This window comes from Centroberyx affinis, unplaced genomic scaffold (genome assembly GCF_046629955.1).
Source record: "Centroberyx affinis isolate AG114_WGS23_722 - 3 ecotype Tasmania unplaced genomic scaffold, CSIRO-AGI_Caff_v1 ptg005319l_1, whole genome shotgun sequence".
Lineage (NCBI taxonomy): Eukaryota > Metazoa > Chordata > Actinopteri > Beryciformes > Berycidae > Centroberyx > Centroberyx affinis.
In genome coordinates, this window is record NW_027282654.1 from 1 (window position 1) to 53,669 (window position 53,669).

At 40.0% G+C, this 53,669-nt stretch overlaps 1 protein-coding gene across 1 annotated transcript; it reads right to left on the reverse strand.

Moving 5' to 3' along the window:
* Nucleotides 1-25,854: 25,854 nt before the first annotated feature.
* On the reverse strand, nucleotides 25,855-47,973 carry LOC139667146 (uncharacterized). The gene is made up of 7 exons (XM_071546566.1): nucleotides 47,844-47,973; nucleotides 40,282-40,757; nucleotides 33,389-33,415; nucleotides 28,945-29,371; nucleotides 27,264-27,328; nucleotides 26,798-26,844; nucleotides 25,855-26,127 (listed from the first exon to the last, which is right to left on the reverse strand). The coding sequence occupies exons 2-7, from the start codon at nucleotides 40,739-40,741 to the stop codon at nucleotides 26,119-26,121; spliced, it is 1,035 nt and encodes a 344-aa protein (XP_071402667.1). The 5' UTR covers nucleotides 40,742-40,757; nucleotides 47,844-47,973; the 3' UTR covers nucleotides 25,855-26,118.
* Nucleotides 47,974-53,669: the final 5,696 nt, after the last annotated feature.

A 53,669-nucleotide genomic window follows, 5' to 3' on the forward strand; every position in this document is an offset into this window, starting at 1 on the left:
ATTGTGAATTAAAAAAAAAAAAAAACACCCATGAAATATAACAAGATTTGAAAACATTTTGATACCTTTTGGTTTCTTTTACATGATGATGATTAATGATATTAATGCCAGAAATTGGTACAGTATGTGACAGGTATGGTTTTTCAATAGCTAGCGTTAGTGCAGAGTGAAACAGTAAAAGATCATCCATCACTATTCACTCACACACACACACACACGGATCAGACCAATATATGGGTTTACCAATAGACACATTTGCATGGTCATGCTTTTCTCAAACCTCTTCCAGAGAAAATGATTAAGCTCTGAACAAATTAAGCTCTGAACAAATCATTAAAACTGTGTGCAAATACATCTGTATAAGTATACAAACATAAATAAGTGTGTGTGTGTGTGTGTGTGTGTGTGTCGGTGGCTGCCCTTCTATTCCCTTAGGACTGAATGATAGTCTTGTCCCCCCTCCTTCGCAATAACAGTTCAGACTGAGAGTTTGGAATGCAGCTCCACCTGCTCAAGAAGAAAAACCTCCGTCAAAGGAAGCTTTTCATCACACACACACACACACACACACACACACACACACACACACACATAAACAGAGCTGAACTTTGAACTCAGCTGTTGACAGTCCCAAGCACACAGCTGGGTTTTGTAAAATGACTTTAGAGATCAATTACAATGTAAAGGCATCAAAAGTTATTGAAAAGCTATAAAAAATATTGGTTTCTTACAATGGGATCTCTAGTTTTCTACAAGATTATGTCCTGTTTTCAAATGGAGGAAATCAATTGGGCATAGTCAGATCAGATCATAGTTTAGATCAGATTTTTTTTTTTTTTAATAAAGTACAATAATGGTGTTCAAAAACTGGAGTACAAAACTTAATAACTAATCAGAAACACCATGAACAAATTACAAAGCTGAAAAATATATATTCCATGACCAATGGGATCCCTGGATTGTGGACAAAGGTTGAGAAGGGTGAAGAAAAGAGATGGAGGAAGAGAAGCAGAAGGAAAAAAGAGGAGGAGGAGAATGGTTTCCTATGTTCAGGTGACCTTTGACCCCCTGAGTCGCAGGCGTCTATCGCCTTGGCCTTGACCTCCCTGAGTCAGGTGGTGTGTGTGTGTGTGTGTGTGTGTGTGTGTGTGTGTAACTCATCCATGGGGAATGCTGCTGCGTTATACGAGCTGTCTGCAAGTCCAGTGGTAACAGATGATGTGTGTGTGTGTGTGTGTGTGTGTGTGTGTGTGTGTGTGTGTGTGTTTATATTACAGTACCAGAGCCATATGACCTCGGTACTCTAAGCCCACAGATCATCCTATATCTGTCTTTTCCAGGGATAGAGAGTGGATTTCTGTGTGTGTGTGTGTGTGTGTGTGTGTGTGTGTGTGTGTGTGTGTGTTTGAGGCTAATGTACACACACACACACACACACACACACACTATCACAGCGCCTGTGGGAAGGCAGTAATATCGGCTCTTGCCACCTGCGCCCCAGACAACCTTTCATTATCTCATCTGTAATATCAGCTTAGAGGAATGCTTACAGCATCACACACACACACACACACACACAGACTGACATACAGTGTTGTGTGTCGTTTCCCTTTTAAGACTAAGCAGATTGTATGTGTGTGTGTGTGTGTGTGTTGAGCCACAGTGGATATTTCCAGCTCTCCCTGCTATTAGTGTACGAAGATAAGGAGAAACTAGGAAGAAAACCAATATATACAGAGAAAGAAAGAGAGAGAGAGAAAGAGAGAGAGAGTTATTGGTTAAATATGAAGATATGAGGAGATGGGAAGAGGAAAAAAAATGAAAAAAAATAGTTGCTTAAAGACACACACATACACACGCACACCATTTTACTAGTACTACTACTGCTACCTAGTAGTTTGTTCTATTTTTATATTCACTCGCCATCGCTGGTGGCCTTACATACCTTCCTGTCTGCTCTATGCTTGCGTGTGTGTGTGTGTGTGTGTGTGTGTGTACAGGCTATTTGTGGGGTGACCACGAGACACACATTCATAAGGACAGAGGTACAGTGTATGCACACACACACACACATACACAAACTCACTTTCTCTCCCACACAAACCGTACGATATGGGTTTGCCGATATTTTTCTTTTATTAAAAAACAGATATTTATTGTAGAATTGTCTATGGGAAGCGCTTAACCTGACATTTTGATACACACAAGTGTGTATCAAAATATGTTTTTAAAGTCCCTATGTATAGAATATTTACTTCAATATATCCTTCTCAAATTCATTTTGATAGCGTAGTATAATGGCCGTAGAAAAATGAGACCATCGCAGTAAAAAGTGAGTCTCCCCGCAAATTATTCAGGATTGATTTACGGCACAAAACAGGGAGGTCTCACTCTGCTTATTCGTAGGCGAACTTATTTTGTATCGTTTTCTCGCTGGATAATATCAATTCGGACGTGTTGTATCGCTTTTTCTTCTGGCACTGGCTAGCTACTTTGTTTCGTAATGGCTGTCCCGGAGAATAGGAAGAGAGCTATCGGTGCATTAATGCTTATTGATATGCTGGAGGAAAAAAACACAACCTAAAAAGGGTTGGTTGCTATGGTGACAACGCAAGTCTGGGCATTAAGTCTGTAAAGTCACACTTGCTTGAGAACTGAGCAGATGAGTCTGTTAGCAAACTGTCAAAACTCAACTGGAAGCTAACGTTAGCGACGATGCTAACGTTAGCGACGAGGCTAACGTAGCTTTATCACAGACTGGACTCCTCCCTCTAGCTCTTCTAGTCAACATTAGCATGTTAGCAAACCACGGCAGCAAGGAGACAGAGAAGCTGCTTGTAAAACCTCACTTGGCGTAAGTCGGTTTATATATCTTTTTTTTTTTTTTACAGTCTATGGTTTATGGAAGCTAGCCCAACCGTTCACATAAATGACCGTTCGAGTTCTGTGTGTCTTTCAGTATCACGGTAGCCTGTTAGCCAGAATGTTTCGTTAGCATTGACCAAAATGTCTGTTAGGGAAAACCGCTTTGCTAGCTCAAACTAAAATACTCACCGGCAAAAACATATCTATTTTTTTGTAGTCACATATAAACAGTAAACACTAGGGCTGGGCGATAATTCAATATTATCGTTTATCGTCTTTCAGTGGAATCATATCGCGATGATATGAAGATATTTTGATATCGTGACACACATTTCTGCTGTCTGAATTGATGACGACAAGCAAATTTTACTTAAAAACTCTCATAAAATGAGGTATGGTAGGAATATTATTTGAAAATTTCAGTTTCATTTGACATCACACCTAACATTACCATTCAGTTCAATGACATGAACATTAATTTGATTATTTAACGCGATTTTGCATACATGAACCATATCGTGATATATATTGATATCGAGAAAAATCCTTATTGATTTCAACCATATTGCCCAGCATGTAAAAATGTCTTCAGGCAGTCCTGGCTGTAATTTGCCGCACAGAATCATACAAGCAGTTTCTCTCTGCTCCACTAATCTCTCTACAAAGCACTGCGTTTTTCCCAAAAGCCTGTACATTCCATGGAGACCGGCCACAGCTAAAATACCACCGGTTACCTACAAAGACATCATTCTTTCCACACACACACACACACACACACACACACACCCACACACACACACTAAGTGAGCTATTCCCCAGCTCTTTCTTGCTAACTTCCATTCTTCTTCGTTCTTTTGTCAGCGTCAGTCAGCCTCTCTCCTCCCCAGCAGGTTCTTATTGAAGTCCTCTACGCTGAACTTCACACCTCCTGCTGCTCGCGGATAAAGGCACCGACAAAGAAGATACGAGGAGAGAGCCAGCTCCCCCGGGGCGCCCGGGGCGAGAGGCATTAAGAGAGGAGAGAGAGAGAGAGGAGAGAGAAAGGGAGGGTGGGTGGAAGGAGACCTGTTGCACTGACATCTGTTGATTTGATTCTGAGACATAAGAAATAGAGACAAGACAGCCAAGGCCAACTGGTAGCAAATACGCCACCTTGTTTTAACTGGGAACTATAGCACTAGTGTCTGAGATATGAAATCTGACAGATGAATGGATGAACGAGGAGCGAGGCAAGAAGGAAATGAGTGTTATAATAATAATAATTTTATTTATATAGCACCTTCAAAAACAGAGTTTACAAAGTGCTTTGACAGACAAAATAAAAGCACAATACTCAAATTATGAATTTAAAAGCCAATAAAACAATAATAAACAGGGATCGTAGGATGAAAACCAAAATAAACAGTAAAATAGAATAAAAGTAAGATAGAATTAAGACAGAGTTAGGATAAAAGATGTAAAAAGACAATAGAAAGATGATAAAAAGACGATAAAAAGCTGATAAAAGATAAAAAAAGACGATAAAAAGACGACATCACATAAAAGCAGGTCTATAAAAATGTCTGTTATGTCTAGTGTTATGCTGCAAAACCAACATCTTACAGGGAAGAAGGGATGAAGATTGATTTAAATGGAGTTTAATGTACAGTGAAAAGAAGCGCTGAAACGATTAGTCGATTAGTTGATCGACAGAAAATTAATCGATCGTAATTTTGACAATCAATTAATTGTTTTACTCATTTATCCGGGAAAAATACCAAACATTTGCTGGTTACATCTTCACAAATGCCAAGATTTGCTGCTTTTCTCTGTTTCATATCGCTATAAAAAGAATACTTTGGGGGTTTTCTGGCTGCTGGTCAGACTAAGGTAAGCAATTTGAAGAATCACTTTGGGCTCTGGTAACCTGTGATGGGCTAAAAGTCTTAGGCACATGGGAAAAAAATCCATAAAGCGAAGATGCTTTCAAAATAATGAAATGAAAAGTTTCTAAATATCCAAAAATTTACTATAAAGAGCAGTCTACTGACACACTAATGCAGAAAACAAATGAATAAACATCTAAGACAAAATGTATATTAAAAAATCAAGGGTGCCTAAGACTTTTGCACAGTACTAGATTGAGCTAGGAAAAGCATTCAAGCAAAGATTCAATCAGGGTCCAGTATTGTGACTTAAACTGAATGAATTGGAAGACTAAGTCCTCACAATACTGGACCCTGATTGAACCAATTCAATTCAACTTTTAACTAAACTACATTTATTTGCAAACCGTCACGAAGATTACCCATAGAACATTTGAAAAAAAAAATCATGAACACTGAATAATATGGGAAGTTTAATTTCAGAGGGAGACTTGGTCATTTCATTTTACTCCTTTCTGAGCAGATCTTTTTGAGCCTGATAATGTTTTTTTTATTTATTTCATGCGAGCAATGTCAATGTCAAGCAATTGAAACTGTTACGAAATCGCTAGTAGATTCCTCTGTACATTATGGTCTGTTTGTTAATTCCATGGTAGCATGAAGCCCACACATCTGAGACGACAACTTAAACACAGCGTCTGGAGCCGAAGCCGCGAGAGCCGCGTTTTAGAAAAATGTAAATGACGCCCGGATTGCGGGTAATGACAGTGATTCATTTTGCCCTCTTCCTGTGAAGTTCGCCCCGGGCTTTTTGCCGAGACTCTCCGCTTAACCACCGGTCTCGGATCTGGTTCTGTAAAGCCCTCGTGATGATGGTAAGTACGGGGGGGGGGGGGGGGGGGGGATGACGGGGGGGGTTGACAGCAGATCAGTTGACTTCTTAATCTCAAATCCCAGTTCCTCAGCGACAACCAATCATTTCTTTCTTTCAGTTTTGTCCTTAACCTGAACTGAGTTCAATGCGACATTTTGATCAGATTCCACATAAGTACGCAGGAATATGTTTTATTATTACCATTCTGGGTTTCGTGAGTTTTATTGTTCTAAATGCTGTTTCAGAGGCTTTTCCATCCCTGACAAGAACAAAATTCTGGGTGAAACATGAAATACTTGTACATTTTTTTGAATCTTTTTGCATGAAAAATATGGCCAAATTTAAATTTACTCACTATCAGCACAAAATATCTGCTTCAATCCCAAAATATCGATATTGGCTTTCAAAAAATCATATTGGTCAAACCCGACCTTCTTCTATTTTTTCTTCAACTTCCTCACGTTTGTTTTCTGGCCAGACAATTAGAGCGAGGAAAGACAAGGAAAGAAAGGGGGAGGCTGCATTCTCTTGTCGGTGACAGATGATTAATAGTAGGGTTTGTTTCTCCAGAAGCTGCTCATAATGAAGGATTAAGTGTGTGTGTGTGTGTGTGTGTGTGTGTGTGTGAGCCTGAATGATGTATGAGTGAGAACGCCTTCAAATCCAAAGCGATAAAGAGGTCTTTCACCTGGGTGTACGCGGCATCATGGGGCCCAGGCAACGCATTTATCAAACACACTGGACTGCGTGTGTGTGTGTGTGTGTGTGTGTGTACACTACGCCTATGGGAATACACATCATCTGGAATGTGTGTGTGTGTGTTTGTTTGAGTGTGTACTCAGTATGCCTGTGGGAATAAACAGAGTGGAATCCATCCCCAAGCATGTGTGTGTGTGTGTGTGTGTGTGTGTGTGTGCTCAATTGAGTCTATGACATCCCTCACTGCTAATACCAGGTCAAATATAGCCACCCGATACGTGTTAGGGATCAATCCATACCAGTTTTTGAAGGTCGATACTGATATGTTTGGATTGTTGAAGCTGCCAATATTTTTTGCTGATATTCAGTATGTTCACTTTGACCATTTTCATGCCAAACATTTCCCAAAAATCACAAATTTTATTCTTATCAGGGTGGAAAAGCCTCTGAAACAGCATTTAGAGCATCATGGGACAATGAAATAATAATTTGAAACCATATACATGCATACTTATTAGGGTGATCAAATTCAGGTTAAGGTCTTCCCATAGACAACCAGTGTACCATTGATCAATTATATAATAATTATGTAATCAAACTGCATCATATCAGATGTGGACCACACTGACCGGCGGATATCAGATCTTTAATAAAAGGCCAATATCGGCTCCATACGTATCTATTTACATAAACACATACACACACACACACATATATATATATCTGTGGGATTTAATTCTATAACATCCCTCACTGCTATATGTGTGTTTACCAAAGCAAATCACCCTTGCCATTTCCAGCTCTACGAGCCTCACAGAGTGGAAAATCAACCGTTCAGATCAGTGCATTCGTTTCATCCCTGGAGGCAACCCCTTCCACCCCCCCCCCACCCTCCTCCACCCCCCCACCACCCATCCTCCCCTATCGATTCTTCCTCCGCTCGTTGTCTTTGTCATCCAGTTGCCATTGACATTATCCCTCTATATTACCAGGCCAAACTCCCTCCCAACATATCCAGACCTGCATCTTCTATATACAGTATGGCATGTCATTTTAATATTTGGGAAGCTGCCTAAGGAAATTTTTTGTTTCTGATTCATTTCGAGTGCTGTGCTGCACAACGCCGGCATTCAAAACCGGGGTTTTTGTTGATGTAGTTTTCAAAAAGACTAAGATTCAAAACTGCACTATAGGAACTTTAGTGCACATTAGTGGCTCCAAATGGCAGTTAGAGGTAACAGAGGAAATAATCTGAAGTTAGCGTATATGATATGTTGTGGAGGAAAGCCATTTGGAATCAGCTGTATGTTGTACTTGCTTCATTAAAGCCGTGCTGATCAAATGGGAGTATAACAGTTAGCTAATGCTAGTCTCATTAGCTTATACTAGAGTGAGAGACTTTAGTGAAAAAAATTAGAAAGTGGAGTCGCCAAATAGAACACTATGTTATTTACATCTGTATGCCATATGTATGGCCTTCTATAGTCCTGCTAATGTGAATATGAAACACAGTTTGCACAATTACATATCACTCTCATTTGAATATTTGTAATAACTCATTTGCTGTAATTGTCAGTTGTGTTATGTTTAATAACACAACCCCCCCCCTTTTCCTATATTCTTCTTTAGATTTTTGCTTTACTGTTTTTTTTCATCATTAAACTTTCCTTTCTTATACGGAGAAAGAGGCATGCTGTCATTTATACACAAAGTTCAAATAAATATGAATTTACTGATGACAAGATTAGAATAGTGAACGTGAATCTGCGGAATGGATGGCCAGTGTTTTGGTGAAGCTGCGAGAAGAAAGAAACTCTTATGTCTTAATGCCATCAAACACGATTATGTATGATTATCATTATCTCCTTAAAAAGAGGCAACAAAATGGAGCAGGGGGGCAGAGAAAGCAAGGGGAAAAAAACAGGGAAGACAGTTAGCTCTCAAAGGAAATGAATGGAAGTTGTCTGTAAAAAAAAATGGAGATAGAGAGACAATGGAAAAACACAGACAGATGGACAGAAAGTAAGCTAAATGGACTATGAGGGACGGTCCAGTGGAACCTGGTTAAAGTAGCCGCAGCACCCATAGGACGCCCGGGGATTACACTGAGGATTTAAGTCTATCTATGCCAGATTTAGGGAGGATCATCTGAAAGAAAGAAAGAAAAAAAAAGCATAAACCAGCTTTCAGGTTTTAACATCAGTGTGCTTAATCGCTAATAGAGGGAGTAACGTGCCAATGTAATGTCTCGCTGACTGGATGGCTGCCATGGTTTACCAGGAGGACTCATCGCCCACCATTAGAGACACACAGATAATGGGTTGTTGTTTTGACTGAAAGCACTTTGATGCTGTTGTACTGTATAATAAGAGATTTCCACCACAACAAGCAGAGTTACAAATCATTAGCATAAATCTCTGTGCTAAATGTAAGGAATAATATCACATTTTTGGGAGATTGAGCTGTTGGTCAACTTGAGATGAGTCTCTATATCAAAATCATCCATGTGTCCCTGCTAGATCAATTGGCTCAGGTGCTCCTTGCTAATACTTAACTTAAGTGATAGCAGGCCACTAGCATTATCCAAGGTAAGACGAGTTCTTATTTTATCATTTTTGAGATAATGCTAGTAGCTTACTGCACTCAACATCACTCAACATAGTGTATGCTAAAGTGTTAGCATGGAGCCTACTATCACTCAACATAGTGTATGCTAAAGTGTTAGCATGGAGCCTACTATCACTCAACCAAGTGTATGCTAAAGTGTTAGCATGGAGCCCACTCAACATATTGTATGCTAAAGTGTTAGCATGGAGCCTACTATCACTCAACCTAGTGTACGCTAAAGTGTTAGCATGGAGCCCACTCAACATATTGTATGCTAAAGTGTTAGCATGGTACTATCACTCAACATAGTGTATGCTTAAGTGTTAGCACGAAGCACCAGAACCAATGACCCACTGGGGACACATGGATGATTTTGGTGTCTATGTTCTCATCACTAAGTTAACTGATGGAACAATCTACCAAAAAGTTGGTTAATTACTTTAAAGAGTAGGGTTAGACCCCAAACCCAAATATGTGGTGAAGCGTGACACCTAATGATGAAAAGGGTACTGAACTGGTCATCTGCCATTGGCTGGTCTTTGGTGCCAGGTAATGTGACATCACCATCCATCCATCCATCTGCTCAGGACAGACAGTGGGTATGAAGCCTCTATGGCAATCGCCCATCACAATTAAACTTCCAATGAGAATATCTGAAAGACAATCCAGCATTGCTTAGTTTGTTTCACATGCCCAAATAGTGGATTTTCAATAAGCCTGGGTACTATTTAGACAGCCTAAAGACATACAACATGAACAGAATGCTTTACATAGGGTTACAATGGGAGCTTTAACTAAAGATAAGATAAGAAACTTTATTTATCCTCATGGGAAAATTGGGTTGTTGCACAAGAAAATACAATATAAATAAGGCTATATAACAGATGGGGTGTACTTAAACATAACACAACCAACAATTCTAACACTTGAACATGTATACCTATAAATGTATGAAAGAAAAGTATGAAAAAAATACTGCAATATGAATAACTATGATCAATATCAGCAAGGCAAGATGCAGCTCAAGTTAACGCCTACAGTCGACACGGACAAAAAGACGCTCTTACGGATTATCAGTTATGATCCGTTAATGAATGAGCTTTTCTGGAGAAGTCGGCATCCCACCAAAAGGTCCATTTACAGGCTAGGAGCAAACAAATAAATGAGCTGTACAGAAGTCGGCGTCTAAACAATGGGCCACTTACAGGCCGAGTCCTGTTTCACCAAATAAAAAGCCAAGAGTGATTCATCACAGCAGATGCAGGCAAAATATGTGATATCAACAGCAGAGTGTATGTCTGTCTCTCTCTCTCCTGTTTCTTATGTCCTATGTCACTCGCTCACGGACACACACACACACACACACCTTGACCAAGCGGTGAAGAGTGAATAGAACAGAACAGCATAGAACGGTGGTTCTCAACCTTTTTCATATCAAGTCCACATTAGAGCCACGGACCCCGCATTTGATGAGATTTTGTCTCCCGGACCCAAATCTGAGAATAGTTTTATTGTCAGATATGATTTTGTCCAGAATTCCATGACTATCTGTATTGTAGGTGGAGAGATAACAGAGAAACTATGATCAAAATAGTGCTTCTTCTACATTCTATAATTGTTCTTGTAAATGAAATAATGAAGCTTAACAATTGATCAATTTGCTGGGGACCGCCTGGAACGCCCTCAAGGACCCCCGGTGGTCCCCGGACCCCACGTTGAGAACCACTGCCATAGAATTTCTGCAACGGCCAGTAGAGGCGTGGATACATACTGTATATTACTCTCGTGGTTGTCTATGGCAGTGGTTCTCAACCTAGGGGTCGGGACCCCCCAGGGCGTCGTGAGATAATTTTCAGGGGTCGCGAGATGATTTATGGGACGGGGGGGAAAAAAATCTATTTCTACTATACATACTAAATACATACCATATTATTATCATGTCTGTTTTTTCAGTTTTTTTCTCAACTTTTTTTTGCTTTTTTAGCAATACTAAACAGCTTTCACTGAAACAAGCTGAAAAAAGATAAAACATCCTTTATATCATTCTTTCTCTATGCGCTCCTGTAACAGGGGGTCGCCAGTTGGCATCAAGTGGTTTTGAGGGGTCACGAGCCAAAAAGGGTTAGGGTGGACTAAATTAGGGGTCCTTGATATGAAAAAGGTTGAGAATCACTGCCATAGACCAGTGGTTCTCAACCTTTTTCATATCAAGGACCCCTAATTTAGTCCACATTAGGGCCACAGACCCCCATTTGATTAGATTTTTTCTCTCAGACCCAAATCGGAGAATATTATTATTGTTAGATGTGATTTTGTCCAGAATCCCATGGCTATCTGTATTGTAGGTAGAGAGATAACAGAGAAACTATGATCAAAACAGTCATTCTTCTACATTCTCTAACTGTGTTCACTTCTTGTAAATGGAATAATGCTGAAGTTTAACAATTCATCAATTTGCCTGGGACCGCCTGGAACCTCCCGAAGGACCGCTGGCGGTCCCCGGACCCCACGTTGAGAACCACTGGTCAATGGGAAGCCCTTAACCTGAATTGATTCTAATGAGACATTCTGATCAGATTCCACACAAGTATGCATAACCTTAATGGTGCTGTGAAGAACACTTTAAGGACGTTGCAAGAACTTTTTTCGAACCGTTCTGGGTTCTTTATTCTGATTTGCCGGTTTTTCATTTTATTTGAACAAATCAGACCCTCCTTCTCCGGTGCGAGCACACAGGTCGACGGTCTGCAGCCGGTGCAGCAGGCCAGTAAAGGCTGTGAGGACAAGGACACACCGCTTCCCCTGCAATCCATCATCCTGTGGGTTCAGTCTGGGCTGCAAACACCCTCATCAGCACAGTCAAAGAGGGCCAGGACAGATGAGGGGCAGGTGTGTGTGTGTGTGTGTGTGTGTGTGTGTGTACTCGAATGCACTCGAGTTGCATAAACAGTGTGTAAATATAAAAAAAAAAAAAAAAATGTGGGCACATAATATTGTAAGTTCATACTGTATATAGAGCCATTTTCTGAGTCAACGTGCTGGAAAAGCTCTAATACAAATCCTTTTAAAAATCTATAACAAGTCAAACTTCAGAGGAAAATCCAAGCTCCGCCCACACCGTTTGATTGACAGGTGATCTCTGGGAAGTGCGGGGCGGCAACGCCACAGCGATGAGATGGAGACCAAAGAAAAAAGAAAAAGAGAAAGCCTCATCTGGTGGTATGCGAAGTTTGTATTAACCACACACACACACACACACACACACACACACCACTGCAGTATCTTCACCGGTGACAATCAAAATCAAATTCTGTCTAAAACAATGAAGGATCATCCCACCAACACACACACACACACACACATTTAAGCATTATTGCATGATCTAAACTAGATTAGAGATTACAAATCACATTAGAGACTGGTCCAATCCCCGGTCTAACCTGGCTGCAGGATATGAAACAGGTCTGATACAAATCTGGTTACCACAATGCAGCGCTCCTCAGTGTGTATCAGTGTGTGTGTGTGTGTGTGTGTATCCATCCCCTTAAAGGATAATTCCGGTTATTGATGATTGATCGTGTTCAAAATTGCATCACTAAAAAACTAGGAAAATAAAGGTGGAAAATAACCGGAATAGCCCTTTAAAAAAAAAAGGTATGCAGGCCAATGCAGATGAATGTCAGAGCTGTGGAACTGTGGCGCCATCCACAACCACTGTAAACACATTTACTGGGCATCAACGGCCCATATGGCGCAATGCTGAAGGGCCGGTTGGGGTGGGAGCTTTGAGTAACACACACACACACACACACACACACACACACACCTCTGTAGAGCGCTCCATTCCTGTGCCCTGGGTTGCTGGAAAGCCAAACACTGCACCAGTATTCTAATGTAGTCATGTAATGTGAATGTGCCTACTGTGGTAGTGGCTGTCTGCTGCTGCTGCTGGAGCAACAGTAAAACACACACACACACACACAGAGAGAGAGAGAGAGAGAGAGAGGGAGAGAGGGGAGGTGATGAACGACCAACTGTGGTTCGGTTTTTATTGAGCTCCTTAAAATCATGTCTTGTCTTTTATTGGAAAAGGGAGGCTCTTCCTCCCAGTAAACACTCTCTCCTCCTCTCTCTCTCTCTCTCTCCCTCACACACACACAACCTGAATATCATCTTCACACACATGCTCTTTCCCTTACTCTCTGTAACCAGTAGAGTTATGTGGTCCAGCCAGTGTGGTCCACCTCTGATATGATGCAGTTTGATTGATTACATATTTATTGCAGAATTGATCAATACTACTTGTCTATGGGAAGACCTTAACTTGAACTGGGGAAAACACTGACTACTGAACGTGAAAATGTTCAGACTTATATACAAACTTATAAAACATATTGGCATCAGTATCAGCCTTGAAAAAAAAAAAACCCATATTGCTCAAACCCTGTTCTCAGACACACAGAACCAGTTGGTCATCTTTACTCACATACCCTCTTTGGCTGATACAGTTCGGTGATGCACTTTTACATTTATCCATTCGTTTTACAGTCAAATTTGTGTTTTTCTCCATTGCCTTCATTTCATTCTGCTTCCACTTACTTTTCCATCTCTCCCTATCCACCCCCCCCCCCTCTTCCTGCATACTGTGTTTCACAACTCCCTTCCTAGCAGGCCAATATAAAAGTGCTGGCATGCATCTCTCCTGTTTGAAAGCCAATAACTGTCTAACTGTCAGACATATAGGCTAACCACTCACATGTGCGTGTGTATACACACACACACACACACACACACACACAAGGAAGATCACAAGGCATCCGGTTAACTGTAATGAAAGGCTGTAAAAATGGAATCATGAAAAAGCGCAGTCCCCCGAATATGCCCGGCTACACACACACACACACACACACACACACACACACACACAAAGCTGCATATACAGTATGTTCCATGTGTAACAACATGAGGGAACACCTGGATCTCAAGCAAAGAGACACACACACACACACCTACACACTATAATTGTCTGAGCATAAAACACTCTGGAATCTGTACCATCACCCACTGCATCTATAGGTGTGTAGGTGTAGGTGTACTGTACAGCGATATGCTATTATATTGATATGTACTGTATTCACACACACACACACACACACACACACACACACACACACACAGGGAGAGCTTGAGATGTGATGGAGAGGGTAGGTACAGAGTTTAAGCTGGAAATCTAGATGGGAGAGAGGAGTGAACCGAGAATGACAACAGAAGGCATAAGTGCATTAGGTTATTTGAGAGAGAGAGAGAGAGAGAGAGAGAGAGAGAGAGAGAGAGAGAGAGAGTCCGACTGATGCACCTGTAGCCTTAACTTCAGGGTCTACACTTTATTTTTGCTTTAGAAAGCAACAAGGTGCTATTCGTGGACTCGACGGCGTCTTTTCTCAGTGAATAAAAATGACCGTGGCCTCTTCGAAAGCTACATGAGAACGGTTAGATATTTTCACGATGATACAGATAGCATGCTAATGGCGCACATAAACAGAAAACAATAGGTTGCTCCACTTTAGCCAAACACCAAGGGAAAATGATGTTCTAGTCGCGACGTTCCGTTATGTCTCGTATGGAGAAACGTCACACCAAACTCTATTCAGAAATCTGGCAATGAAATCGCCCCTCGTTAATAAACACCTGGTAGAACAAAACTGAAGAGATTTTACGAATCGTTTGGAGTCACTATTAAATTCGGCACTGAGACTATCCACCAAGGTCTCAATTTTACGAGTATTTTGGTGGAAGACTGGTACAAACCGGCGAGTCAATTTTAAAAGTTTAAAATGTATTGAAGTACGTGCTGCTTGGTGTACTAGATTTAGTGGCTCCTATCGATTCAGACAGTGTTTTGAGTCCTATTTTGTGAGGCATGTGTGTTTGCCAGTAGCAGGCCACTTTGAATTGCTAATTTTTTAAATAGACACTGGCCACACGTTGTCTCCATACAAAGAGAAGGGGACTTATCCGGGGCAACGTAAATTATGTTGGTGGAAATGCCAAAACAACAGGCGAGCAGCTGCAGCGGCTCCGTAGCATCTTCTCAATGGCTTACCATGCGGTTCTCCTCAGGGACAAATCCTCATTTTCCCGGCGGTGGAGGAGACCCACATGGACGTGTAAAAACTAACACAACCCTGCTCACACCATGGACAACAAAGCAAATTTACACCTACCGCCTGGAGCTTGTGCCGAGCGGCCGCCTTTCCGAGCGGCAGCAGCGGGTCGCCCCTCTTCTGCTGCCCGCTCCGTAGGTGCTCTCTCTCGGCTTTGTTGAGCCCCGCGCCTCGGTCCTCCCTCTTCGCCCGGCTCCTGCCGCCGCCTCCTTCCCCGCCGGAGTCCAGGCTGCTGAAGTTCCACACAATGAGCGTCTGGACCAGCAGGACGGCCAGAGCGGCGACCAGGGCCGACCTGGAGCGCCGGGCCAGCCTGCGGGCACACGGGTTACCGACCATCTTTCTCTCCTCCCCCGCGGCTCAAGCTGAGAGCCCCCGTCCGCTAAACGCCGACAGCGGGGTATGAATGCTCCCCTATCCCGACCTGCGAGGTGCTATTGGCAGCCAGAGAGGAGGGAGGGAGGGAGGAGGCGGGGAGGAGAGGGAGGGATGGAGGGAGGGAATTTGGCAAAGGCTTGAAATGAGGAGAGAGGTTCGGAGGGTTGGAGGCAGAGAGGACGCAGAGGCCCTCGTGTGGCCATAAGCAAATCAACAGTTTTTATGAAAGTATTTATTTTCTCATTTACAACACATAACGACGCTGCGGGCTGATCAACCACAAGGCTCTAATGTGGGTTTTCATAAATTCACTGACTGAGCTATGGGTAAAGTCCCTCCAAACCTGTTTATATTAGGCCTACAGTATTTATTTAGACAACATTTCTGGAGACAAAGTGGAGCAATGACATTATATTATTTGATATTATTTGGTCAGTGTGTTTAATTATTGGACACACAGCTTAGAGTGAACATTGGTCCTGAATGCCTGAATGCTCCTTGATTTGATTTGATTTTTTTTTTTTTTTTTTTTTTTTTACTACATTTTTGGCTTCCAAATACATTTATAATTCATAATGATTATAATGATAAAAATTGAAAAACTGCATTTGGACGTTTAGGCTAAATGCCACATCTTGCCACATACAATACACACACACACACACACACACACACACACTACTGTAGCAGTGAAGACGTATACATATTATTCAAAGGACAGCGGGCAGAGAAAGAGACAGCCACCAGTTGCATGTTAGCTCACTATCTACAGTATATAATCTCCCACTTAGGGTGGAGTTTGACTTGCTTGTTATTCTGCATCTTCAGGACTGTGTGTGTGTGTGTGTGTGTGTGTGTGTGTGTGTGTGTGGAGGGATGTTTGTCCTCTCGGCTGTGTTCTTGTCAGTGTGCGTTAAGCTCAGAGGAGGGTAAAGTCAGGAGTCAGTCGGGACAGTAACAGCACACTACTGGAGAAAGAGATAGACAGGGAGAGAGAGAGAGAGAGAGAGAGAGAGAGAGAGGGAGAATGATCTGATTTGCTCGTGGGCTCATTGAAGTCTCTTTTGAAGGTTCATTTTTTTGGGTGTTATGATCGCTTTTGTATACTAAATGTATTTTTAGTTGCTTCCAGAATTTGAGAGATCTCATTTGAATATTAATTAGTAATGGAATTCAGCCTCTGCCATATGTGCATTTGCTGATGTTTTTTTTTTTTAAACAGTTCCCGTATTTCTATAAATTTGTCCCACATGTAGCTACAGATTCTACATGAATATGTGCGTATGTATTATGATTATTATTAATATTAGGAGTTTTATCATGGGCTTCAGTGGAGAGTTTTAGTGTCCCATGATGGTCTAAATGCTGTTTCAGAGGCTTTTCCACCCTGACAAGAATACAATTCTGGGGGAAACACTGAACCCTTGTAATTTTTGTTAACATTTTTGGCATGAAAATTTAAAGATATTGAATATCGGCTATGGGCAGCTTCAATCCATGTCAGTAAAAGCCTAATATTGACTGGCAGGACCAGTCAATGGCTGGATATCACTATCAAACCAAAGCTCAATGGGTCTATTAATAAGAACATTGAATTTTCTTTCTTAATTTCTTTGAATTTTCTCTACAAGCTTTGTATTTAAATTCATTCACTGCCTTTCTAATGCTACTATCTGATGCTGCTATCATCAGGTCAAGATAGGTTGTTTATCTCTCTCTCTCTCTCTCTCTCTCTCTCTCTCTCTCTCTCTCTCTCTCTCTCTCTCTCTCTCTCTCTCTCAAGAGCTAATAAAGAGTTAATTATGTACTTTTTTATTATTATTCAGTTACATTAGTTGCTTCGGCAACATTGTTCGTCTAACATTATCATCATGCATGCTGAATTGAGTTGAACTGAGAGAGAGAGAGTGAGAGAGAGAGAGAGAGAGAGAGAGAGAGAGAGAGAGAGAGATGGAGGGAAAATGATGCTGGTTAGGAAACAGGCCAGATGTCCATGTTCACCACTGGGATCCATGTAGCGGTGGAATGGCTGATTTGAAGCTGTAATGGCCCTCACCAGTCAAAACCAGCAGGGCACAATGGCTCCATATGGTAGGAAACTAACACATCTAATGGGAATCAGAGAGGTTCGACTGATACAGGGTGTTTCGGGGTGTAATTTACTAATGGTGTTCATGTTAACTAGGGTATTAATTTATACCTTAGTTAACATGAACACCATTAGTAAATGATTACCAGACACATTAGTTAACTGTTAATTAACTAACCTTTAATTAATGTAATCTTATTGTAAAGTGTTACCAAAGTTAGAATTTTGTGTAATCAGTGGTTACATTAGAACACCTGTGAAGCGGAGTGATACATATAGTAAAAAGTGCTGTTATACTGTATATGAGCACTCATGGAATGCCTCTTGTCCAATCAAATTACTCGACCGGAACTAACTGTTGTATAAAACTGAACATTGAACACGTAGGCCTACATGTGAGAGTGAGCGTCAATGTGTTGAGAAAGACATGGGGCCGGATTCACAAAACCCTCTTAAGAAATAAAAATCTTCTCAAGTGCCATTTTTTTCTTAACTTTAGTCTTAAGAAAAAAGAAAAAAAAAAGGAAAAAATGCTATTCTCAAAAACAGTTCTTATATATTTTCTTAACTTTCTTCTTATGTTTCTTCCTAAGAAAAAACTTAGAAATAAATGATATTCTTGAAATGAAAGTTCTCAAATTTGTTCTTGATTTTTTTCTTAACTTTCAGACGGCCCTTCACCTGTCTTAAAACTCCTACAGTGAAAAGGTAAGCCTCTAATATCATATATTTAAACACATTTTAGACAAGTAGGTTATAGTTCAAAGTCTTCATAGGTTCCCCTACACCTAACATTAAGATTAACATTTATTGTAAAGCTTTATTTGGTGTAGGGCCAGGTAGGCCTCTGTCTCATGTCTGTTGAAAATAAGCTGCAAATTTTACAGTTACCAACAGCAACTAATGTTTAAATCTTTGCTCTAGTTGCCCTAAATAGGTTTTTACCCAATTGTTTTGTAGATGGAAGCACTTTGGGTTGCCTCCTAGCCTTGTCTCCTAGCCTCCTAGCCTTGTCTCCTAGCCTCCTAGCCTTGTCTCCTAGCCTCAATGATAGTAAGCCTAAAGTTTATTAACCAGAATTAATTCAGGCCCTATTTTGAGAAGTCCTTAAGTAGGAAAATTAAAGATAGTCATAAGAAATGAGACTGTTACTAAGAAAATATTGAGGAATTGCACTTAAGAGCCTTCTTAAGAACTTCCTAAAATTTCCTCTTATGTCATTTCTTAAGATCTATCTTAAGAACACATTGGTGAATCCGGCCCCATGGATTGAGAACCACTGACTCTATAGGACTGTACTGGAGAGCTGCACCCAGGCACGCAGGACGTCAGTAGCTTTATAGTGAAGCGACTGACGAGATTTTGCTCCGAATCGATCAGTATGATGGGAAATGATGGGAGAATGGAGGCTGCACATTGAAAATGGCACTGGGTGAGGCAGCTATTACAGACTGCTGAGTAAAATCCTCCCACACCACACTGGAATGATTTCTCTGGTCACATCTGAAAAAAAAAAATAAGAAGAAGAAGAACATGTTGACTAGCTGTGGTCAGGGAGGAACCTCCATCATATCAGTGGGTCCAACCTATAAGGAGATGCAATGAAATTAAATTTATGAATAGACTCAATATAATAAGCCATCTTTCCACCTTTCCAGTGCTCAGACACACAGGGAGGCAGGCTGACACACACACACACAGATAAAATACTACACTTTCTATTTATTAAACACACACACACACGCGTGTTATATATTCATACAAACCCACTGACAAGCGCAAGCCCCCTTTGATTTTGACCCAAGGAGATGATTACCTCTCCATGTATTATCTGTCTCCAGCCATGCGGTAAACACACCACACACACACACACACACACACACACACATAGCCTACACTCTGGCACGGCTATGAACCTCCCCGCTGTTCCATCGCGGCTCGCCTTCCAATACGCTTTCCGCCAGATTAGTCTGATTTCATGCATATTGCAGAGAAGTGCCAGCGATCTAATTGAATGAACCTCTAAAAATAGAGGAGATGAGATTCGCTCCCCCTCTTCGCTCTTCCGCTCTCTCTTGTTCTCCATCTTGTTCCCTCGTTTTTTTTCCCCCCTTGTGTTTGAATAGATCTTGAACTCAGAGTGAAGTCATAAAAATGTCTTTCTATCCCCCTTAAAAGAAGGGCAAAGTCTATTCTGGCTAAACCTCGGCTTTACCCACCTTTACTCACTTTTTCCTTGTTTTTTTTTTCCGTTCATATTAATGTATGTTGGATCCTGCAAATTCCTGTGAGATTAGAGGGCCTGACGTCAGTGACATATCAGGAGGCAGTAGGATAATCTCATGACATGAAGTGTGTGACACCTCGTCATTTATTTAGTGATCTTTGGCCTGGAAGTAGGCTAATAATCAGGTGAAACTGAGCTGTATGGCTTGGTCTACTGGTAATAAACATACCAAGTTGAAGTTTTGAAGTTTATTAAGTACTCACATGGCAGCTGACAAGTCATCTGAAATGCATGAGCATCACAATAGTATTTTGTGTTTAAAAGGTACACATCATTATAAAAATGAAAAAATAATAAATAGTCACATACTAGATTAAAACATTGTGGGATAAAAAAAAAAGACATTTCGGCACATAGCCAGGTTAAAAAAAAATATTTGTATATATATGTATTTTATAAACATTTTTGTATAATAATAATGGTAACACTTTACAATAAGGGTCACTAAGTCACTAAGGTTAGTTAATGCTTAATTAACAGTTAACTAATGTGTAATTTACTAATGGTGTTCATGTTAACTAAGGTATTAATTTATAGATTATTTAATAGTTATATTATAATAAAGATGACTATTAAATAATGTATAAATTAATACCTTAGTTAACATGAACACCATTAGTAAATGATTACAGACACATTAGCTAACTGTTAATTAAGGGTTAGTTAATGCTTATTAGTGACCCTTATTTTAAAGTGTTACCATAATAATAATAATAATAATAATAATAATAATAATGATAATAAAACTGGACATGGTAAAAGAGTAAAAGGCTGCAAGTTCAGAATTATGCTGATTTTATAATGTATTTTCAATTTAAGATAATTTTAAGTAATTTAAGCAAGAACTGTACAGCACGACTTCACCATTAGTACTGATTTGAATGATGTTTCCATGGCTATTATACCCAAAAACCAATCCCTAATTCCCTTTTCACCTTGATCTTTGAATTCCTTCAGACCGACGCATTATCTGACACGAATATCAAAAGCCTCAAATGAGTAAGATCATCCTTTAACATTTTGATCACCAAATGCACCGACAGCTCCTTAAAACTTGTCCAGTTCAGTGTGACTGTCTGTAAAAGTGAAGCTCACGCACAGATGAACAGTGTGTCGACAGCATTTTCTGCTCCACTTCCAGACCAGCTCAAGAGTGTGTGGGCAATGTGACTGCAAATGTATGATGCATTGCACAGTGAATGTACAGTTGAACGTCATTTTTAGTGTCAGTTGATGAGAAGATCGTTTTGGATTTGGCCTGAACCACAGAACTTGAATCGATAGAACGGTCTTTTCCCATTCAAATCAACGTTCCGGGATGGTCGGAGCGGACTAAGTGGTTATAGTTGAGTTAAGCTGCGTTCCATTTACCTCGGAAGTCAGAAGTCGGAGCTGGGAATGACGTCACACCCGAGTTCCAGTACAAGTTGGAAAACCATTTTTTTTATTTCACGGGGTGCGGAAAGCGGGGTTTGCTCTAGCCAGGTTAGCCATTGTTAGCAATCCCAGTTGATAACAACGCATTCCGCGGTATTTTGCGCATACAAACACCGTAGCAACATGTCCACAGATAGAAGTTGGACAGTACTGTGTGTACGACTGATTTAATAAGACACAAATAAGACAGAAGTGCTAATAAACAGTATATTACTACAGCTTGAGGCGCAGAGCAGCCATCTTGGATTTTGAGGTCGGGGTTGGTGAGGTTCTTCCGACTTCAGGGGGGCGTTCCAGTTGAAATCTCCGACTGGGAACTCGGAAATTCCGACTTCCCAGTTCAAACGGAACGCACCATTAATCTGTTTCAGCCGAAGTCCGTTAGCTGTTTGAAGTTAGCGAATGCCAAGTTTTCTTCTCCACTAAAGGTAGGCTATGCTATGCTGGTTTATATCATTTAAGGGGCTAAAGTTGATGATGCTTACCAGCTAGGTTTGCTAATATGCTGATTTGGACGAGAAGAGCTAGAGAGAGAGGCACTGTCTTTGACAATGCTATGCTATCCTCGTCGCTAGCATCAGCTTTCCATTGAGTTTTGACAGTTTGATAAACACTCGTGCAACAGTCAGTGTTTCCCCTATAGGATGGAGTTGTAGCAGTGGAGGTGAAGCGGCTAGCTAGCTGTCATTCTTTCTTCCAATTATTCATTCTTAACTGTCCTTTTTTTTTTCCAGACTTGACTTGCATCACCACACTGTTGTGTTATCAAACAGTGTTAATTTACTTAAATGTAATGACATTTTCAATGATAAAATAACTTGCATTTATGACGTTTCTTTAAGGGAATCCTATCCAAATAACATGTAACGTTAATATCTCTGTGAGGGAATCTGTCAGTTGTCTTTGAGATTGACAGCTTTCATGCGTCACGGTGGCCCTCGCGCATAGTAAGGTCCGCCTCAGGGACCTGCAGAGAGGTCTTCAGGGGCAGGTGCTCAAATGAAAAAAAAGGGGCATCACAGTGTCAAACAGTCTGTGGAAGAACCACTAGCAATGCGGTGTTGTTCCCTTATACTTTACTCATCTGTCATATTTGCTTCCATCTCTTGTCTTTCTGTCTCACTATCCTCTTCTTTTCTCCCCCTCATCTCTCTGCATTTCTGTCTGCCTGTGCTTAAATATTAAATACAATAAAAATATATAGCCGTCAGCTTGCCCTGCCACCGTCTGACTCCCCAGTCTGCCTCTCACCCGTCGTCTCGAGTCCCTCTAGCTGCCTTCTGCTTTACTTTCTCTTTTACTTTCGCCCCTCTTGCTTTCGAGGGCGTCTTGCAGCCACTCGCTATATAATATGTAAAATTAAAAAAAAAAAAGTTTGCAAACAAGAGAATCTGGGCTACTGGGCTGAGAAAGTCAATATTAGCAGCAGCATCAAACTAGCTAGCAATAGTCTGCAGCTGGCTGAATGTGGCTGAGAGTCTGAAAGGCTTAACACCTTGAAAGTAAATGCCAGGTAATGCTTCTGAAAATGTAACAGAGAGCTATGTTTTCATATCATTTCTCACTTATTTCATTCTGCATGCATTTGATTTTTTGTAGTATATTTCATAGGTTACATCATTTAATTCATTTTCTCTTTGTCTGAGTATGTTCCACTGCTGTTATTTTGCCCATCCTCATAATGTTGCTGTAATATTTTTTAAATTTTACATTCATACATTTCCACTTAATATGTTCTTGACATGTTGGAATTGTCAGTTGCGTTATGTGTAATACCCATTTGCTATATTCATATTAATATTTATGACCTGGAGGTGGTGTCTGATGGGAGACTGTGTGCAGCTGAAAAATCATCACATACATGAATACATGGTTGCTCACCTGAAAGAGATGCAAAAATAAACCTGGCTACATCAGCTATATTGAGTGAATGATATTTCATTTTTAATATTTATTAATCTACAGGCGTAAAAAAACACTAACAATTTGTTACTGAAATGTCAGCCTTCTTACTTTGGATAGCGCTAGTGTCATTTAAATCTAATTTAAATATTCCTGTTCCCAATTCCAATTTAAATAGCATATGTGGGTGTTTACAAATATCATGGCTCTTGTGTGTTTTGTATTTAAGTATATGTGTGTATGTTAATGTATATAATGTATATAATGTATGTTTTAATGTATACTGTATGTTGCGCAGATTCAAATGAGACTTGTTTGTTAGCCAATCAGATGATAGCTTTGTGATGTCAGAGGTCAGAGGTCAACTATTGGGTGTTTTTTTGTACATTTTGGCAACATCTTTGGTGTTAAGTGATCATTACTGTGGTGTTTCTACACTGCACTCCAGTGTGGCCAGTACTGTTCCTTGGATTTTCTTTTGAAGTTTAGCATTTTCTGTAGGTGGAGCTCTTTGTCTGTTCAGCCATGGTGGCTATCACTTACCGTGCCAACTACCCAGTTCATCTATTTACTCCAAACCAACCGGAAACAATGCATCTCTTCCTGTGTGCCAGAGGATTTTTTCCCAGGAAAGAGCTACCAGACACCGGGCGTTTAGAACAGCAAATGTAAAAGCTTTCATGAACTGGCTGCAGGTTGAATCCCTATTGTGTTATATCAATCAGGGATAGAGAGTAGCAAAACTTGGGTTGGTCTTTTGTCAATGCTCTATATGTATATCATTCCAGGACAATGTTTACACCTGATGATGCCTGGGATATCATCCCACTGAGCAAAAGACGTGATTTCAATGTCGCGTCTATGCTTTAGCTCTCATATAGCCCAGGATCATTACAGCTGTGTATAGACCTATTTTAGACCAAGCAGTAAATACATTATTACAATGAATAAACATCTGTAAATACCAAAAATATGCACCAGAGAAGTCCTGTAGACTAGCCTACAAGGTAATTATCTGAGCACAAGAAGTAATTTCAACATTGCGTCTATGCGTAGCTCTCATATAGTCCAGGGTAATTTTGTCTATGTATAGACATCTAATAAACTTTCACTTTTCAACCCCATTTAAACTTAATTTAGCCTAGACGGCTATGGGCCATTTAGACGTGTTTTAAACGTCTAATCAACGTAAAATTGCTCAGTGGGATGGTACAACATAAGAAATGCTTCCAATTCCTGTCATGTCTTCAGAAGTTCACCCCTCTAAAAGCCAGAGACCAGCAACACAATCGTGCTTCCATGAGAAAAGTTTGTGAAAATTAGGCCCAGCGGTCATATAAATCAAACTCATAAGCAGCTAATTTCACTGTAAATACACCATAACCTCAGTATTGCAAAAAAAAAAAATGGATAAAGGAGGGGAGGAATGATTGCGGAGGGTAAGAGGTGAGAGAGACAGAGTTGGAAATACTGATCACAGGAAAGTCTTGAGGTAGGTTGAGTGAGGTTGACTTTATAGGTCTGGGTTCTGACAGTCTGGGAACTTGTATAAGATGCTCACATAGAACCTGAATGGATAGAACGGTCCTTCCACTGTTTGTCATGGTAATTTGGCTAGTACAGCATAAAATGGCGATTATGGAATTTTAAGGGTTAACTGCTATGGTGACAACGCAAGCATTAAGACCGTAAAGTGTGTCACACTTGCTTGGGAGCTGTGCAGATGAGTTTGTTAGCAAACTGTCAAAACTCAACTGAAAGCTAACGTTAGCGACAAGCTTAACGTAGCTTTATCAAAGATTTTACTTCTCTCTCTAGCTCTTCTAGTCAACATTAGCATATTAGCAATCAGAGACAGAGATTCTCCTCTGGTTCTTGCTGCAAAACCTCTCGCCTCAGCAACTTACCGCTGTTCATAGATAAGAATGGTGTGACATTTCAAACAGGCCACGGCCACAAAGTGCAGTAAGCGATATGCCCCGCTATTTTTCTATGGGCAAAACAAAAAATAGACACTTTCTGTGGTTGCCTTTTCTGTATTCCGATCATTAATGTGAAATGCACATGGTGTAAATAATGTGTCGTTACCTTTTCACAGCTATCAAAGACCCGCATCATCATTAAAATGTTTTTTTTTTCTGGCAGTCACAAAATGCTAACAAGCTAGCAAACTTCTTTGCAAACTTCCGTTAAAGAGAGGAGTCATGCTAGCATTTTGCGACTAAAGGAAAAACAGTTTAATGATTTTTGTTTGACAGTCATGAAAAGCTAACGTCAAATTATTCACACCACATCCATTTCACATAAATTATTAGAGCATAGAAAAAAAAACACAGAAAATGGCAATTTATTGTTTTACCCATGGAAATTGAATAGCGCTTTGCACTTGTACTGCACTTTGTAGGCCTGGCCTTTATACCGCGTCATCGCCATTCTTATCTATATGGAAGTTAGCCCATCGGTTCACATAAAAATGGCCGCTGCTCTGACTGTCCAGGAAAGTTGATTTAAATGGGGAGACCGTTCAATCCATTCAAGGTCTGTGGATGCTCACATAGCATATGTAACCAGCAAAATGCCATTACATAAAACCACTATGTGAAATGCATTTAGACCTATATGTATTGCATTCGACTTTAAGACGTACTGTTCTAAAAAGTAGAGTCTCCGTTTTATAACATAACCAATTTATTTTCCAGAATGTCATGACAGTATAACAAAATTCTGCATGCAATTTGCTTTCTTATCCCAATGTATAAAAATACATTTGAAGATACAAAATTAATTCTGGTAACTTCTCTCCACAGCCCAAGAGCTCACATGTATCGCCTTGCAGAGCAGAAGTGTGGGATTTGGTGTGCCGGGATGATTTTCAGGAGCTCCACCATGTCGAGTTTGCAGAGGTCTTCATTCATCCGTGTTGGGGATGCTGGCATCCCCACACGCAGGTGTCAATACCACTGTAGAAAAGAGGTTTATTAGTATGCAATGACTTGATAAGGACTCCATGACAGAAGACCCACCATCACACAAAGTTAAAACAAAATCACAGCCTATTTGGCAATGGATTCTATGGAAGGCTCCATGAAAATTTGATTAATCTCAAAATTCTGAGAATAAAGTCAAAAGTTGAGAATAAAAGTCACAATTCTGAAAAAGTCAGAGTTCTGACTTTATTCTCAGAATTCTGACTTTATTTTCTTCCGTACACACGATGAACTTTTATTTCTGTTTGTCTGCATTCAAGATTTTATCATGCCTTCTAAAAGAAGTTACAGCTCAAGTTACTACTCAAAACAGATTTTTTTTGTCAGAGATCTAAACAAAGTAAGTATTATTGTATTGTAAATGTTAAAAGAAAATGTATGTGGTCATACATACATACATTCATACACACATACAAGCTGTAGAGGTGATAATAATATTTTTTAAATCAATCCTAAATTGCACTGCTAGCTAATGAAGCGAAGCTATCAGGAGTCTGAAGCATTTTGGACTGAATGTAATCTGGAGATATTTGGTTAAGAGTATCTCCAGTTACATTAAGCTGAATTAAGCTACATTAAGCTGCATTGTTGCGATGTCATTATTCGGTCTTTTCCATCAATATTTGCTCATTTTCTCACTCACCGGCTCTCCATGCCATGTTGAGATCCTCATGCTGTCTCTCTCTCTCTCTGAACGCACCAGAGTGAACATGAAAGAAATATTCAGTAATCAGTAAACAAGTAGTATTTCTTGCCATGATGTTCAGGAATGGATTACTAACCATTTCTGATCTGAATGGCAATGATTATTATACTGAACAAAAATATAAACGCTTTTGCTCCCATTTTTCATTCTTTTTTTGTTCACAAATTTGTTTAAATCCGTGTTAGTGAGCACTTCTCCTTTGCCAAGATAATCCATCCACCTGACAGGTGTGGCATATCAAGATGCTGATTAAACAGCATGATTATTGCACAGGTGTGCCTTGGGCTGGTCACAATAAAAGGCCACTCTAAAATGTACTACTACTTTTATCACTGACTCACGAAGTTTAGCGGGCAAAACTATTTGGAAAACCGGATCCCCCACAAAACTCCCACTTTCTCACCATCCACCATCCACCTTATCAGGTCACACAGGTAGATTCCAGGCTTCCGCTCTGCAACCTGGTCACTGCGGGATATTGACATAGGAAAGTCAGACAGAGGTAGTGACAATTTTTCAGAAACATTTCCCTTATCTGATTGAGTAAGTTGAATATACAAAATAAATTCTGGTAACTTCTCTCCACAACTCAGAGCTCACATGTAGAGCCCTGCGCGGGACTGTTTTCTTAATCCCGCTCCCGCTGGATTTCTGACCATTACCGCCCGCTCCCGCAATGTGTGTGTTATTGACCGCCCGCTCCCGCCCGCAGCAGCGTTAAAACCGCTTGCTCCTGCGAGATTGCATTGGGTCCCACGGGACCCGCAGGATCCCAATCCCAATGCAGTCCTCTAGTCGCAACTCCCAAGTCCAGTTCCTTTCCATCTTTGTCAGTAACAACTGAGAAATTTGTCCAAATGTCTTGCTTGCCTTGCTTTGGTATTGTAATAACCAGTGTTGGGCAAGTTACTGAAAATTAGTAATTAGTTACAGTTACTAGTTACTTCTCTCAAAAAGTAATTGAATTACTTTACCAATTACTGCATAATAAAAGTAATTAGTTACTAGGGAAAGTAACTTTTGCGTTACTTTTAAATGTCTGCTTCACTTCTCTTATTGCACATAGCTATATTATTTTAGTGTTGCTGTGGCACAGTGGGAGACAAGACAACTGTCAAATTTGATCTATCATTGTGCCCATTATCACTATGATGAAAAGTAAGTAGTGGAACAAGTGGAATAAAACACAATAGATATGTTTTGATAGACGTATTTATTGTAGCCTCGACAGGCCTTCAAATCAAGCATTAGTACACTGTGTGGGCTGAGTTAATGCACCGGTAGCAGTGCTGCCAACTCTTTTCCAAGGAAAGTAGCTATTGGCTGCTCAGAAAGTCGCTAGAAGTCGGCAGATGATGTCATACAATAATTTGCATATCAATATATAATGCTGCACTTGTTATGCACGCCGCGGAGTAGTCCGTTTAAATATAAGTGCTGACTCCGCCCACCCGGGCCAGTTTTGGCGTACGCCGGTAACAATTATAAGTGGATCCTATCCTACAGTCCCTGCTGTGGGAAGCGCTGTGATCATCAGACCTCTCTGCGTTAAAAACCGGCATCAGCCAAACCAATTTATTGCCAAATGCTTTGGGATTCAACACATTAACTTTGCTTCCCATGGTCAGAAAAAGTCGCCAGATTTGTTGCTAGTCGCTTTTGAGAAATAAAGTCTCCAGGGAGGTCGGTCGTCTTTTGATTCAATTGCGCCACCGTAAGGTCAGATGATCATAAACCGGATAATCCAGTAACGAGTAACGAGCCCATTTAAATTTCAGTAATTGTAATTGCGCTATTAATTTGAAAAAGTAATTTGTTACATTACTAGTTACAGCCAAAAGTAGTGTAATTACAGTTTTGTAACGCGTTATTCCCAACACTAGTGATGACCTGCTTTGATTTTCTTTTCAACTGCATTTGTTGACTCCGTCTCCATCCTTCTGGTGAGCTAGCTAAATCCCGGGACCCGCAGTTTATTTTTTGACCGCCCACTCCCGCCCGCAGCAACGTTAAAAACCGCCCACTCCCGCGAGATTTGCGTTGGGTCCCGCGAGATCCCAATCCCAATGCAGTCCTCTACTCACGTGTATCCTGATGCATAGCCTGAGGTGGATGGGAGTTGGCGTGGTGAGATGACACTCAGGACGGTGATTCGGTCGGGATCCCAGACACAATCCTCCTCCAGACCGCTCGTCACCATACCGCACTTGGGCGGCACCCAGGCGGTATCGTACACCTCGCCATGTTTTGGGTCATGCCAGGTCTTCTGACGTGGATGGCCTTGTCTATTGATAGCGGTCACTTTCCCCACGTTGACCTTCACCTTAATGACGACCCGCTCGGACTCAGGAAGGCCAAGGGGGTAGCGGCTGGCTTTCGCCAGGTCTCTGCTGAGGTACACGCCAGGGCCAAGCATCCCATTCTCAGACCGTTTGAAGCCGTGGGCCTGGATGAGCCTTGAGTTGCGCTTGGAGGTGCCGTGGTACATGACGTAGACTTTACCAGATATTGGTGCTGAAAGACCTAGTTGGCCTACACCAGGGGGAAGATCAAAGTCATCTTCAGCCCACTCGTGACTGGCTTGCTGGCCTCGGCTCATGCTGGTATCAGTGTCACTGTAGAAAAGAGGTTTATTAGTTTGCAATGGCTTGAGAAGGATTCCATGACAGGAGACCTACCACCATGCAAAGTTGAAACAAACACTTGGTTGATAGCTTCATGGTTAGATGCCTACAAGATACAGCAGTTTTGTTTTAGCTCAACATCTTCAATATAATATTGGATCACTGTAAACAAAATGTTACTATTTCTCTCCAGTCAGCTGGTTAGTCAGTTAGTTACTGAATCCTCCCATTCAGGTCTACTTATGTGGGCTGCTGAACATTATATGCAAAAACGAATTCTCTTCACATGAAACATCTATATTATTTTCAACTTAAGACATTGTTTCCATTAAACGTGAGAAAATGTTTCAAAATGTAATTTTTTATTTGTGCCTCTGTATATTTTACTATGCTGTTAGACTCCTCCAGCCATTCAGAATGGATTAGGCTTTTCATGGTGATCTTTGATGTGGAATTGAAAATATCAGCTTCCTAACAGAAGGATCACAGGTTAAATAATTTACTTCTTAAAATGAGTTATGCTTAAAGTTAAGTTTCCATACGTAACAAACAAACCAAAGTAGCTCACTATTAGGTTGTAGTAATATAGCGATATAGGTAGTGAAATATATGGAAATATAACTTTTGATTAAATATAACTCACTGGATTACGATTGGATTGGATCTTTTTTTTTTTTACAGTAAAGAGACAGATGAGGAGTGAGGAGCACATACTGTAGCCTATATCATATATATTTAAAGTTTTATATATTACTTTATAACTGTGTCTCTGTTCATTTTTTGCAAAACCTGAAATGAACAAGAGAGAGGAGGAGACAAAGACAAAGAGAGATGAGGGGAGGAGACAAAAGTGTCAAGAGAAGAATTCAGGAGGCGGGCCTGAGGAGAGAGACAGACAGACTACAATATACTGTATCACTGTTGACCTGTGCAGACTGCTGCTCAAACTGTTTACTATGCTGCTTCATTTACACCCATGTATGTTCATGTCAAATTACACCAGATTGATGCATTTTGCTGGGGTCCGGGGACGATGCCCCCGGACCCCCCTACTATGGTTCTGTGACTTCCACTGGGCTGAGCCCCGAATGTTCGGAATTCCTAACAATGTCCCTGACTTGCACTACAGATTTAGGCCACCATTCAGGTTGTTTATCATTTGGTACAAGTCATTTTTGTTATTTCCATTTTTCAGTTTATTGTTTAACATGAGTAATTATTGTTACTTCCACTCTCATACCTAAATGTCAATCAAAAGGAGGAAAACACTGTACAATAGATACTTATTCTTCCCAGTGTATTGCATTCAGCTTCAGCATTTTCTAAAAAGTTTTTATTTAGCCAAAGTGGTTGTGAAAATTCACAGTAGATTTGGCAGAGGGATCTGGGTACATATCTAGGAGAGGAGGCATGATAAATGATTTTGAGGTCTGCACGTTTAACAATAACTGTCAATGTAGAGTAGGAGTGATAAATGAAAGGAACATTTGTAATCTCCAGTAATTTAATCAAATTGCCTTATGAATTTATCAAGTCACTCGGCAATTTATAATTCTCTTTTTTACATTCACATGCAGTTTCATCACAGTTGTAATATTCATATTTTTCATCACTTCTACATTTATCAGTTAATTCTGTTATTTTCACCCTCTTAGGGCTCACCTTAAAGCAAATTGCAATTTTGTTGTTTAAATAATAAATGATGAATGACAGGAATTGGTGGTAAATGATGAATATGGCTCTATTTTTTTATCAGATCGTCACTATTTTAATAAAATTATCTTTGGATTTATCAAATCACTTGAAAATTTATCACAATTTATCAATTTTCTAATTCACATGCATTTTCATTAGTCTTATTTTCAAGCATTTTTATCACATCTATTTTTATCATTTAATTTTTGTTACTTCCACCCCTGATACATAAAGTATCTACAGTGTTTTTGTGAAGAAAACACAGCATTTTTGGCAGAAAAAAGACGTGTGGATTTAATTTACCTCGCTCTAAAGCTGGACTTGGTCTCAGATTGCAGGCAGGCTGTGTTGAATGAGTGTGAATTTTCTTTGCCTTATATACAGCTTCAGGTCACAAGGAATTCAAAAGATGTACAGGTGTGTCTTTCAGTTTCGTTTCACTTCTTGCATTCTTTTATAACTTACAGTAATACAGCATGTCTTATCAGCGGGTGCGGTCACTTCTTTTGTCAATGCTCTGTGTAAAACTGGTTCTTAATCCTGGTCCTCGGGACCCAGAGTACTGCTGGTTTTCTGTCCTATTAGGCAGGGGTGGACTCACTGATTTGGGGGCCCTAGGCAAAGGCAAGCATGGGACCCCCTGAATCCTGACCCTGACCCTTTTCAATCCATCCTTTCTATACATTACCTTCAAGCAGGGCTTTCTGTCAAAAACGTAGAACTGAACGCAGTGCTCAACCTGCTGCTAGTTAGTCACTTAGCTATGTAGAGGAGATTTAAGTTACTATTACGATTAGCAAGATAGCTAACAGTTTGCTAAAACTGCTCATTACTTGACGCATTGTCTCTGCCCAAAGCTTGCAGCTGGAAGAGAGGCATAATGCTCTACCTTTCCTATGATTTCATCCAGGGTGAGAGGATGCCATGGGACACTGGTGTAGAAGAATATTGAAAATAAGCTCATGTCACACTGATCGGAGTTTCTCCCAGTACTTTTACACCAAACTGAAGTTGATAACTAGTTCCATATAAGGAGTGTGATGTTCCGGTAACCGTCAACATTCCACTGCTCTCTCTCAACTCTCACAAAAAACTATTACACTTTCCCATGAGTTCAGTTTGACTATCTACCATACTATAGGTAGTATTCCGATGACGTCAGATGAACATGGTCCGCCATATTGTACGGATTAGCGTCACCCGGCCCACCTGTTACTATGCGCCAGACGGATGGGCAAAGGGATCTGACAAGTTCTAACAGCAGCTGGATCTACTAAAGAGTGAAGCAGTAAAAGACACCCTTCGTGAATTAACATCGCCTACTTGTTTCAGCCCATTTTGGCTGTCTAACGCCAGTTAGCTAAGTTCACACATAGCTAAAAGCCAATTAACATTAACGTGATTGAAGAGTATTGTTTCCTGCTTTCTACTTTGTATTGGAATTTGAATAACGTTAGGTGGCTTGTGCGAAAGTGTGCATTATTCTATGTTTCTAATGTTTGCTAGCTAATGTTAGTTAATGTGTGGCATGAATTTACCTTTGCTGTGACCAGGATCCGACGCTCGTCTCGATTGACGTCATCGAATACATCTATATGCAATCATAAAACTTGAAAGCTGAACAACACTGAACCAGAGAGGCTAAGGATGAGGGCCTAGGGAGTGGCAGTTTGACAGGTTTATTCAAACCTACAGGCTGGGAGCCAAGGAACTCAAAATCTGGATGATTACTGTACACATAGTTTTATAGTGTTGAATATTCATGATTACAGAATATAATAAAGCTATTGGTCAAAAAGTATAAGGTCCTATGAACAAGACTGAACAATGATAATTATAATTCTAGCACCTTCTTCTAGAAGACAGAGAGTTATTATTTTGCCAAGGCCACGGTGATGTAGGAATTTAAAGTTCATCTTCTGTTGCACTCATTGTTCACTGCTCTGGATAAGAGTGTCATCTTAAATGCCATTAGAAATAATGTCTTGGGATACAGTTTCCTTATTGAAGCCACAGACTGAAACTAAAAAATGTGACATGACTGCCATGCCTTCTCAAAGTGCCAGGCTGGTTGCAGTTTATCACAAATGACATGCTTGTTTGTCAATGAAATTCCTTTGGTTGTCACCTGCTGCTGCTGCTGCACATGTTTGACTATTACATATACTGTATGTATTACATGTATGACCTAACGGGTAGGTTAGGCTATGTAGAATAGGCAGGCTGTTATGTCTTGCTGCAGCTTTTGTGTGTATTGTGCTTTGTTCTGTTTCCTTATGTTTGTCTTATATCATTCTGTTCTATGGTTGATTGTTGATCAGTTAGATCTAGGTAGGCTCATTCTCTGTAAAGTCCTTTGACACATGCATGTGATAAAGGGCTATACAAATAAACAAACTTGAACTTGACTATTGTCATGTATTTTTAGCGGTTTTCTGTTGCAACTAGTTTAGATGCTGTTCTCTCAGGTCTCTTTTTCAAATGTGTCATAAAGGCTTGTAGCACCCAATAATGTAATAATTTCCTGAAAATGTAATAAAATTTGCACTTAACTTGATTGAAAATGTAATAAAACCCAATAATGTAATAACTTGACCAATAATATAATAAAATGTCCTGACTGATATTGTAATAACATTTTACCGATAATGTAATACCTTTCAATAATAATAAAACCCAATAATGTAATAACTTGACCAATAATGTAATAAAATGTCCTGACTGATATTGTAATAAAATTTTACCGATAATGTAATACCTTTCAATAATAATAAAACCCAATAATGTAATAACTTGACCAATAATGTAATAAAATGTCCTGACTGATATTGTAATAACATTTTTACCGATAATGTAATACCTTTGAGGTGGGTCCAGAGTTCTACATTTTGTGTTTTAAGAATTTAAGAATGTTATATACATTGGATTTCAAATGAAAGAATGACTATTAGGTTAAAGTGCAGACTTGAGCACCATACAGCCATATGCACATGGGCAGAAACTCGGGGACATGCAACTACATCCTGGTCTTATTGAGTGGGTGATGGACTTCCTCCTTTGGAGACCATTCCAGGTCAGATAGGCTTCTGAGCAGCACTGGGGAGCCAGGTAACTGTTCCCTAAACCTTCCTCTTCACTCTCTATACCACGGATTTCCAACAAAACACTGCCTCATGAAAACAACCACAATCCAACAAAACAACTTTCAGTAACATTTAATTTGAAGCGGGTATACATAAGCATTCATAACACCTACATACGCACTACATGACACCTGACATAAACATACATACAGTCATAAATGTTTGTTCCACCTGGTCATAAAGGGTTATTATGTCACTTTCAATGTCAAATTGACATAATCCTCTATGTCAAGTGACATAGTGGTCAGTTGACATATACTGTCATACTGATATGTAAATGACACTTTCTGCTTCAAAATGACATAGTATTTTATGACAGTTGAGATTGTCGTTCTGCGTGTTCCTCATTAAGTCAAAATAATATAATGAACAGCCAATCATTTTGGCCACTAGGTGGAGCTCTAGTGGAGCTAAACTGAAAATACCTCCAGCACTAGCTACACAAACATGAAATATAAAAATAAATATTAAAATGCTATTACAATATCATTATTACATTATTGGTCAAGTTATTACATTATTGGGTTTTATTATATTGAAAGGTATTACATTATCGGTAAAATGTTATTACAATATCAGTCAGGACATTTTATTACATTATTGGTCAAGTTATTACATTATTGGGTTTTATTACATTTTCAATCAAGTTAAGTGCAAATTTTATTACATTTTCAGGAAATTATTACATTATTGGGTGCTACAAGGCTAAACTGATTCCCAGTATTTTGACACCTGGGGGGTAAATCCAGGGGTAGGGGGGTAGGGGGGCCCCATAGCAATTCTTGCACCCGGGCCCCTTGTGATCCTCTTACGCCCCTGGTTGACACCTAATTCCACACACTGATATTGGGTATGTCAGTTAATATCTGTATCCTCTTTTATTGGCGCCCACTACTGATTATAATAGACTGTAATAACAGTTTATTTTATGTATGTGATACCATCCTGACACACGCTAAGGAGCGATTACTTCACCAAACACCTCACTTGTGAGTAGGGTTAGTTACTACTAGGGTTACCTACTATCAAACAAGAAAAAGCTGAAAAGTCAAACTCTCTAATTTATAGCAATGATGAGTTCAAGAACTGCAAAGGTACAGTGGCACCAGTTCTTTGTGGAGAACTTCTTGATGGCAATAATTGGCACTGCCTCACCTGGAGAGAATGGCACCAGCCGCCACTACTTCCCTGATATTAAGGAACTGCTGGATTGGGTGAAAAATCCATTTATTGTATCTGAAGCAATAGAGGCAAGCTTCCTGTCAGCCTTCAGGAGCAGCTCTTGGATGTGTACTCTGATCGTGAAATGCAGATGAAGTTTGAGAGACGTACTCTCACAGTTTTAAGTGTCTGAGAAGAAGGAACACCCTACGACAGAAAGCTCTGGACCAGCTACTACCCTTTGGATCTACTTATCTTTGTGAACAGGGACATAGCTAGGAATGTTGGGTCCCCTGAAAGAATATTGCTCTGGGCTCCCTTTCATTTTTTTTTTTATAAAATAAATGTGGCGGCTGTGCTGAAGACCCACAGATATACCTTCCCCTGAGACCTGGTGACCCAAACACCCTAGCTGCTGTAGTAGATTAGTAGATCAACTGTTAGATGGCACAGAATCTTTTCTTCAGCTCAACAGTTCAAAATCCGACATCATATTGTTCAGTCCTGCTAGTTCTATTTCATATTGAGAGTGGCCTTGTGCAGTCCTACTTCCTACAACTGAGAACCATCTCCAGAATTAAGCCAATGCTTTCATACAGAGATCTGGAGAAAGTAATCCACGCCCTAATCTTCTCACGACTCGACTACTCCCTCCATTCTGGCATCAACCAAAAGTCACTCTCTCGCCTCCAACTAGTTCAGAACGCAGCAGCTCGGCTTCTTACTGGTTCTAACAGATGACATCACATCACCCCAATCCTGGCTTCTCTCCATTGGCTCCCTGTTTGATTTAGAATTGATTTTAAGATTTTACTGATCAATTCTAAAGCACCAAGCTTAAGCTCCAAGCTATATAACCGATATGTTGACCCCATATGAGCCAGTGCGCAGCCTTAGATCCTCAGGCGGGCCCTTCTGGCTGTTCCAAAGTCTAGACTTAAAACTAAAGGTGGCCGTGCTTTTTCCATCAGGGCCCCTCGGCTCTGGAACGACCCGCCTGAGGAGAGAAGGCTAGCAGAATCAGTGACTTCTTTTAAATCACTTAAAACCCATTTTTACAGACTTGCTTTTATGTGATGTCGTCTTTTTATCGTCTTTTATCTTTTTATCTTAATTTAGTTTTATCTTACTTTTATTTTATCCTTACTGTTTATTTTGGTTTTCATCTTACGGTTATCCGACTATTTACTTGGATGTTGCTCTTTTCCATCTCTGTCCTCCTATCTGAATTTTATTTTTTATTTTTTTTCATTTTGAGTATTCTGCTTTTATTCTGACTATCAAAGCACTTTGTGAATTCTGTTTTTAAAGGTGATAAAGATATTATTATTATTATTATATTAATTTCAGATAGCTACATTACTCTGACATAGTAGTCCTTATCACCTTCCTAAATTAATGCTCCATATTGAGACTTGTTTACAAACTATTACAAACAAATAAATATTATTGTGTACATGAGTACCAGTTAGGAGATGGGCATCACCTTTATGGCATCAACAAAAGCTTTAGCAAAACCAGGAATACACTTATTTTAGCTTTATTAACTTTCTACATCATCTAATCACCTAAACTCTGCAGCCTGTCTCCTCATCTGCTGCTCCTCCTGCCTCCATCTGGCTCTGTTAAATAGAGCAGTGCATGTATTCATAAGTCACTGATGGCTGTCTATAGGAGACATTTTAAATTACTATATTCAGATTAACTCAAAGATAATATATGATACACCACTGCAACATATCCAGCTAACATTACAGTCAAACAAACAACAATAGATGGCTAGATATTCCTTCACTCCCCTTGCATGCTAGGTGGCAAACTTTACAGTAATTTCAGTTGCAGTTTTCAGTTGTGAAAATGACAATGACACGTCTGTCTGTTTACAAGTTCAATTCATTTGAACACATTGCTTTATCACTCACATTGAGCTGAAAATAAGACAGAGTGTCTAGTTTCTTCTTTCTGGACATTTTCACAACACAACCTGTCAGCTCCACGGTTCAGATTATACTGTCTGTGCTTGTCATTTGATTGTGCGTTTGTTTAAGCTGGCCTGGCTTTCCGGTTGGGTTGGTTTTCTGTTTTTAAGCACTGTGATTGGCCCGCAGGTCCAAACACCACCCACCCGGTAAATGTTGGTGTTAAAACCGAACTGAACCAGTTGTTTAAGCGCCCAAAACAGGTGCAACCACCGGTACTGCGCTGTATGTATTTTTTTCAGGACTGTTCCTTGGATTTTCTGTTGAAGTTTAGCAGATCCTGTAGGTGGTGCTCTTTGTCTGTTCAGCCATGGTGGCTATCACTTACCATGATGTTTACATTCCAGGACAATGTTTCCACCTGATGATGCCTGGGATATCATGGTACAACATAGGAAATATCATGGTACAACATAGGAAAAAGTCATATCTTTAAATGTTCAGCCCCCTAAAAGCCAGAGATCAGCAATACATTGTCATTTTATGTGAAAAGTTTGTGAAAAGTAAACTAAGTAAAAAAAAATATTTATATAGCACATTTCCTGCACAGGGAAACTCAATGTGCTTTACATAAAAGCAAAAATTGAAAAAGGGAGAAACAGTACAAATACATATATACATTAAAAAAAAAATGACTCATACAGGAAGGTTTTCAGTTGCCTTTTAAAAACATGGAGAAGAGGGCATTACAATAATCTAACCTATTTGTTATATAAAGGCATGTACAGGAGTCTGACTGTGATAAAAAGCCTCTCACTTTGGAAATATTCTTTAAGTGGTAAAAAGGTTCTAGTGATAGTCGATATGGCATTGGAAATTCATATCTGCATCCATAATACAATTACAATTACAATTTCACATTTGGCAGACGCTTTTATCCAAAGCGACTTACACATGAGATTTGCCATACAACACAAGCAAGTTTCTAGATAGGAGAGAACAACGAGAGTAAGTGCTATAGGGCTAAGTTCTGGTCCAACAGGACAAAGGTGCTACGAGACAGTGCAACAAGCTAAGTTCTGGTCCAACAGGACATAGGTGCTACGAGGGAGTGCTACAAGGCAGTGCTATGAGGTAATGCATAGAGTGCATCAAATTTTTTTTTTTTTTTTATGAAAGGAGGTATTCGCTAAAGAGCTGGGTCTTTAGCCTTTTCTTAAGGATAGAGAGGGATTCTGCGGATCGAATGGAGTTTGGCAACTCGTTCCACCACCGGGGAACCACAGAAGAGAAGAGTCTGGCTAGAGACTTAGGGCCTTGCTGAGGTGGCAGCACCAGGCGCCGCTCCATGGCAGAGCGTAGTGAGCGGGAGGGAGCGTAGACCTGAATGAGGGAGTTCAGGTAGGTCGGAGCCGTTTTGGTTATTGTTTTGTAGGCGAGCATCAAGGACTTGAACTTGATGCGGGCAGCAACTGGGAGCCAGTGGAGGGATATGAATAGCGGAGTGACATGTGCTCTTTTGGGCTAATAATTATATAATTAATAATATAATTATATAATTATAATTAATAATAAGTAGGCCCAATGGTCATATAAATCATACAAACTTTTTTAAATTAAGTTGATTTCACTGTAGATACACCATAACCTTGGTATTGCAAATTTCATTATCATTAGCCTAAATTAATTATCAGTTACCTGCAGTTACAGATCTAATTAATTTTAATACTGACCTGTAAATATCTGAATAACCTACTGTATCTTTAAAGATAAAGAAGATAATTTAAAGATAATTCAGTTTATGAATCTTAACAGAGATTCAGCATGTACTTGTTGTTAGTGAAATACCTAAACAGTGAGCCGTGTTTGGATGATTGGATGGTTGGACTTGACCCCATCCCTCCTGTGGAGACTCAAAGGTTTGGAGAGCTGTGAGCAAAACCTTAGTAAACAGATTAATAGAATATGAGAATCTCTCCTGAACTTTGGGAAGAAAATGGATAAAGGAAGAGAGGAATGATTGCGGAGTGTTGGAAATACTGATCACAGGAAAGTCTCAAATACGAGGTAGGGAGAGGGAGGTTGATTTGATAGGTCTGGGTTTGGCTAGTACAGCATAAAAAGGCGATTATGGAATTTTAAGGGTTAATTCAATTGCTATGGTGACACAAGTCTGAGCTTTAAGACTGTCACACTTGCAAAACTGTGCAGATGTGTCTGTTGCATGAGTGCTTAGCAAACTCAAAACTCAACTGAAAGCTGACAAGGTTAACATAGCATAATCTAAAGATTGCACTTCTCTCGCTAGCTCTTCTATTCAACATTAGCATGTTAGCAATCCATGGCAGCAAGGAGACAGAGAAGCTCCTTTGGTTCTTGCTGCAAAATCTCTCCTCTCATCGACTTGCTGTAAGTCGGTTCATATGGAAGCTAGCCCAATGGTACACATAAAAATGGCCGCCGCTCTGACCGTCCAGGAACGTTGATTTGAATGGAATGACCGTTCTATTCATTCAAGTTCTGTGGATGCCCACATAGCATAATTATGTAACCAACAAAAGGCTATTTTCCTTTCCTGGTTCCTTACAGGTTTCTGCCAAACAACAAACATAAAACCACTATGTGAAATGCATTTAGATCTATATGTATTGCATTCGACTTAATGACACACTGTTCTAAAAAGTAGACTCTCCATTTTATAACATAACCAATTTATTTTCCAGAATGTCATGACAGAGTAACAAAATTCTGCATGCAATTTTCTTTCTTATCCAATTATATAAAAATACATTTGAAGATACAAAATACATTCTGGTTTCTTCTCTCCACAACTCAAGAGCTGTATCCCCATGCATAGCCTGAGGTGGGTGGGAGTTGGCGTGGGGAGATGACTTTGAGGACGGTGATTCGGTCGGGATCCCAGACACAATTCTCCTCCAGACCGCTCTTCACCATACCGCAGTTGGGCGGCACCCAGGCGGTATCGTACACCTCGCCATATCTGTAGTCATGCCAGGTCTTCTGACGTGGATGGTATTGTTTATTGATGACGATCACTTTCCCCACATTGACCTTCACCTTAATGACGACCCGCTCGGACTCATCAACCTTAGTGGGGTAGCGGCTGGCTTTGTCCAGGTCTCTGCTGAGGTACACACCAGGGCCAAGCATCCCGTCCGCAGACTGTTTGAAGCCACAGCGCTGGATGAGCCTAGCGTTGTGCTTGGAGGTGCCGTGGTACATGATGTAGAATTTACCAGATGTTGGCGCTGAATGACCTACCAGTCGGCCTACACCGGGCGGATCAAAGTCTTCTTCAGCCCACTCGTATCGACTCATGCTGGTATCAACGTCACTGTAGGAAAGAAAAGGTTTAGTACTATACAATGGCTTGAGAAGGATTCCATGAGAGGAGACCCACCATCATGTAAAGTTGAAACAAAATCACAGCCTATTTGACAATGGATTCTACAGAAGAGGATTAGGGCGACATGTGAAAAAGTTGAATTCTGAGAAAAAAGTCAGAATTCTGAGATCAGAATTCAGAAGAAGTCCGTGTTCTGACTTAATTCTCAGAATTCTGACTTTATTCTCTTCCATAGGATTCAAATGTATACAATGAACTTTCATTTCTTTTTGTCTGCATTCAAGGTTTTATCATGCCTTCTAAAAGAAGTTGCAGCTACTCAAAAAACAATTTACTCCACTTTAAATTTTTGCACATTATACTGCAAGAAATGGATTTCAGATAGACTAATTTGGATTTGTTCTTTTCAGTGATCTACACAAAGTATATATTTTGTAAATGTGAAAATATATTGTATATACAGTATGAATATATCTTTGTTTTGTGGAACGGGGATGTCTCATTCCTTGCCAATTTTCATGCTTTTCTGAATTCTGTCACAGATCATTTCTGGTTTATGATGCGTCATAATGAAAGCACTCAGGATTTCCTGGGCGGTAGGGTAACTCTTGAAGGTAACCATCTTTCTACCGATCTCTATAGGAAGCCCACTGGTAAGAATCATTTTCTACATGCCCACAACTGACATCCTCCTGCTCTAAAAAGGAACCTTCCTTTAAGTCAACAACACAGAGTCAAATCCACAGAGTCAAATCCATCTGCTCCTCTGATAATGTATATACACATAGAAAAAAGGAAATGCTGGAACATTTCTGGGAGAAGTTGCATTGTGATAAATGGCTAGGTGAAGCAGGACTTCCTGAGATCTCAACTGATTAAGGCAGCACATACAGACTAGTCTTCTACTTATAACACTACAAAGTCCAGAGCTGCTCTCCATACAAAAAAACAACACTGGCTCATACTATTGTCTGATCCCTTTCAAGGGCGAACCTTTAGCCAGCCTCCCAATATTGCATACAGAAGGGCCTAAAATATGGAGGACCACAAGTGTCACGGAAATAGTAATAAAGCATTTCATTAATTAACAACTAATTGTACAATAAAAATAGGCATTAATAAATGTGTTTACAAATGAATTCATTAATCTTAAGTGTGTGTGTACACACACACACACATATATATTATACATATATGTGTGTGTGTGTGTGTATAAAAATCCAATTGATGTAGATTTTCTTTTCTTTTTACTATTGCTAGTTCTTTTGATGCCATATACCAGGGGAAAAACAAAGTTTTTTTTTCTCATCAAAGTTAAACATTTTTTTGCCTCATTAAGCCATTTTCACATTAAGCCTTTTAGAATGTCCTGAAATATTCAACAGTTGTTTACCAACAGGGCAGTTGAGCACTAGTAAAACATGGGGAGGATTCTTCTGCAAACTACAATTGTGTTGCCCCTCACATAAATTTCAAGAAAATTCTTTTTCACTTTTAATACTTTTTTGTACATCATTTGGAAATAACATATTCATTTGATTTGGGGAAAATGAGAAATTGCATGATAATTTTAATTAATAATCTTTATAATCTTTTATATATATATTTTTTTTAAATTATGCATATTTGACCTCAGTGGTCCTCGATGGAAGACAAGATAACAATAGAATGTGCAAAAAGGGATGATGAATACCTTTTTGAGCAGCTGTATCTTAGTTGTTGGTATACTTAAGTTAGAAATGCAGTGTAAGCATGTATGTAGTGTAAATAAGTCAGAAGGCCATGCTTTTACAATAGGCTGCAACACCCAAGCAGTATGAGGAGTTGAAGTAAAAAAAAAAACCCAATAAATGATAAAAATAGATGTGATGAAATTGTATGTGTATTGAAAACAAATTATTTGATACATCCAAGAATAATTTAATTAACATAGACGTTAATTAACAGGGATGACATAATTTGCTAATTTTCCCCAACTTTCTTTCATTCATCATTTCTACCCTAGAAGGCTGGAAATAAAAAGTAACTGATAAATGCAGAGATGATGAAAATGAATGTGGAAGGAGGAGAAGGAGGGAATAGACCTGCTGCAGGCAGAAATCAAGAACCGGCTAACAGCACTGAGGAGAGCTGAGAACCTGAGAAAGAGGCACAGGAAGAAGGAACAGACAAGGTCAAGCTTCTTCAAAGACCCCTTCAAGTTTGTGAAGGGTCTGTTCACGAAGGAGAAAAGTGGCAAACTCGTAGCGTCGAAGAAAGAACTCGAAGCCCACCTGGAAAAAACCCACACAGACAGCCGGCAGCGCAAACAGATCACCCTTCCACCTGACATGCCACCGTTACATTCCCCAGAACACCAGCTGGATGTCAGCCCTCCTAAGTGGAGTGAAGTGGAAAGAACTGTGTGTCGGGCAAGAGCCTCATCCTCTCCTGGGCCCAACGGGGTCCCATACAGGCTCTACAAAAATGCACCAGACATCTTACGGTTTCTGTGGAGACTGATGAAGGTGGCGTGGCAGAAACAAGCTATACCAACAGCCTGGCGGAGGGCAGGAGGCATCCTAATCCCAAAGGAGAAGGACTCTGCTGACATCAGCCAGTTTTGCCAAATCAGCCTCCTGAACGTTGAAGGCAAAATCTTTTTCAGCGTAGTGGCTCACAGGCTGTCTGTCTACCTAGAAAGGAACCGCTTGATTGACACATCGGTGCAGAAAGCAGGAATTCCAGGCATTTCTGGGTATTTGGAGCACTCGAGCATGATATGGCACCAAATCCAAGCCACCAAAAGGGATGGAAGAGATCTCCACGTAGTGTTCCTGGACCTCACCAATGCTTTTGGCTCAGTTCCTCACAACCTCCTCTGGACTGCAGTCAACTTCTTCAGGGTCCCAGAGGCTATCACTGCCCTTGTCAAAACCTACTTCCAGGATGTGCAGCTATGCCTGACAACAACAGAGTACACCACAGCATGGCAACGTCTGGAAGTAGGCATCATGGCAGGACGCACCATCTCCCCGCTAGCCTTCACTATGGCCATGGAGGTCATCATCCGAGCATCACGGTGGGTGGTGGGAGGAGAGCAGCTAAAACCTGGCCTGCGGCTCCCTTCCATCAGGGCATACATGGATGATATGACAACACTCACCACAACCAAGGCATGCACCATGCGACTACTGAGAAAGCTGCAGGAGAACATCGAGTGGGCCCGGATGAAGATAAAGCCGAGCAACTCCAGGAGCATATCAATCGTCAAGGGGAAACTGTTAGATCAACGCTTCCACATTGGTGATGAGCCCATACCAACTGTGAAAGAGAAGCCAGTCAAAAGCCTGGGATGCTGGTACGATTCAACCCTCAAGGATACAGACCAAGTGGACCAGCTTAGGCAGGACACCACCAGCGGCCTTGAGAGTATCGACAAATCCTTGCTACCTGGCAGGTTGAAGCTCTGGTGCATTCAATTCGGTCTCCTACCCCGGCTGATGTGGCCATTAACCATCTACGAGGCCCCAATCTCAAAGGTCGACAAGCTGGAGAGGATGATCAGCTCATTCGCCAGAAAGTGGCTAGGTCTCCCCAGGTGCCTTAGCAACTTAGGGCTCTATGGAAAAGGCATCCTGGAACTTCCCGTCTCCAGTTTTTCAGAGTACAAGTGCACCGAAGTAAGGCTGGAGATGACGCTGACAGAATCCCGTGACCCATTTGTAGCCCAAACTGCTCCCACCCTGGCAACAAGGAGGAAGTGGATCCCATCAGCAGCTACACAACAGGCAAAGGCAGCCCTCAAGCACAGGGACATTGTTGGCCACGTGCAATAAGGGAGAGGAGGCCTCGGCCTCGGAGAGAGCAAACCATCCTGGCACAAGGCAACTCCATCTCAGCGACAAGGTCTCGTGGTCGAGGAGGTGCGCCGGCAAGAACAGGCAGCGAGGTGCGCAAAGGCCGTTTCTCAAGCAAGGCAAGGGCAGTGGATGAGATGGGAGGGAGTTGAGAAGAGAAAGTTCTCTTGGAAGGAGTTGTGGGACATGGAAGCATTTTGAACCAGCTTCATTATACGAGCCACATACAATGTCCTGCCACCTCAGCCAATGGTACGGCGAAGACCCTACGTGCCCCTTCTGTCCATCTCCAGCAAACCTGAAACACATACTTGTCGGCTGCAAGACAAGCCTTACACAAGGCCGTTACACCTGGCGGCACAACCAGGTTCTGAAGTGCCTAGCAGCTATGCTGGAGAGCAGACGGACAACCATCAACGCCCTGCCTCCTCTGTCATCCCATCCTGCATCTGCAAGAGAGTTTGTCTGTGAAGGTGCGAAGCAGCCCAAGGCCTGTTCTTCCAATGAAGAGGCCGGGCAGTTGGGAGCGGCACGGGACTGGAAGCTACTGGCGGACCTGGAACAGAGGCTCTGCTTCCCATCTGAGATCGCCACGACCAATCTCAGACCGGACCTCGTGCTTTGGTCCACCTCACTTCGCACCATCTACATCACAGAGCTTACAGTGCCCTGGGAGGACGCTGTGGGCGTGGCCTACGAACGTAAGAGGCTGAAGTATGCTGAGCTGGCAGCCGACACTGAACATCATGGCTGGAAAGCTAAGGTCCGCCCAGTGGAAGTTGGATGCAGAGGCTTCGTAGGCATGTCAACTACCAGGCTGCTTAAGGACATGGGAATCCGAGGCCAGGCCCAACGTCAAGCCATCAAAGCCCTCTCTGGTGCTGCTGAAAGGGCGAGCCAATGGCTCTGGATTAAGAGGAGAGACAACACCTGGGCTCCGAAATAACATCAAGAACGAGATGACGTCAAGGGGGGTGAGCCTGGGACGCCAGGCCTCATCGCTGAACCCTCTGCAGGTGTAGTGGGCTCATCAGTGAAACGCTGATGAAGGAGGGCACCTACTTGAAAACCCTGAGGTGTCATCGTTATTCCCACTCCCACATAATCAGCAAGGGCTCAAGTATGTGCAAACAAGGGATTGTATCACCTAGTCCTAAATAGAACTTCACCAATGAAAGATACTAATCTACTGAACTAATAGTATCTTTTTAAAATTAATTTTTAGTTAGTATGATACATGCTAGAATGCATAAAATAAACATTGTTGTTATAATGTTATAACAATTTTTATGAATGAAGACATCCATTTTGGTTGGTTATTACATAATGCACCATATTATTACATTCATCATCAAAACAAAGTGCAACTCCCATATTTTGTAATAACCACCGCAATATGTAATAATTTATTACAAAATACGGGGAAATTTACTACATATTGCATTCAGGCTATGTATTACAAAATGCAGCAGATTATTACAAAATGCGGGTGTTATTACATAATGAAGTGAAGAGCATTTTGTCGAGTTATTACATAATATGGTGTTATTACATAATGTGTTTTTGCATGCCTCCTGGGGTCAATAGAGCACAGTTTGGTTTAGTTTTAACAGGTTTAATCATAGAATAAAAAAATACTCAAAGGCCGGAATATGCGGAGTGGCTTAAAACCTATGACTGACACTACTTTTTTTGAGACTATAAAAGAAACAACCTGAGAAATAAATAGGTATATATTGTAATTGGAGCACTATCAAGATCATTCCTAGAGCTTATGCCACTCCTTACATAAGATATGAGATGAAGTTACTACCTATTATTATCATATTTGCAATTCAAATAGTCTTGTTGCCTTCCTGCATACTGTATGTTCCGGGAATGCTCTGTAGTTGCAAATGTGTAGTCTCATGTTAATTCTGTCCTTAAGATCCATAAGTATCTTACCCCTGTCAATGTTACTTAATGACACCAACAACCTGAAGGTAAAAATTATATAAAAAATATAATATAAAAAATATATATAACAATCATATATATATATATATATATATACACATATATACTTTATATATATATATATATATATATATATATATATATATATGATTTCATATATATGTATGATTTTTACCATATATATATATATATATATATATATATATATATATATATATATATATAAGTTGTTTTCTGGATTTACGGCTGCTAAAAAGACATTACCCCGGATATTTGCATGAAAATGACACTCTTTTCATAACATTGTAAAAAGGTTAACCGTCCTATTATGTTAAAATGAACAGACATCTTTTATGTTTGGGGTCAAATTGAGCCCAGCAATTTAAACCTACAAAAAAATATTGTAATTGAAAGTGTTATATCACCAAGAAACACATAGCAGTTAACAGTCAATAATGGAAAAAACACCACTAAAAAGTAAATTAGTCACCAAAATAGTCTTTCAAAGAGCTGTGACAGGACCTCACTGGCAGAAAACCTTCAGGTGAGATAAAACCCTATAATGTTTTTTAAAGATAACAAATTGCAGGGAAAGTTCCCTCAGTTATCAGTCAGTTTTTAGAAATGTTAAATATGGTCAAATTGACCCCAACCATGATAGGAGGGTTAAACAAGGCCAAACCTTCCAACTGTGGCTGCATGGAAATATATTACATGTAATATTTCTGACTTCTAGGCAAAAGCAGAAGTAGAACATATGTGATCTATAACTGTCCTTCCCTAACCCAACTCCACCCTTCTCTTACGGTTATGGTCCAATCAACCCGTCTTTTTGTGAAAAATAATAAAAACAATAAATGGCAATATAGAATGTGAGTGATAAATGAAAGGAAGATTTGTAATCACAAGTTATTTGATCAAAATGCCTTTTGCATTTATTGAGTCACTTGGCAATTCATCATTCTTTTTTTTTTCTTTTTTTTTTACATTCACATGCAGTTTCATCGCAGGTTTTTATTCACATTTTTCATCACTTCTAAATGATGAATGATGAATGACAGGAATTGGTGGTAAATGATGAATATGGCTCTGTTTTTATCAATCCCCACTTTTTTAATCAAATTGTCTTGTCTTCTAATTGCATTTACATCCGTCTTGTTTTCAGTTCACAAACATTTTCATCACATCTATTTTCATCATTCATTTTTTTTATTACTTCCACCCCTCATACATACAGTATATACAGTAGTTTTGTGGAAAAAAAAGACGTGCAACTTACCTCGCTCTAAAGCTGGACTGGGTCTCAGAATGCAGGCAGGCTGTGTTGAATGAGTGTGAATTCACTTTGCTTTATATACAGCTTCAGGTCGGAGCGAGGCGTTCAACAGATGTGCAGGTCTGTCTGTCTTTCAGTTTCGTTTCACTTCTCGTGCTCTTTTATTGTTTTCAGTTACAGTGAGACAGGATGTCCTTCAGTGGGTGTGGTCACTTCTTTTGTGAATGCTCTGTTTAAAACTGTGGTTCTCAATCCTAGTACTGCTGTTTTTCCCTCCTATTAGTCAGCGGTGGACTTACTTTGGGGGCCGTAGGATCTTAGTTTCTCCCACACACACGAGACACACACTTCACATTCTGTCCCCACACTTGTTTCCACCCTTGTTTGTCTCTAAAAAAACCTATTACACTTTCCCATAAGTTCAGTTTGGCCTACTCAGACAGACTAGTTCTATCTATCTATCTATCTATCTATCTATCTATCTATCTATCTATCTATCTATCTATCTATCTATCTATCTATCTATCTATCTATCTATCTGTCCATCTATCTATCTATCTATCTACCATATATACTGGACCAGAGAGAGACTTAGGACAATAGAGTGGCAGTTTGACAGGTGTATTCAATCTGCAGGTTGGGAGCCAAGGAACTGGAAATTTTATAGTGTTGAATAGTCATGATTATGTTAAAACAGACATAGAATATAATAAAGATATTGGTGAAGAAGTATAAGGTCATATGAACAAGACTGAACAACCAGTGATAATTATAGTTCTAGGAGATGCATAATAAGAGGTGAGCACCTTCTTCCAGAAGACAGAGAGTTATGATTATGTCAAGGCCACTTGGTTAATGTTATCTATTAGATTAATGCATTGGCACATTCCAGCTCACACAAAATGCATTCAATGAGCACATTTTCCAAAATTCATGAACTCTTTTCTCATTCATACTCCACCAGCTGCAAAACATTATATATTTGCAGCACATTTTTCAAATGCTAACACACTGTTTTCAAAACTGTTAAAAACATATTCAAAACATAATGATGGCAAATTTTGTGCATTTCTGCAGTAACCATATTTCAATATAGTATATATATATCTTAGCATATATAGAAAATATTAGCAGAATATTTACAATAAAATGAAATAATAATCATTCCAAACACAGCTGAAAGCTTTTAGTCTCCTTACCAAACAGACAAAACTATACATGTTGTTGATGTTTTTTTTTTTTTTTGTAATTACTGTATTATTGCAGCCATGGAATTTCAGGAAATTGTTTTTTTTTTTGTTTCAACTTTTTATTAAGTAAGTAAGTAAGTTACTAACTAAGTAAGTTACTATATGCAAATATATAAATAAAATAAAGGATATTGAAGTAAATTGCTGCATTTCTCATTCATTCTTGTTACATATACTTTAGTACAGTCAATAAAGTGAAAAGGTGTTATTCTTATTCTATAATGAAATACTGATTTATATAAAAAATCATTCAAACTTCAAAGATAAAAGTTCAGCATTTACGTAATGCTCCCTGTTGTTAGTGTTTATTAGGTCAGTGTGTTATGAGTGACAGTGTCTGCTTTCTGAGTGAGAACTGTTGCCAGTGTTATGGTGGAACAAGCTTATTTTGAGTGTTTTTGAGTATGAAGTGTTTTGGTGGTTTGAGTTTTGGAGGTGAGATGAACTGTTTGGCCAAGATGCATGTTGGTAATTCAGACTGTATGAAGAGTTTTGATGAAAGTGGCTTCAGTATTGACCGATGCTTGTTAGCAAAAAAAACTTTAAGTGAGCATGTAGGAATGTTGCTTAGTATAGGTACTTTTCCATTTCTTCCTCAGATTGTGAATGATTTCATATGCATGGATATTTCTGTTTTCTGTTTCTTAGCTGTGTGTTCATGCTGCTGTAACATCACAACAAAGGGCAAAGTTCCATGGGGGAGAGGAAGTTTATAGAGGGACGGTGGAGGTGGAGCTCTTACTGGACTGTACTATTACAATGATATCATCTCTGGAAGCTCCCTTAATATTCGTTTCCTGTTTTCTTCTCATGGCAGTCGTGTCTCCTTCAGATTTCCCCTGAAACTCTGTGGGTTTTTCCCTTTTCGCTAAACTCCACCCATAGCTCCGCCCCATGCATGCTAGACTACTGCCAGCCACAAGTTGCAAAATGTTCCAAGCCCCTACTGGTTTTCATTTGAGAGACCTTACTGAGCGCATACAGCAGACTGTGTGAAAAATATCAAGAGGCCTTGGCAGTGTGGCTTTGACCTGTACGCTCCTTATTGCTGGTTGCATGTTGGTGATGTAGGAATTACAGTTTTTTCTCATTGCTTAGGCACTATCTTTGAAACTATAGGCTATTTTTGCAAAACTCTACACACTAACCACAAAACCTTACACCAAACCAGCAGAACATTATACATCTCTTGCAAAAGCAAACAATTCTTGCAAAACTCTTTTAAAATTTGTGTTTTTGCGTCAATACAGTACACACAAACCATCATTTGAATAAGCACACAAAGCACCAACTACACACTGATAGTATAAATGAAAAGCTTTTTCTGTGTGCAGGGCATAGCAGTTTGCAATAGTTTTGTCATACATGTAGTAAACACACATACACACAGGTATCCAAATGTGTATTCTGAACATAACACACTATCAATACAAATAAGGGGAAAAAGTTTTGTTTTTTCTCTCAAAATGTTCTACAGTAACACTCCTCAAACAACAAAAGCACAGTAGAAGAAAACAAAAACATTTGTGCTAGGAATGGTTTCAGAGATAGTGCTTCAAGAATCACTGTTAGTGTTTAAGCATTCAGAAAAAACTGTAAATGCTATCAGTGTGATACAGTAATCTTTGAAATAATGTCTCGGGATACAGTCTATTACACATGCACACACACTTCCCTCACACACCCTCTTGCTTCAAACTTTGTCCCCAACGGCATACTTCTATTGGCGAGACTCCAATTCCACATGTGAGCAGCTCTTATGCAACAACAACCAGGTCATCAACTGAGGCGGAAATTAAGAGTGAAACTGAAATCTCTCTCTCTCTTTACACAGGCCAGAAGGATGGAAAGACAAGACAGAGCAAGTCTATCTTCATTTCTACTGTCATTCATTTCTTTGTGTTCTGTTTAGTGTTCTTTTATGTGTTTTTAGGCTGTATTTTTTAGCCTACCTTTTTTTCTCTGCATTTCTCAACTGTAGCTGTTAGCTGTCTTATCGGTTATGTTCTGTTCAATGTAAAATTCTTCTCTGAAACCCAGGATAATAATGATAATAATAATAATAATAATAATAATAAAAACAATTAAACATATTCACACATACTTCTGTGGAATCTCATCAAAATGTCTTAGCAGAATCAAGTAATGGCTTCCCATGTAGTATTGATTAATTACATATGTAATCAAACTGCATTATACCTGATGGGTAACAGTAAGTTGAGTAGTTTTTCCGTGAACGTGCACACATTGGTCACTCCCCCTGATGTCATCAGCCCCTCCCACCCGACGTTATCAGCCCCTCCTACCTGGGTGGGCAGGTAATCCTACCAACAAATGACTAAGTGTGGTGTTTGATCAAGCCCGGGCATGTTTTTAACAACAAGGGTACATACTGTAAGATGGGCTTCTTTGCTTTCACTTTTTCTTACTGCTTTGGAACCTTCATGCGTCTGGGGTCTCCCCCGATTTAATAAGAATAATAACTTTATTTGCATAGCACTTTTCATACAGACTATGCAGCTCAAAGTGCTTTGACAGTTCAGCACAACCATATCACAAAAATGAATAGTTCGGCACAACCATATCACAGTAATGAGTAAAAACAATAAAATAAGTAAAAACATTAAAAACAATAGAAAAAAAAATAAAGACAGTAAAAACAATAAAATAATAAAAAAGTTAAGAAAAACAGAGTAGGAAAGAAGTATTAGTGATTGTATGCCAGGTTAAAAAGATATGTTTTCAGCTGTCGTTTAAAAATGTCTACTGAGTCCACCTCTCTAACACCTTTAGGCAGGGAGTTCCACAATTTTGGCGCGTAGTGAATGAAGGCGGCTTCCCCAATTTTCTTTTGGGGACCCTGCGGTACTTTTAAAAGACCTGCCGCAGAGGACCTGAGGACACCAAGGACTCTAATATGTATGGGGGTGCTAAGCCATTAAGAGCCTTAAAAACAAGTAGAATAATTTTAAAATCAACTCTGAAAGACACAGGGAGCCAATGCAGTGCAGCCAGAACAGGGGTTATATGCTCTCTCTTCCTTGTTTTCGTCAATAGTCTAGCCGCAGAGTTCTGAACCAGTTGTAGTTTCTCAATTGTCTTTTTGGGAAGGCCAGTAAAAAGAGCGTTACAGTAATCAAGTCTGCTTGATATAAAAGCATGAATTAAAAGCGATCGTACCTTGGCTCAATTTCTCAGGTGAAAGAACGCTGTCTTTGCCACCCTGTTTATGTGGTGTTCAAAACTCAGGTCAGGGTCCAAAACAACACAGAGGCTTGTTACTTCTGATTTAGTCTGATGGCCCAGATTTCCTAGCCTTTTTGAGAGTATATTTGACGATTTCAAACTTCAAGTGTGTGGTAATGGCATTTGTTCCTGGTGAGTTCATTTTTTCTCTCTCACTCTATTTCATATTTATATATATATATATATGTCATGATCTGTCCCAGTCTGCCCCTGTCTGCCATGATCTGTTCCCCTGTGCCCTGGTCTATCTCTCCCTTCACTCCCCAGTCCTGCCATCCTCTTCCCAGCCTCCAGATGTCCTCAGAGTTCCCCTCATCACCTGTTCCCCCCTGCTGCTCCCACACACCTGTATTCCATTACCCATTAGCCCTGTTGCCTTGTTCCCTCTTCTCCTGCCTGCTTCAGCCTGTCACCTCCCGGACTCTCCCCCTGCCAGCCAGCTGTCCCACATGTGTAATCAGTCTGTGTTTGTATATCTTGGCTGCGGTCGAATAGTCAAAAAAATACGTACTAACTCCTATTCTTAACCACTTTTCCTTGACCTCGTTGGAAAACGTTATGAGGTGAAGGAAAGATATAAAGGATAATTCATAAGGGCTTAGGAAAAGACAACCGCGGTGCTAAGAGAATCCGACTGCACTTACAGTAGGCTACGTAATTATGCGACGGCGGATGTTAATGACGTGGGTCTGCCGTGTGAAACTACAATGTTCTGAAGATGGACTACTAAAAGCGCATCCTAGATACTTCGCCCCATGTGTTCTTACCGTGTTGTTTCATACAGGCTATATAAACGTGGACAACCCGGTGAAAAATATTGCTTCATCACCAAGGTTGGAATTGAAATAAAAAAGGAATATAGGCTAGCAGTCACAAAAGTGAAACGAAATGGTTGTCACATTGAGAATGGTTGCTCACGCTCACCCTCCTGTCCACTCATATTTATCGACATGAATCCCAATTAGTATGACTGTATGAAAATAATTGTTAAATTCATGCAAGATAGGCATAACATGTTAGGCCTACAAATCTACTACTGTACATATCATCATTCTTAAGTTTCAAACATGTTGAATTAAAAACATCATCTGACTAAAAACGTCTCATATCCCTTTTTCTTGAAAGACAGACTTCTGTGTTATGGTCGATATGCTGATTATGATCTGATTATAAGCCTATGCATATAATATCTTAAGAACCACCACACAACTCAGTAAACACCTTGAAATGTTGACTTTATTGTGCTTTGAATTTGTTATGGCTGATACAGGACTTTATTACAGTAAGGCAAGGGTTTCAGCATCTGTGCAAAAATTAATGAATGATATTCTTA

Excerpts from the sequence above, each read along its gene's own strand:
- LOC139667146 (XM_071546566.1), bottom strand. The coding sequence starts at position 40,741 with ATGAGTCGATACGAGTGGGCTGAAGAAGACTTTGATCCGCCCGGTGTA. Across the intron at positions 29,372-33,388 it reads TAACAGCCTGCCTATTCTAC|CAATATCTGGTAAAGTCTAC; the intron begins ATAGCCTAACCT and ends GTCTTTCAGCAC. Across the intron at positions 26,845-27,263 it reads GATAAGGTGGATGGTGGATG|AGAGAGAGAGAGACAGCATG; the intron begins GTGAGAAAGTGG and ends TGGTGCGTTCAG.